The sequence below is a fragment of the Muscardinus avellanarius genome, assembly GCF_963383645.1.
Source record: "Muscardinus avellanarius genome assembly, chromosome: 16".
NCBI classification, from domain to species: domain Eukaryota; kingdom Metazoa; phylum Chordata; class Mammalia; order Rodentia; family Gliridae; genus Muscardinus; species Muscardinus avellanarius.
In genome coordinates, this window is record NC_137802.1 from 50,991,226 (window position 1) to 51,063,314 (window position 72,089).

General features: G+C 41.9%; 3 protein-coding genes and 1 pseudogene across 4 annotated transcripts; 2 read left to right on the forward strand and 2 right to left on the reverse strand.

Annotated features, from left to right (window-relative positions):
- Positions 1-820: 820 nt before the first annotated feature.
- On the reverse strand, positions 821-1,228 carry LOC308275498 (uncharacterized protein; the record flags this gene model as incomplete). Its single annotated transcript, XM_080713808.1, has 1 exon — positions 821-1,228. The coding sequence occupies one exon, from the start codon at positions 1,226-1,228 to the stop codon at positions 821-823; it is 408 nt and encodes a 135-aa protein (XP_080569934.1).
- Positions 1,229-14,964: 13,736 nt separating this feature from the next.
- Positions 14,965-54,878, reverse strand: LOC308275474 (annotated as a pseudogene). Its single transcript has 5 exons — positions 54,786-54,878; positions 54,469-54,545; positions 43,754-44,217; positions 40,522-40,898; positions 14,965-15,301 (listed from the first exon to the last, which is right to left on the reverse strand). The product of its transcript is annotated as an uncharacterized misc_RNA (transcript).
- Positions 54,879-61,077: 6,199 nt separating this feature from the next.
- Positions 61,078-61,644, forward strand: LOC308275491 (uncharacterized protein; the record flags this gene model as incomplete). The annotated part of the gene is made up of 1 exon (XM_080713801.1): positions 61,078-61,644. One exon carries the CDS (start codon positions 61,078-61,080, stop codon positions 61,642-61,644), a length of 567 nt encoding a protein of 188 aa, XP_080569927.1.
- An 8,746-nt stretch (positions 61,645-70,390) lies between these two features.
- On the forward strand, positions 70,391-70,873 carry LOC308275495 (uncharacterized protein; the record flags this gene model as incomplete). The annotated part of the gene is made up of 1 exon (XM_080713805.1): positions 70,391-70,873. One exon carries the CDS (start codon positions 70,391-70,393, stop codon positions 70,871-70,873), a length of 483 nt encoding a protein of 160 aa, XP_080569931.1.
- Between the last annotated feature and the right edge of the window lie 1,216 nt (positions 70,874-72,089).

Sequence of the window (72,089 nt, forward strand, 5' to 3'; positions counted from 1 at the left end):
CACTGGCCTCTTAGTGTGGGTGCTCCTGGTACAGGAATTTGAGATAGAGCCATTTGTTTCAGAAATAATTCCAGGAAGGAACTTGGGAAGTGAGCCAGCTCAGGAAGAGACATCAGTGCGGAGGGACTGGAGAAGCAGAGGTAACAGGAGTCAGCTGGGATCCAACACCACTAAAGAATTCAAGTCAACTAGTACCACTCACCCCAAGGACTTTGACTTAGAGCATTTGTTCACCAATCCCCTCTGACAGAGAGCTCTGCTCACACTGCATTTATCTCTCCTGTTCAGAGCTTGCTCTTCATCCAGAGATATTACTCTTGCACAAAGATCCATGTTCTTTCACTAAAAACCATCTTTCTGTATTAGACAGAGAAGTGCTAACCAAACACTAGCAAAACACCTGAAATGTCTGCTATCAGCTTCCCATATTTTAGAGGTGGAGAACTACAAAATTAGACCGAGAGGGACAATTCAAAGAGGGGAAATAAGGAAACACGATGCCATTATATTTGTATGTTGGGTAAAATTAAATTTATTTTAATGTAAAAATATATTCATATGGGAAAATATGACAGAGAACAAATATTTCAAAGGGGTTAAATGATATCTGATGACTTTTGGACTAAATTCAACTTTGCACATTTGGGAGACAAATGGTAACCTGAAGATGGAGAGAACAGCATATTTAGAGGCCAAAGTCATTCTAACAGTTTATTGGAATTAATGTTTTACAACTGGCTTAGCATGTCCGTTCTCCCAGATGGACTCCTTGAAGAACTTTGGTCCACAGAGTCACATGAGGAGAGTCAGCTGAGCGCGCTCAGCAGCAAGAACCCCCACAGCAGCTGGGGCGGCAGCAGCAGGGCTGGCAGCAGCAGCTGGGGCGGCAGCAGGTGGTCCTGCAGCAGGTGGTCTGGCAGCAGATGGGGCGGCAGCAACAGGGGCGGCAGCAGCTGGAGCCACAGCCACCACAGCTAGAACCACAGCCACCACAGCCTCCACAGCAGGGGCGGCAGCAGCTGGACACACAGCAGCAGGGGCGGCAGCAGCTAGAACCACAGCCACCGCAGCCACCACAGCAGGGGCGGCAGCAGCAAGGGCTGCAGCAGCAGGGGCGGCAGCAGCTGGACACACAGCAGGGACGGCAGCAGGTGGTCCTGCAGCAGGTGCGCTGGCAGCAGCCACAGCCCTGCCCAGAGCAGCAGGAGCCACAACAGGAGTTGCACATGGTGTCAGAGGGTGGAGGTTCTGGGTGGGTTTCCAGGAAGGTGGGTTTGGAAGGTTTGGATATCTCCCTGCCCCACACTCCCCTTTTATACCCTGCTCAGGGAATGTTGTCTTCACATGCAACACTTTTTCCTTACTATTGTTTGTATCACTAAATGACAATTATCAAATTAGTCAAGTTTATTTTGGGGTAAACATTCAGAGAGAATGGGAAAACTGGATTTCCCTTTCCTTATGTGTTGGGATTCACTCATCTGCTTTTCCTGAATGACCTTGAAAGTGTCCTTGCCTGAACTTCCTCAAAGACGTGGCACATGACACTCTGCCTCTGTACCATATGCTTGGGTTTTACTTTGGGTACTTCATCATGTATGTGTGTGTATAGTAAAGATTCTTTTGGTCGTATTATGTTTGGGAGAAACAGAAGGATAAAGCTGTGTTTCAGTCTGAGGGCTCCTTCATTATTAGTCTCGTAGACCAAAAAGTTTTGTATGTGGAATCCAGACCAGGGGGTATGAGAACAAAAAGGCCCTCAGGACATGTTCACTTCCCACACGCAGTCTGTCATGACCTATCTTCTGGATCTTTGAAAGGGAAACACAAAATCCATGTAATGTAGAAATTTAAGTGATGAAACTTATATTTCTTATCCTCCCAAAATACCTCCCCCAAACACATTTTAGGGCCTCATCAGGGCAGCAGAGTGGCTGTAGAGTCAACTACACCAGGAAGACGGGGTCCCTCAGCTCTTCAGTTTGTGTGACGTATTTTCTTTTGTCTTTGATTTCCTGTGGCTGTAACAGGCCACACTCATGTCTTCTATTTCTAGGATTCACTGGCCAGCCTAGCTTTGAAGCTAAAGGATCCTATAACCTCACCATGACTCACCTCCTGCCATACTGCCCTCTCTGAAGAGTGGCTAGATTCTGAAGACCTGCTCTTTTCTCCTCCATCATTATTCAGGTATGTTAATCAGCTTTCACTTTTTTTGTTTCATTTTTCAAAAGTTAAACAAACCGAAAATGAAAATTAGATCATTAAATTTGTATCTACATCAATGGATAATAGTGAAGATGGTTGTACCCCGTTAAGATGAATGGATGCAATTCACCAATTAAAAAAAAATAGTGAAGATGAAATGAAAATGTAAAAGATCTAACAATGCCCATCCAAATGACTAGGTGAAGAAGGGAGCAGGGAGGAAATGGGGCAGGAATTGGGTAAGGGCTAATTGGGTGATGTGTACGTATGCCTATACCATCTTGTATTCCAATAAGATGTGTGACTACAATGCACCTATAAAAAATTAAAAATAAATAAATAAATAAATAAATAAATAAAGGGTTTTTTTTGGTGGTACTGGGATTCCTGGAAGCCCTTCTACCTCCGGGCTACACTCCCAGACCTATTTTATACTTTTTTTTTTTGTTTTTAGTCACCACGCCCGGCTAAAGTAACACTTTTAGTTTAAAAAAACAAATGGCTAGATGACTATTCTCATTAAAATGAAGAAGTTTAAAAGTCCCATTGTTGGTCTCCTATGGATAAGAAACAGGCAGAGTCCAGCTGACATCTCTATGATGCCCTCTTTAAATGTCTTAGTAAATCTGCACTATTATTATCATGTTAACTTGCTCATAAAAATCACAAATGACTATTCTTAATTTTTAAATTTTTTATTTAAAAAATTTATTCTGTAGATTTAGAAATTTGAGATTTTTGCCGGGCGTGGTGGCGTACACTTGTAATCCCCGCGCAAGGGAGGCGGAGACAGGAGGATCGCGCTGGTCGGAGCCAGCCGCGCTGGCTTAAGAGACCCTGTTTTCAAATAAAAAAATATAAAATAGGTCTGGGAATGTAGCCCTGACGTAGAAGGGCTTCCAGGAACCCCAATACCACACACAAAAAAAGAAATTTGAGATTTTTAATAACCACAAAAGAAATTCAGTCACACCTAATGATTAACAGGATGTAGTAGTGCATTATCTTAATTTTTAATGCTGGTGGTTTTTTTAAATAGAATATGTGAAATATTTAAGTGATTATATGTCTTTAGCAGAAAGGTATTTCACTGGATTTATTGTGAACGAGGGTCAGAGAAAACATTAAGGTATAAGAGAAAGACTGCTTGGCTACTAGAGAAAAGGCTTTGCATATCAATTTACAGAGATTAAGAAAAACTTTTCCCCACAATTAAAAAGTCAAAGTACATTCTTCTTATAGACCAATATATAAACAATTGTAGCCTTCCAACCAATGGTTCTCAGAGTTGGCTGCAAAATGAATTCACCTGGGGAGTGTTTAAAAATCCACAACGCCTGGCTACTCCCCCTCCCTCAAAGTTCAGTTTCAATAGATCTAAGCTATAGTGTAAGGGCACATTTTTTTTTGGTGGTACTGGAGGTGGAACCCAGAGGCTTTCTACCTTCAAGCTATACTCCCAGACCTTTTTTATATTTTATTTGGAGACAGGGTCTCACTAAGTTGCTGAAAGCCTCACTAAGTAGCTGAGGCTGATGTGTTATCTTTATCACATGCATTTTTGTCCATTTCCACTGAGACGGAACTTCCCAAAATAATATATTTTTGATATAAATAACAGAGATCATGACCCTGAATTGAGTAGACTGAACTTGGAGCATTGCAGACTGAAAGTTGTAATTCACGTGACTATTTTAAATGACTATAATGCCCCAAACCACAGATGCACATGTGGAGAGTGGACCAATAGATCAGGAAGCACAATGGGAAATTACTATAAGTAGCACACTAGATTCATTTAAAGGACACTCAAAACAGAAAGACAGCACTCTAGACACTCCTTATTAACTTTTATGTTGGTCTAGTGAGATATAATAGAAAATTAACATCTGGACCATACTCACAAGTTATCTAAACTCTACCTAAAGTATAGCTCTTCTGACATAGATTAGTAGATGCAGTTTTCCTGTTACATAGTATTTTTCTTTTTTTGTTAATGCCACCAGATATAAAATTTAGTTAAGTAAGCAATAAAAATTTTGAATGAAATGGACCCAATGATATCTCCAAGCATCATCAGGAAACTAAGTTTACCTGGACATGGTGGCACATGCTTGTAATCCTAGTACTTGGGAGGCTGAGACAGGAGAATCACAAGTTTAAGACCAGCCTCAGCTCCTTTGTGAGGGCCTCTTCAATTTAGTGAAATCCTGTTTCAAAATTTAGAATAATGGCCTGGAGGTGTAGCTCACAGGTAGAATTCCCCTGGGTTCAAACCCCAGTACCAAAATAAAAAAGAAAAGAAACTGAGGTATGTTGCTTAGTAGCCTGGACACATCAGTATACTATATTCTTTGTGAAATGTTTTGAAAAACAGACTTTTTTGTCATATATCACTTATGTTGGTGCACATTTTAAAAATAATATATATGCATTGTGTCAATACCTAAAATGTAGTGGCTTTTGGTGAATTACAGTATTTTAGTAATAATATCATTATATAAAGAGACACCTATAATAGCCATGTCTAATTCATAGGAAAATTAACATGGTTTCATGTCAACTATGATAACTTAACTCAAGAAAGTTAGTAAATAAAAAGCAATGATGATAATAGCTACTATCAAAGACCTTAAAATTGAAGGAAGGTTTAGCTCATATTTCCTGAGAGTTCCCTATTTTAGCCTCCACAAAAAGCAACTGGAACATAACTTTTGAAAGTATATGTCATAAGACTTATAAAATAAAAGATCCAATTGTATGTGATGCGATCAACACAGAATCTTTTCTAGAACAATTAACACGTTCTCTGGTATGGTGGGGTATAGGATACAGTATGGTATGGTATGCTGTAGTATGGAATTTGTGAAAACTGAACTGATAAAGAACCTTTGAAACACCCAAGAAAACAGAAGTCACTGGATCTAGTTTGTATAGAACCAGCAACAGTATAAATTCACTGTTTTCACCCACAGCTTCATGAATTCTCCAGCTCTTTGTCACAATACAGCCCAAAAGATTGTAGACATTCTAGATACCCTACAGACCATCACAATGACACATGATATGGATGACATTATGCTAGGCATATCTAATGAACAAGGAAAAAGGAATACTATGAATTTCTCAGTCCTAGCCAGGCATGGTGGTGCACACTTGTAATCCCAGTGCTTGGGAGGCTGAGACAGGAGGATCACACTGGTCCAAAGCCAGCCTCAGCTACTTAGGTTCTCAGCAACTTAGTGAGACCCTATTTCCAAATAAATATATAAAAATAGGTTTGGGAGTATAGCCCGGAGGTAGAAAAGCCCCTGGGTTCCACCCCCAGTGCCACTAAATAAATAAATAAATAAATAAATAAATAAATAATACTATGTCCTAGAAGATGGAAAAAATCTTTTAAACATTACTGGGGCTGTGGCATTAGTACCAGGTGCAAGAGTCCCAACTAGAGAATACAAGGACATCCTCTACTGAATACATGAACATCCACCAGCAGTACAACACAGAGACCCTGGGAAGGTGCCATGGCTGGAAGACATCAGCCAGGTACTTCTATCTGACTAGGTTGACTTTAGTCTGGGTGAGGGTTGTCTTTTCAGAATGCAATGCCTCTAGTGGCATCAAATGAAGGTAGCTCAAGACCATTGGATCTGGCATGATGGAATTTTAAATAACTGCTCTATCAATAGACCTCTTATACAGTCAAGGAAATGGGAGAATGAACACATGACCAAGGCACCACTGTTCCTAATTTATACTGCACCATTCAGAAACAGATGAACAGACATATCAATGCCACAGTCTCCTGAGACTATGGCTGAGGTGACAGATTGATGATGATACCTTTAAGGATGGGGGTCTATCCTCAGGATGCAATGTATACCTTAAACCAATTATCAATATGTGGGGCTATGTCCCAGAGACTTAGAATATATTAATACAGAAAAGCAAGGTGTCAAATTCTGATCTGCCTCACTCTCCCACATTTCCTATGCTTGTATGTGGGAAACCCTGAAAAAAAATGTTAGGCTCGACACCGGGCATGGTGGCGCACACCACGTAATCCCCATGCTTGGGAGGCAGAGACAGGAGGATCGCACAGGTTCGAAGCCAGCCGGGCTGGGTGAAGAGACCCTGTTTCCAAATAAAAAAACATAAAATAGGTCTGGGAATGTAGCCCGAAGGTAGAAGGGTTTCCAGGAACCCCAGTACCACCAAAAAAAAAAAAAATGTTAGGCTCTTTGGAAGTATAAGTCAGGGCTCCAGAGGTGTAGAGACCCCAAAGGACATAGGACATGTCTCATTGGAATGAAATTTGTGACTTTAACCTTATCAATTTGTTCTCCTCTAGCCATTTTATAAACAATCAAAGAAAGGAACTATTTGCATCAGCAACTGCCCTGGCTATCATGAGAATCTAGGAGAACTATAGCACAACAGATCAGGGGGAATAAATTTAGCACTTATGGAATCTACTGGGATGTTCTTTGTATTTGGGGGTCTGGTTTTAATTGTAAATAAGCAAGCCTAATAATTAGAGATCATAAGGACAAAATAACCAAGGGCTGAGAATTCACTCAGAAATCTCAGGATGAGACCTGGGTTACTCTACCAGCCCAGCCACCAAGAAGAGCAGAAGTGCTGCCCACTAACACTCCTATGATAGCTCTCTCTAGTAGTTGTGATGATTAACCATTTAGAGTGAGCTGAACATGAGAAAGTTTGACAGGTTGGAAGATGACACGGCACCCTCACACCTTTCATCGAAAGCTCCTCGATCTTTAAGAAGGTGTGAATACACAAGGCAGGGGTCTTCCACTGTTCGCTTGGTCTCTTCTTTAAGTAATTGTCCTCTTCAAAAGGTACTTGTCTTTTTTAACAGGTGTACTGACAGGAAGTGTGTGTCCTATCTGGAACTCTCCTTGTACCCTGGGGGGCCCACAGCTACTGGTAACTGAGTAAGAGTGCAGTTGCAAAGATACAAATATATTACCTCTAGGAGAGGCATGGATGTGGTCCACTCACAATTTATAGCTTGGAGGGATAAAATAAAGGTAGAATACATGGAGACCACACTGTAGCTCAGCTGTTTCTCCTACTCTTACTTGTTCTCTGAAGTTCCTCCAGCTCTCTTTTGAGAGCAAGTCTTTATTAAATGTTCCTACAAAATTTCCTATATCAGTTTCTCCTTTTTTGTGAATTTCACTTACACAAATCACAATGGCACATTTTTTTGTTTTATTTTGGTTTTTTTGGTGGTACTGGGGTTCCTGGAAACCCTTCTACCTCCGGGCTACACTCACAGACCATATATATATATATATTTTTTTTTTTTTTTAAATTTGGAAACAGGGTCTCTTAAGCCAGCGTGGCTGACTTCGAACCAGCACGATCCTCCTATCTCCACCTCCCAAGCGCAGGGATTACAAGCGTGCGCCACCACACCCGGATCAATGGCATATTTTTACACACAGCCTCTGCTCACACAGGCTAGAACAGTATTTCCTTAAATACTTTCCCCTAAGGTGAAACTCATAATATGGTATCACTGCCTAGCCCTCAGTTCCAGTGTTAGATAATAAAAAATAAAGTGTTCAAGGCAACTCGTCTAAAATAAAACCATAGCCGGGCGTGGTGGCACACGCTTGTAATCCCCGCACTTGGGAAGCTGAGACGGGAGGATCGCGCAGGTTCGAAGCCAGCCTCAGCTACTTAGTGAGGCTCTCAGCAACTTAGTGAGACCCTGTTTCAATATAAAATATAAAATAGGGCTGGGACTATAGCCTGGAAGTAGAAAGCCTCTGGGTTCCACCCCCAGTACCAAAAATAAAATAAAATAAAATAAAACCATAAGACCTGGGAAGAAGAAAGAGCACCGTATTCAGTAGAGTTACCAGTACAGGGAACAGTAAAACTAAGAGTCAAACCTGATACCATGGCAACCACCTCTACTGTAGGAAGAGTGAATTAAAGGACACTGATGGAGATTAGGAATACCAGCTTCTTAGTGTGGGTGACTTCAGTTCGAGTCCCAGTATGTAGAGGTTTGAGATCATGGAATTTGGAAAATGTGTCAAGAACCAGCTTATGGAACTTGGAAAATGGTCCATTGGAGAGAGCAAAGCCAAAGGTGCACGAAGAGCAGATCACCTGTGAAGGTAGCTGGGATGCGAGCCCACTGAGGACCTCCGGATGACTGGGCTGACTCATTCAGACACATTGACTCAGAGCATTGGGTCATCAACTCCCTCTGGTGGATTTCTGCACCTACTGATTTACCTCTATGTTCAGACCTTGCTTTTCACCCAGAGAAAGTCCTCTGGCATGGAATTCCAAGCTGCCATCTTCCTATGCTTGTAATCCCAGTACCTGGAGGCTGAGACAGAAAGGATCGCAGATTGCAACTTAGGATCTCAGCAACTTGGTGAGATCTTGTTTCCAAATAAAAAGTAAAATAGAGCTGGAGGTGTAGCCCAGAGGTAGAAGGCCCCTGGGTTCCGTCCCCAGCACCACTAATTAATATAATATAAAATGATAAATAAATAAATATAAACCCTCTTCCTACATTAGGCTGAAGAGTGCTGACAGAACGTTGGTAAGGCATCAAACATTGTCTGCTATGGGATCCTCATTCTTTAGAGATGAACGATTACAAAATTAGATAAAAAGGAAAAACAAATCAAGAGGAAAAATAAGACAAGGGGCCTTTTGGTATGCTTAAAAATATAGATTTATTTATGATTTAGAATATCTTTGTGTAACAAAACTTGACCGAAAACAAACATTTCCAGAGGAGCCACATGGTATTTGCCAGATTTGGAAGTAAATTCAAACTTGTTCCTTTGGGAGACAAATGGTAACCTGGAGGTGGAGAGAGGAGTATGTTTGGAGATCACACAGCCTATCCAACAAGTTGTTGGAATTAAGGTTTTACAAATGGCCTAGCATGCCTGAGCTCCCAGATGGACTCCATGAAGAGCACTAGTTGATGCAGCCAGGAGAGTCAGGTGAGCGCGCTCAGCAGCAAGAACCACCACAGCAGCTGGGGCGGCAGCAGCAGCTGGGGCGGCAGCAGGTGGTCCTGCAGCAGGTGGTCTGGCAGCAGATGGGGCGGCAGCAACAGGGGCGGCAGCAGCTGGAGCCACAGCCACCACAGCCACTGGAACCACCACAGCAGGGTCTGCAACAGCAGGGCACACAGCAGCAGCAGGGGCGGCAGCAGCTAGAGCCACAGCCTCCACAGCAGGGGCGGCAGCAGCTGGACACACAGCAGCAGGGGCGGCAGCAGCAGCAGGGCCGGCAGCAGCTAGAGCCACAGCCACCACAGCTAGAGCCACAGCCACCACAGCCACCGCAGCAGGGGCGGCAGCAGCTGGACACACAGCAGGGGCGGCAGCAGGTGGTCCTGCAGCAGGTGCGCTGGCAGCAGCCACAGCCCTGCCCAGAGCAGCAGGAGCCACAACAGGAGTTGCACATGGTGTCAGAGGGTGGAGGTTCTGGGTGGGTTTCCAGGAAGGTTTGGAAAGTTTGAAAGTTTCCCTGCCCTACATCCCCTTTTATACCCTGCCTAAGGGTTGCTGTCTTCACATGCAACACCTTTCCTTATTGTTGTTTGTATTACTAAGTGACAATTATCAATTTAGGGAAGTATATTATAGGTAAACTTTCAGGGTGGAAGGAAATGTTGATTTCCTTTTCCTGATATGTTGGAATTCATCCATCAACTCTTGCTGAATCACCTCCAAAGTGTCCTGCTCACTTTAACTTCCTCAGAGAGAGCTGTCATGTGACCTTCTGTCTTTGTGCTGGATACTTTCAATTTTCACATTCCATCATGTGTATACTTGGTTATAAGGATTCTTATAGTTCCCTCATATTTGGGGGACACAGAAGGTGAAAGCAGTCTGCGGGCTCATTCATTGTCATTTAGATGGGCCAAGAAGTTTTTTATATGAATCCCAGAACGATGACTGAGAAAAAGGAAATGAAGGATATTAGGGCATGTCCACTTCCCACAGTCAGTGATGACATGTCTTCTGGATCTTTGAATGGGAAACACAAAATCCTTGTTGTGAAAAACCTAAGTAATGAAACTTTCAGGTTTCTTTTCTCTCAGAAACACCTCCTTCAAACACAGTTTTAGAGCCTCTTGTGGTGAGATGGCTACCAAGTCAACTACACCAGGAGGGCGAGGTCCCCCAACTCTGCACTTTGTGGAAAGTGTTTCCTTCTGCCTTTGACTTCCTGTGGTAGTAACAAGCCACATTGACTCATATCTTCTAGTTCTAAGATTCCTTTGCCAACCTAACTTTGAAGCCAGAGGATCCTGTTCCCTCACTATAACTCCCACCAGGCCATCTTTTTCTCTGTGATGTGCAACTGGATTCTGAACACTTGCTATTTTCTCTTTCATTGTCATTTTGACTGTTGGTTAGCTTTCACCATTTTTGTTTTATTTTCCAAAAGAAAAGCAAAAAAATGAAAATCAGAGGGTTAAAGAAAAGTGATTTCTAGATCAATGGATAACAGTGAAGATGAAATGAGAACACAGAAGCTCCACCAGTGCTCATCCAAGTGGCCAGGTAACTACTGTTGCTACAGGTCGATAGTTGGGACCCTGTGAATAAGAAACAGGTAGAGAAAAGTTGGTATCTCTGTGATGCCATTCTTAAATGTCTTAATTAAGTCCGCAATATTTTAATCATATGAGCCTGCTTAGAAAACACTTCATATAACTTTTTAGTTTTTGAGGCTTAAATTTTTTTGTGGTACTAGGGTTCCTGGAAACCCTTCTACCTCCGGGTTACACTCCCAGACCTATTTTATATTTTTATTTGAAAACAGGGTCTCTTAAGCCAGAAAGGCTGGCTTTGAACCTGCGCGATCCTCCTGTCTCCGCCTCCCAAGCGTGGGGATTACAGGTGTGTGCCGCCACACCTGGAGAAGCTTACATTTTTAAAACTAGATCATCTGAATAATTCATAATTTAAATAATTCTATGTCCTTAGCAGGAAGATATTTTGCTAGATTTGTTGTGCAAAAGAGATAAAATACTAAAGCATAGGAGAAAGACTGGTTGATTGCTCTGGAAAAGGTTTGTATATCAATTTACAGAGATTAAGAAAAGCCATTTACCACAGCTAAAAAGCCAAAGTACATTCTCCTTAGCGACCAATGGCTAGATAATCACAGCCTCTAATCCAGTAGTTCTTGTTGACTGCAAAGAGGAATTGCCTGGGGAATGGATAAAACCCACAGTACATGGCCACTACCAAAAAATTCTGATTTATTAGTTCTACACTATAGCCTAGCCTTCTATCAATGGTGCCCAGGTTGTCTTGATGACAAGTGACCCTTGAGACCCAGATTTGTATATTGTCGTTATTACATGCATTTGTGTCCATTTCAATTGAGAACAGGAGTTGCAAAAATGATAAAATTTTAAGACGAATAATAGAAAACATGATCCTGAGTTGGAAACACTGAACTTTGAGCATTGAGACTGAACGTTATAATCCACTTGACTATTTTAGATCACTGTAATATACAGTCCCACAAACTCACATGAATGAGGGTAAACTAATAGAGCAGGAAGCATGATGGGAAATTACTATAAATACACACTCATTCTTTTAAAGAGAAAACTCAAAACAGGAAAGACATGATTCTAGGTACTTCTTATTACATTTTACCTTGGTCTAGTGAAATAGACTAAATAATAAACATCTGGACCAGACTCACAAGTTATCTAAATTTGACCTAAATATAAATAACTCTTATGACAAAGGATACTAGATACTTATTTTTCTGTTATATACTTAAATGTTGTGTTTGTATATGTATCTGTGTTTTAGAATGCCACTAGATAAAAGAACTCAGGTAGGTAAACAATAGAAAATTTGAATGAACAGACCCTATGATATCTCCAAGCATCATCAAGGAACCAATTTATGTTGGTTAGTAACCTGGACACATCAACATACTATATTCTTTGTGAAATATCTTACAAAACAGACTTTTCTTGTCAGATATCACTTATGCTAGTGCACTTTTTTTTTCTTTTCTTGCGGTACTGGGGATGGAACCCAGGGGCATCCTACCTCTGAGTGACACCACCGGCCCTATTTTTTTATTCTTTGTTTTGAAACAGAGTCGCACTGAGTTGCAAAGGGCCTCACTAAGTATCTGAGGCTGTCAGTGAACTGCAATCCTCCTGGCTCAGCCTCCCAAATGAACACTGTGTGGGACTGTGTCCCCGTGTGCTTTTAATACATAGAAGCAAGGCATTAAAAAATGACCTTCTTCACTCTCCTACACACCCATTGATTGTTTTGGGGGGCTTCCTTTCCAAAAAGATTAGACTCTGTAGAAGAAGAAGTTGGGCTGGAAGGTTTGAAGACATTTGAGGACATATTAACAAGTTAATTGGAATGAAAGCTATGATTTTCACCTTCAGATTTTTCTAGCCTATGTATAAACAGGCAAAAATGGAGCTTTTCACACCAGCAACTGATATGTTACCAAGAGAAAGGAGGAAAACAGCTGCACAATGGAGCAGGGGAAATCCATTTAGCAAATAGGGAATCACTAGGGTGTTCTTGGTATTTCTTAGAATATATTAATACTGAAAAGCCAGGTGTCAAACTATGAGTTGCCTCATTCTTCCACACTCCCCATGATAATATCTGGGGAGTCTGTGCTTCCTTCCCACAAGAAAATAGGTTCTGTGGATGTAGATGCCAGGACTCCAGAGGTATGGAGACTGCAGAGGACATAGAACATTTCTCACTGGAATAAAACCTGTGACTTTCCCTTTATCACCTTGTTCTTCTCTAGCCAGTTTATAAGCAGGCAAAGAAAGGAGCTATTTGCATCAGAAGGTGACCTGTTCATCATGAGAAAGCAGGATAGCATTTGCATGAAGGAACAAATGAAATTTAGTACTTGTGGAATCCACCTGGGTAAACCCGGCATTGGTAGTTCCAGTTTTAATTACAAATAGGAAAGAATAACTAGAGGCTATAAAAACATAACCAAGGGTTCAGCACTCTCAGGATGAGATCTAGCTTCTACCAGCCAAGTCACCTGGATCAACAGATGTACTTCCCATTAACATTCCTATAAAAACCATCTCTAGAAACTACAACTAACCACTTGGAATGAGCTGAATATGAGAAAGAGTCTGATAGGGTGGATGATATAATACCCCACCCATGTACCTTTCACCAAACGCTCCTTCATCCTCAAGCAGGTGTGATACACAATGCATGTGGGTACCACTATTATCCTACTCTGTTCTTCAAACAGGTGCCATCAACAGGAGGTGTGTGTCCTAGTTACAAACTCTCTCCCTGCCCTGGTGTATCTTACACCTAGTGATAACTGAGTCCATAGGTCCAGCCACTTCAAGTCTAGGAGAGGCAGAGCTGTGGTTTCATTCATACCCTAGAGGACCTGTGGGGTCAAATGAGGGTAAACTTCACTGAGACCACCTTATAGCTCAGCTGCTTCTTCTACTTTACTCTCTTCCTGAAATTTCTTCTAGATATTTTGAAAACAAGTCTTTATTAACCTTTCCTGTCAAAATATCCATCTAAGGTCCTGCTTTTCATGAATTTTACTAAATACATATGACAGGTGGCAACTTCTTACTGACACTCTCTATACAAACAGACTAGAACAGTAACCTCTTAAATACTTCCCAATTCAGAAACTTGTCCACACGATATTACTACCTAGCCCTCAGATCCATAGATGTAAGAAAAAAAGCATATAAGACAACAAGTCTAAAAGAAACTACAAAAACTGAGGAGAAACAGCACCATATTCAGTAAATTTACTGATTCAGTTGACCCTGACACGTGGAAACATCCCTATTAAATTAAAAATGTGTTGAAGGACACTAACAGCTATTAGGAACACTGGGCTCTTTGTATGGGTTCCCTGTGTCCTACTTCCAGACACAGGGGTTTGAGATTAAGTAATTTGTTTGGGAAATTACACCAGGAAGCACTTTATGGAAAATGGGAAGTGATCCAGCACAGAAGAGACACCAACACCAAGTTGTATGAGAGAAGAGGATTCCAGGAGGCAGCTGGGATCAGTCCCACTGGGAACCCCAGGATAACTTGAACCACTCTCTCCAGGGACTTTGACTTAGAGTATCTGTTCACCAGTTCCCTTTCAATGGCTGAGTGTGTGTTTACTGATTTTATGTCTCTGGTCAAGAGTTTACTCCTTATCCAGAGAAAGTCCACTGGCACAAATACCCATGTCCTTCCTCTAAACACCATCTTCCTGTATTAGACTGAGAAGTGCTTTTGGAGTGCTTCAGGTGAAGCACCTGAAATTGTCTGTGATGGGCTTCTTATTATTTATAGTCAAATTACTACAAAATTAGACTATGAAGGACAGTTCAAGAAGGAAAAAATGAGGAGACACAGAACCATTGTATTTGAGTGCTGGCAAAATTTAGATTTATTTATGATGTACAAATATCTTCACAGGAGAAAACATGACAAAAAACAAATATTTCCAAAGAGATCTACATAATATTTGACAGGTTTTAGAATAAATTCAAATTTGGGAGATAGATGGTAACCTGGTAATAGAAGTAGCAGTATATTTAAGACAAACTTAATCTAAATATCACTTGGAATGAAGGTTTTACAATTGGCCTATCACGCCTGAGCTCTCAGATGGATTTCATGAAGAACATTAGTTGATGTGAAAAGGAGAGTCAAGGGAGAGTTCTCAGCAGCAAGAACCCCCACAGCAGCTGGGGCGGCAGCAGGTGGTCCTGCAGCAGGTGGTCTGGCAGCAGATGGGGCGGCAGCAGCAGGGGCGGCAGCAGCTGGAGCCACAGCCGCCACAGCCACTGGAACCACCACAGCAAGGGCTGCAGCAGCAGGGCACACAGCAGGGGCGGCAGCAGCAGCAGGGGCGGCAGCAGCTGGAGCCACAGCCACCACAGCTAGAACCACAGCCACCACAGCCACCGCAGCAGGGGCGGCAGCAGCTGGACACACAGCAGCAGGGGCGGCAGCAGCAGCAGCAGGGGCGGCAGCAGCTAGAGCCACAGCCACCACAGCTAGAGCCACAGCCACCGCAGCCACCACAGCAGGGGCGGCAGCAGCAAGGGCTGCAGCAACAGGGGCGGCAGCAACTGGACACACAGCAGGGACGGCAGCAGGTGGTCCTGCAGCAGGTGCGCTGGCAGCAGCCACAGCCCTGCCCAGAGCAGCAGGAGCCACAACAGGAGTTGACCATGGTGTCAGAGAATGGAGGTTCTGGGTGGGTTTCCAGGAAGGTGGGTTTGGAAGGTTTGGATATCTCCCTGCCCCACACTCCCCTTTTATACCCTGCTCAGGGAATGTTGTCTTCATATGCAACACTTTTTCCTTACTATTGTTTGTATCACTAAATGACAATTATCAAATTAGTCAAGTTTATTTTGGGGTCAACTTTCAGAGTGGGTGGAAATTTTTATTTCCTTTTCCTGTTGTTTTAGGATTCACCAATTACCTTTTCCTGAATCACCTCTATGTATCCTTCTTGCTTTAGCTTCCTCAAGAGAGATGTCACATGACTTTCTACCTTTGTACTATATACTTAAATCTCACTTTGCATACTTAAGCTCATATATTTGGGTATAAGGATTATTTTAGTCTCACCATGTTTAGGGAACACACAAGGATTCAGCTGGATTTTAGTCTGCGGGCTCATTCATTATCAATCTGCTGGGCCAAGAAGTTTTATATGAGGAACCCAGACCTGTGGCATTAGAACAAGAAGGCTATTAAGACATATCCACTTCTCACAGTCAATGCTGACCTATCTTCTTGTCTTTGGATAGTAAACAGAAAATGCTAGTAATATAGAAATCCATGTGGTGAAACTTTCTTTCCCCCCAGAAACACATCCACAGAAAACATTTTTAGGGCCTCTTGAGAGAGGTGGCTGCAGAATCAACTACACTGTAGGTCCAGTTCCCTTTTTAGGGAGTAATTTCTTTCATCTTTGACCTCCTGTGGCTGCATTTCCAGGACTGTGTCTTCTATTTCCAAGATTCACTTGCCAATCCAGCTTCGAAGGCAGAGGGTCCTGACTTCTCACTAGGACTCATGCCTGCCATCTTGCTCTCTCTGATAACGGGCTGGATTCTGAAGACCTGCTGCTTTGTCCGTCCTCATTATGCAGGTTCTTGATCAGCTCTCACTGTTTTAATTTCATTTTTCAAAAGACAAACAAACTGCCGGGCGTGGTGGCGCACGCTTGTAATCCCCGCGCTTGGGAGGCAGAGACAGGAGGATCGCGCAGGTTCGAAGCTAGCCGCGCGCGCTGGCTTAGGAGACCCTGTTTCCAAATAAAAAAATGTAAAAATAGGTCTGGGAGTGTAGCCCGGAGATAGAAGGGCTTCCAGGAACCCCAGTACCACCAAAAAAAAAAAAAAAAAAAAAAAGACAAACAAACCCAAACTGAAAATCAGAGGATTAAAGAGAAATTGGTGTCCAGATTTATGGGTAACAGTGAAAATGGAATGAAAATGCAAAAGGTACAAACAGCCATCCAAATGGCTAGGTGACCATCCAACTAGCTAAAAATGAGGAAGGCGACATGTCCATCTGTATGTCCCCTGTGGATAAGAAACAGGCAAAGACTAGTTGGTATCTCTATGATGCCATCTTTAAGTCATTTAAGTAAATCTGCAGTATTTTTATAATGTAAGCTTGTTTGCAAGCACTTTATATAACTGTATGTCTATTTGAATGTATGTATATATGTATGTATTGATTGATTGATTTTGTGGTACCGGGGATTAAACCCAGGGCATTCCTTCTCCCATTTACTCCCCAGACCTTCTATATTTTTTGTCAACAAGGTCTCAGTAGGTGACTGAGAGTCTTGCATTGCTGAGACCAACCTCGAATCTGTGATTCTTTGTCTCAGCTTCCCAAGGACTGGGATTACAGGAGCGTGTGCACCACAACATCTGGCTCTGTGGGATTGCCTGAAATTGAAGAGCTTCTGTTCATCAAAGGAAACTGTCAAGAACGTTAATCAAGAGCCAACAGAATGGGAAGAGAATTTGCCACCTACCCCTCTGTTAGAGGACTAATATCTAGAATATACAGATAACTCAAGAAACTCAACACTAAAAAACAGATCATCCAATTAAAAAATGGGCAAGCAAACTAAATAGACACTTCACAAAAGAAGACATTCAAATGGTCAATAAATGCATGAAGAAATGCTCAACATCACTGGCAATCAGAGAGATCCAAATCAAAACTACCCTGAGATTTCACCTAACTCCAACTAGAATGGCCATCATTCAAAACACAAACAATAACAAATACCGGCGAGGGTGCAGAGAAGTGGGAACTCTAAAATATTGTTGGTGGGATTGCAAATTAGTGCAACTACTTTGGAAAATAGTATGGAGAATCCTCAGAAGAATGGGAACAAATCTAACATTCGATGCAGCAATGCCACTTCTGGGTATCTACCCAAAAGAAAGGAAACCAAACTACCAAATTAATGCATGTGTATCTATGTTCATAGCTGCACAATTCACCATTGCCAAACTGTGGAACCAGCCAAGATGTCCATCAACAGATGAATGGTTTACAAAACTGTGGGATATGTACACAGTAGAATTTTACTCAGCCATAAAAAAAATACAATTGTGGTATTTTTAGGGAAATAGATGGATCTTGAGGACATTATGCTGAGCAAGATTAGTCAGTTGCAAAAAGTAAGGAATCAGATGCTTTCCCCAATATGTGAAAGCTAGGGTGAAAGGGGTCATAGGAGGAACTCCAGGTGAAAAAGGAGATTCCATAGAGGAGCAAACAAGGCAACCTAACTGTGGGGATAGGAGGTGGGGAGAGGGAAACTCTTTAAAGTGCATGATGTACTTATTCATATCGAAGTCAACCACTAAACCAAGCATGGGAAGGAGGGATGGGGAGGGAGTGGGGTGGGGACTGGGTGGGGGCTGGCTGGGTGACGTGTGCATTTTTGTCTACACAAGTTTTTTACCCCATTATGATGTATAAATGCAATGCACTAATAAAAACATATCAAAAGAATTGAATAAATAAATAAATAAATGGATAAATGAATAAACAAAACAAGAACCCTTGAAAGATTTAAATAATTATATGTCCTTGGTTGGGAGACACTTCATTATGCAAATAGAGTGAGAAAAAACATTAAGGCATAAGAGAAAGACTGCTTGGTATGAAGTGAAAGATTCATATAGTAATTGCAGAGATTAAGCCTTTCACCACAACTAAAAAGTCAGAGTACATTCCCCTTATAGATCAATGTATAGACTATCATAGCCTAAATCACTGGATCTCAGTTGGCTAAAAGGAGAAATAACTTGGTACTATTAAAATCCCATAATGCCTGTCTACTGCCCCCAAACAAATTTTATTTAATAGCTTTGGGCTATGGCCTTATGCCTATGGCCAGAAGTTTTTCAAGCTCCTGAGGTTATCATGATGGGAAGTGATCCTTGTGACCCAGCTTTGTATATTGTCTTAATTACATGCATTTGTGTACATGTCAATGGAGAATAGAAGTTCCAAAAATAATGAAATTTCAACCTAAATAATAGAGAACATGATCCTGAATCGAAACACTGAACTTTGAGCACTGCAGACTGGAAGTTGTAATCTACTTTACTATTTTACATCCCTGCAGTTCATAATCACACCAGACTCACACGGTTGAGGATTAACCAATAAAACATGAAGTAATGGGAAATTACTATACTAGCACATTAGATTTTTTAATGGAAACTCAAAAGCAGGAGATACATCATTCTAAATACCCCTTATTAATTTTTACTTTTGTCTAGTGAAATGAAATGGATAATTAACATCTGGACCATACTCATGAGTTACCTAAACTGTACCTAAAATCAGTTCTTATAACATAGAATACTAGATGTAGTTTTTTTTCCTGTTGCATAGTACTTTTTTCCTTTGTTTTTTATAATGTCACCAGATGAGAGACCCTAGTTAAGTAAATAATAAACAAATTCAAATGCAGCTAACCCAACAATATCTCCAAGCATCATTGAGAAACTGTGTGTGTTAGTATTATGGACACATTAATATGCTCTATCCTTTAAAGAATGACTTCAAAAACAGACTTTTCTTGTTAGGTATTATTTATGTCTGTGCAATATTTTAATAATATATACTATATATTTTGTCTGTATATAAAATGTTTTAGCATTTTATGAATTACAGTATTTTATTATAGTATCATAATTCAAATATAGACCCCCTACAACAGCCATGTCTAATTCATAAGAAAATAAACACATTTCATTTCAACTCTGTTACTTTAACCCAAGTAAAACAGTAAATAAAAATCAAAGATTAGTGCTACTGTCAAAGATTTAAAATTTAAAGGAGGGTTTATATCATATTTTGGGAGAATTCACTATTTTAGCCACCACAAAAACAAAGGATGAATCAAACTTTATGCAGCCAGATGTCATAGGACATATCAAATAAAAAATACACTTGCTTCTAATGTGATCGATATAGAATCCTACCTATTAAAAATTAACACATTTTCTGGTATGGTACAGTATGGAATGATACAGTATTCATGTGGCATGGAGTAGAATTTGTGAAAACTGAACTGGCAAACAAAAGCTTTAAAACACCCAAGGAAAGCCAGGCGTGGTGGCGCACGCTTGTAATCCCCACGCTTGGGAGGCAGAGACAGGAGGATCGCGCAGGTTCGAAGCCAGCCGCGCTGGCTTAAGAGACCCTGTTTCCACATTAAAAAAAAAAGTATAAAAATAGGTCTGGGAGTATAGCCCGTGGGAGTGTAGCCAGAGGTAGAAGGGCTTCCAGGAACCCCAGTACCACCTGAAATAAAATAAAGTAAAATACCCAAGGAAGGAGAGGAATAATTGCATCTCATTTGTATAGAACCAACACCAATATAAATCCATTGTTTTCACCTAGGGCTATGTGAATTCCCCTGATTTCTGTTATAATACAATCCAAAAGGATGCTGACATTCTAGAAACCCCACACAACATTATAATGATCCATGATATAGGTGATATCATGCTAGTTATACCTAATAAAAAAAAGAAACAAGAATACTATGAATTCCCCAATAAGAAACGTTTGCCCTAGAAGATGGGATATAAATTTGTTGAACATTTCTGGACTGCTACATTAGTACCATGCTCAGTGATTCCAGCTAGAAAACACCATACATCAAGAGTCCAACACTGAGGCCCTCATAAGATACCATGATTTGAGGATATCAGCCAGTTACTTCTTTCTGACTGTGTTTGACATTTAGTCTGGGTCAGGGTCTGCTTTTGCTTTGTGCAATGCTTTGTTTGGGACCATATAGTGGGGGCTCAAAAGCATTTGATCTAGAATGAAAGAATCCTAAATAACTGTCACCTTCTATCAATAGACCTTACATGTGGGCAGTATTCTTCAGGATATAATATACACCATTAACTGATGACAATTATCTGAGGTTGTATCCTCAACTCACAATATGGGTTGCCTTTCTCATGTTTGTCTTAGTGATGGACTTTGATATGCTCGTAAATGGACATCATGTACATTAGGGAATTTTTGTCTTCCTTCCTCCCATTCCCCTCAGTTGTATCCTCAACTCACAATATGGGTTGCCTTACTCTCCTACACTCCCCATGATGATATTTGAGGATCAATACTTACTTTTGCAAGATATTAGGCTCTGTGGAAGTAGAGGTCAAAGCTCCAGAGGTGTAGAGACTCCAGAAAACATAGTACATGTCTCATTAGAATGAAAACTATGGCTTTTACCAGGCATGGTAGCTCATGCTTGTAATTCCAGTACTTGGGAGGCCGAGACAGGAGGATTGTAGGTTCTACAATAAAGCAGGAAGCTAAGGAGAAAAAGGATCATAGGAGAAACTCTACACAAAGAAGGAGAAATCCTAGAGCAAATTAGGCAACCTAACTGAGGGGAATGGGAGGAAGGAAGACAAAAATTCCCTAATGTACATGGTGTCCATTCACGAGCATATCCAAGTCCATCACTAAGTCAAACATGAGAAAGACAGAGGGAATGGGTGAGAATTGGGGAAGGGCTAAATGAGTGATGTGTGCATGTATTCCTGTTACATCTTGACTCATTAAGAGGTATGACTACAATGCATCTATTAAAAATTGTTTTGACACTTGGGAAAAAATAATAAGTTTAGCACTGATGGAGTTTATGGAGATGTTCTTGGCATTTCTGGCCCCAGTTTTGATTTTCAAATGGGCAAGAGGAATAACTAGAGACCATAAGAACATAATAACCAAGGGCTCAGAACTCTCAGGATGAGACATAGATTATAAGCCAAGTCACCTAGATCATCAATAACATTCCATGATAAATCTCTCTAATAATTGAAACTAACCCCTTGGAGTAATCTGAATATGAGAAAGAATTTGATAAGTGGAGGTCATGATACTCCACACACATATCTTTCACTTGAAGCTCCCCAATCTGTAAGCAGGTATGAATACACAGTACAAATGACCCCCACTGTTCATTTTTTCTGTTCTTCAAGTAATTGTCCTCTTCAACGAGTGCCATTTACAGGAGGCATCTTTTCTATCTACACCCTCTTCTCATACTCTAGGTTTGTCCACAGATTCTGGTACCTGAGTAGGACTAACAATCCAGCCACCTTACCTCCAGGTGAGCCATAGCTCGGGTCCCACTCACACTCTTCAAATTCCTGGAGAGTCCAATGAGGGCAGTATTTATTGAGCCCACATTGTAGCTCTACTGCTTCTGCTATTCTTATTTGCTTCCTGATGTTCCTTCCAGATTTCTACTGAGAGCAAATCTTTATTAAATTTGTCTCCAAAAATACCTATCCATGGGTTTGCTTTTAGTGAATCCCACTTAATACACATATCACAGGTGGCATGTCTTTAAACACAGCCTTGACACACACAGAGACTTGAATGGTGACCTCTTAAATAATATCCTCTTTAGGATGAAGCTCATTAATGTGATATTACTACCTAGCACTCAGATCCCGTGATGAAAGAAAAAAACTGAGTTCAAGGCAAGTAGCCTAAAAGAAACCTCAAAAATTGGTAAGAAGGAATAGCACCATATCTAATAGATTTATCAGTTCAATGAACAGTAGAACCAAGAGTTGACCATGACATAAGGATGACCATCGCTATTATATGAGAATTGTGTTAAAGGACTCTGGTGAAAATTAGGAACACTGGCCTCTTGGTGTGGGTAACCTTTCAGTGCTACTCCACTTTATAGGGATTTGTTTAGGGGGTTTTTTTGTTTGCTTTTTGGTGGTACTTGGGGTGGAACCCAGGGGCTTTCTACCTCTGGGCTACACTCCCAGACCTATTTTATATTTTATTTGTAAATAGGGTCTCACTAAGTTGTTGAGAGCCTTACTATGTTGCTGAGGCTGGCTTCGAATCTGTGCAATCCTCCTGTCTCAGCCTCCCAACACGGAGATTATAAGCATGCGCCATCATGTCCGGTAAATTTAGCGTGTATTTATATGGATTTGAGATTAAATAATTTGCAAAGTTATCACCAGAAGCACTGTATAGAACTTCAGAAGTGATATGGTGCAGTGAACAAAGCCAGTAACAGAGGGACATGAAGAGCAGAGCACCCCTGGAAGCAGCTGGAGCCCAATTCCACTGTGGCCCTCCTTGCGTTTAGAATGATTAATTCCAGAGGCACTGATTTAAAGAATTTGCTCACCAACTCCCTCTCACTGTGAGCTCTGCTCTTACTGCTTTTATCTCTCCTCTCCAGAGCTTGCTCTTCACGTTCTCAAGGATGGATTTCCATGTTCTTCCCTTAAAAAACATCTTCCTGTATTAAACTTAAGAGTTCTAATGGAGCAATGTTGAAGCATGTGAAATTGTCTGCTATAGGCTTCCTATTGTTTAGAAATGAAAAACTATAAAATTAGACAGTGAAAGACAATTCAATAAGGAGACATAGAGACTTTATATCTGTATGCTTGCAAAATTCAGATTTATTTATGATGTAGGAATATTTTTATATGAGAAAACATGACAGAAAACAAATATTTCAAAGGGGGTTACATGATATTTGACAAGTTTTGGAGTAAATTCCAACTTGTTCATTTGTAAGACAGATGATAATCTGGAGGTGATGGAACAGTCTACTAGAGACCAAAGTCAATTTGACTATGAGTTGGAATTAAGGTTTTATAATTGGCCTAGCATGAATGAGCTTCGAGATGGACTCCATGAAAAACAATGGTTGATGTCTCCAGAGTCAGATGAAATCACTCAGCAGCAGCAGCTAGGGCGGCAGCAGCAGGTGGGGCGGCAGCAGCAGGGCTGGCAGCAGCAGCTGGGGCGGCAGCAGGTGGTCCTGCAGCAGGTGGTCTGGCAGCAGATGGGGCGGCAGCAGCAGGGCTGGCAGCAGCAGCTGGGGCGGCAGCAGGTGGTCCTGCAGCAGGTGGTCTGGCAGCAGATGGGGCGGCAGCAACAGGGGCGGCAGCAGCTGGAGCCACAGCCACCACAGCTAGAACCACAGCCACCACAGCCTCCACAGCAGGGGCGGCAGCAGCTGGACACACAGCAGCAGGGCCGGCAGCAGCAGCAGGGCCGGCAGCAGCTAGAGCCACAGCCACCACAGCTAGAGCCACAGCCACCACAACTAGAGCCACAGCCACCACAGCCACCGCAGCAGGGGCGGCAGCAGCAAGGGCTGCAGCAGCAGGGGCGGCAGCAGCTGGACACACAGCAGGGGCGGCAGCAGGTGGTCCTGCAGCAGGTGCGCTGGCAGCAGCCACAGCCCTGCCCAGAGCAGCAGGAGCCACAACAGGAGTTGACCATGGTGTCAGAGGGTGGAGGTTCTGGGTGGGTTTCCAGGAAGGTGGGTTTGGAAGGTTTGGAAGCCTCCCTGCCCCACACTCCCCTTTTGTACCCTTCTCAGGGGCTGCTGTTGTCACATGTGACACTTTTTCCTTGTTATTATTTGGATTAATAAATAGGCAATTATCAATTTAGGCAAGTTTATTTGGGGGTATCCTTTTAGAGTGGAAGGAAAATTGAATTTTCACTTCCTGATAAGTTAGGATTCATCCATCAACACTTGCTGAATCACCTCCAAAGTGTCTTCTTGATTTAGCTTCCTCAACGAGGCATGCCACGTGGCATTCTGCCTCTGTAATGTGTGCTTGATTCTCACTGGACATACTTAATCATAGATGTGGCTGGGTAATAAGGATTCCTTTTACTTCTGTCAGGTTGTAGGTGACACAGAAAGCTAAACCTTCATTTTGGTCTGAGGGCCCATTCATTTTCAGTCTGGTGGGCTTAGAAGTATTATATGAGAACATGAAGGCCATTAGGACATATCCACTTACCTGTAGTTAATCATGATCTGCCCTCTGGATCTTTGAATGAGTAACATAGAACTCTTTTAAATGTAGAAACCTGAGTGATGAAATTGTTTCTTTTCCCCGGAAACACAGCCTCATAACACATTTTTGGGGCCTCTTAGTAGACTGGATTCAGAGACAGATATACCACAATGTCCAGGTCCCTTAAACATGTACTTTGTGAAAAAGAAAAAAAAAACTGTACTTTGTGGGAAGGACTTCCTGTATTTTTTACTTCCTGTCTTTCCAGCTTTAACTGGCCATATTGACTCATGTTTCTATTTCCAGGATTCACTTTACCAATCTATGTGTGATGCCTGAGAGTCCTGACTCTGCACTGTGAGATATAGTCTGGGTAAAGGTCTTTCTTCTTAGCTTTAAATGCCTCAGTTGGCACCACTGTGGGGGCCCAAGAGCATTGGATCTAACACCAAAGAATCTGAAATAACTGCCCCTTGTATCACTAGACCGCATATATGGCCAAAGAAATGAAACAATGAACACACGACCATGGCATCCATCCACAGTTCTTAATTAATATTGCATCATCCAGAAACAGATGAACAGATAGATTGACACCACCTTTTCATGAAGCCATGGCTAAGGTACCATATTGGTGATAACACCCTATAAAGATGGGGCACTCTCCTTCAGGATGCTTTACACACTTTACACCAATGGTCATTATGTGGGGCGGTGTCTCCAAGTCTTAGAATACACTTATACAGAAAAGCAAGGTGTCAGAATATGAGCTTCCTCACTCTCCTACATGCAGGTGATTGTTAAAAACCTGTGATTCCAGCCAGGCATGGTGGCGCACGCTTGTAATCCAGTACTTGGGAGGCTGAGACAGGAGGATCACACAGGTTTGAAGCCAGCCTCAGCTACTTAGTGAGATTCTCAGCAACTTAGTGAGACCCTGTTTCAAATAAAATATAAAAAATAGATCGGGGGTATAGCCTGGAGGTAGATGCCCTGGATTCCATCCCCAGGACCACAAAAACAAACAAAAAAAAACTGTGCTTCCTTTCTGCAAAATATTAAGCTCTGCAGAAGTAGAGGTCTGGGCTACAGAGGTAGGGAGACTGCAGAATACAGAAGAAGTATTTCATTGGACTGAAAGCTATGACTTTCACCTTATCACTTTGGTCTTCTCTAGCCAATATGTGAATAGGCAAAGATTTGTATCACCAACTGACCTAGTCATAAGGAGGAAGCAAGAAAAGTACTGCACAATGGAGGAGGGTTGAACAAATTTAGTACTCAGGGAACCTACTGGGAATACCCTGGCACTTCTGGACTTGATTTTCACTGCAAATGAGCAAGTGTGATGCCCACAGGCCAATCAGGACATAATAAACAAGGAATCAGAACTCTCCAATGAGACCCAAGTTACTCTTTAAAAGGCCAGTCACCTGGACCAGCAGAAGTGCTGCCCACTAACACGCAATGATAGTGCTCTCTACGATTGTGATAACCACTTGGAGTGAACAGAGTATAAGAAAGAGTCTGAAGTGGGATGTTATGATAACTCACCCACATACCTTTCACTCACAGCACCCACATCTGCAAGCAGGTGTGACTACACAATACAGGTGGCTCCCACTGTTCACCTCCTCTGTTCTTTAGGTAATTGTCCTCTTCAACAGGTGCTGTCAGCAGGAGGTGTCTGTCCTATTTACATCCTCCTCTCTTGTTCTGGGGTGTGGCCCACAGCTAGTGACTACTGAGCAGGAGTACAGAGATCTACTTGGCCTCTAGAAGAGGGAGTCCTGTGGTCCTACTCATGCTCTAGAACTTCCTTGGTGTCAAAGGGTGGCAGAACTCATTGAGACCACAATGTATATCAGCTACTTCTGTTCTTTACTTGCTCCCTGACATTCCTTCCAGATTTCTACTGAGGGCAAATCTTTATGAATCTTCCCTGCAAAAATCCCTATCCAAGGTTCTGCTTTTAGTGAGTTCCACTCCACACACATATGACAGGTAGCACGTCCTTGTACACAGCCTTCACACACACAGGCCAGAATGGTAACCCTTTACATACTCCTCTTCCTCAGGAGGAGACTTATTAATATGGTATGACTGCCTAGCACTCAGATCCAGTGACAGGAGAAAATGGGGTTCAAGGCATTTAGTCTTAAAAAGAACTGCACAAACTTAGTAAAAGGAACAGACCCATATTCAGTGGATAGTAAAACCAAGACTGGACACTGACATCATGGTGACCATTTATAGTTTATGAGAAATGTGTTGAATAACACTGAAGTGGGCAACTAGGAAAACCTCTTAGTCTGGGAGCTCTCAGGCCCATTTCCAGATATGGGGGCCTGAGGTGAAGTAATTTGTTAGGCAATTTATCTCAAAATCACTGCATAGAACTTGAGAAATGGTACCATGTAGAAAGCAAAGCCAGTACAGAGGGATATTAAGAACAGAGCACCCCAGAAACAGATGGAGTCCAGCTCCATCAAGGACCTCAGGACAACTAGAATAGCTCACTCCAAGGACACTGACTTAGTGTATTTGTTCTCCAACTCCCTCTTTATATCTCCTCTCCAGAACTCACTCTTCATCCAGAGAAAGTCCTCTGGCACCAAGTTCCATGTTGTTCCCTAAAGCCATCTTCCTATATTAGACTGAGAAGCACTGATGGAACACTGATGAGGCACCTGGAAGGGTCTGCAATGGGTTTTGCATCCTTTAGTGATGAGTTACTACAAAATTAGACTGAAAGGGACAATACAAGAAGGAAAAATAGGAAACATAAGGACTTTATATTTGTATGCTTGCAAAATTCAGATTTATTTATGATGTAGGAATATGAGAAAATGTGACAGAGAACAAATATTTCAAAGGGGGTTACATGGTATTTGACAGGTTTTGAAGTAAATTCCAACTTGTTCATTTGCAAGACAGATGATAACCTGGAGGTGATGGAACAGTCTACTAGAGACCAAAGTCAATTTGACTATGAGTTGGAATTAAGGTTTTACAATTGGCTTAGCATGCCTGAGCTTCCAGATGGACTCCATGAAGAACAATGGTTTATGCCACCAGGAGAGTCAGGTGAAATCACTCAGCAGCAGCAGCTGGGGCGACAGCAGCAGGGCTGGCAGCAGCAGCTGGGGCGGCAGCAGGTGGTCCTGCAGCAGGTGGTCTGGCAGCAGATGGGGCGGCAGCAGCAGGGGCGGCAGCAGCTGGAGCCACAGCCACCACAGCTAGACCCACAGCCACCACAGCCTCCACAGCAGGGGCGGCAGCAGCTGGACACACAGCAGCAGGGCCGGCAGCAGCAGCAGGGCCGGCAGCAGCTAGAGCCACAGCCACCACAGCTAGAGCCACAGCCACCGCAGCAGGGGCGGCAGCAGCAAGGGCTGCAGCAGCAGGGGCGGCAGCAGCTGGACACACAGCAGGGGCGGCAGCAGCTGGACACACAGCAGGGGCGGCAGCAGGTGGTCCTGCAGCAGGTGCGCTGGCAGCAGCCACAGCCCTGCCCAGAGCAGCAGGAGCCACAACAGGAGTTGCACATGGTGTCAGAGGGAGGTTCTGGGTGGGTTTCCAGGAAGGTTTGGAAAGTTTGAAAGTCTCCCTGCCCTACATCCCCTTTTATACCCTGCCAAGGGGCTACTTTCTTCACATGTGACACTCTTTCCTTGTTGACATTTGTATTAGTGCATTATTAATTATTAAATTGGGCGATTTTTATGAATACTTTTGTGGTGTAAGGAAAACCAGATATCCCTTTCCTGGTGTGTTAGGATTCATCCATCAGCTCTTCCTGAGTCACCTCCAAGTTGTCCTTCTTTACCTTCCTCCAGGGTACTTATTACATGGCATTCTTCCTCTTGATTCCTTAAGTTTTATTCTCATTTTGTTTTGTACATAATAACTAATCTTGGTTGATAATAATTCTTACGGATTCATCATTCTTTCTCAGGCTTCATGTGATAACTCTATTTAGTGTGCTGGTCCCGTTTTCATGGATCCAATGGGCAAGGATGAGTTTAGTGAGACATACAGACCCTGACACAAGAACAAGAAGGCTCTTGGGACATATCCCTTCTCCATAATGAATCAGTATTCATTTTGTAGACTTTTTCATGAGAAGTACAGAAAACTGTTTTCAAAAGAAATACCAATTCTAGAAATTTTAATATTCCTTCTTCCCAAGAAACAAAGTTCCAAAATGCATTTTTTTTTTTTGAGAGAAGCTGGAAGCAGACATCAGTTACACCATGAGATTTTGATTCCTTGGCTCTCCTATCTTTTTAGCTGCATTTTCCTTTTACTCTGATTCCTATGTTTCTGGCTTTAACAGACCATATTGATTCATGTCTTCTGTGTATAGTATTTTCTTCCCAACCCAAGTTAAATTAAGCAGTGATTTTTGTCTTTGATGTACACTCCATTGTGGTATTGGGTTCGTTTATTCCCCTATACTTTCCTGCTTCATTATTAGAGTCATTGATCAGCAAGATCACACTCTAGTTCTTTACTTTCCAAAAACAAGAGAGACTGATGGAAAGGTAGGTAGAAAATAGATCTTTAGATTCAAAGATATCCACCTGCATTTTTTGTTGTGAAAATATAGTGAAAACTTAAGATTGAAAAAATGCATAAGTAGCTGGTTGTGGTGGCGCACGCTTGTAATTCCCGTGCTTGGGAGGCGCAGACAGGAGGATCACTCAGGTTCGAAGCCAGCTTCACTGGCTTAAGAGACCCTGTTTCCAAATAAAATATAAAATAGGTCTGGGAGTGTAGAAGGGTTCCATCCCCAGTACCACCAAAAAAATAAAGCAAAAGTAGCTGACTCCTTTTCAGAAAATAAGAAATGATGCCAGTCTATTTGTGGAACATGAATATATATGGAACACACATGCTTATATGTATTTCTCCATTCTGAAGGTCGTGGAAACCCTTTTAGGAGATGAAAAATCTTGTCTATGTACCAAATTCTTCCAAACACAATCCACTTTTCACTAGCGTGATTTTAGGACACCGATCTCTCTGAAGACACTTATGAACAGCTCAACTTTGTCGACAGTTTTTCCATAAAAAAGTTTTTATCAGAATATTTGGAGATCATGAAGTCAGGGAAGACTGGATACACTGGATCACAGTATCATGGCTCCAAACTCTTTAGATATGCCTGCACAAGAGACCACCTCTAGCAAGATGAGATATCAGAGGCACTCTCAACTCTAAAAGAGTGGCTATTAATGCAGGATGGTATGTGAGACTAGGGAGGAGTATCTAGATTTCCAAGATGAATTTTTTAAGCTATTCACATATTCTAAGGTTGTATCTATCCTCAGTATTCTTACACCAGGCAACAAAATGAACGTGCTACTGCTAGCACTGGGTCAAAAAACAAGCTGGTACCTGCTGGTATAGAAACAGCCACTGTACATCTATAAGAAGAGATAGAAGCAGTTCATAATGACAAAGACTCGAGTGTTTCATACCATAGTCACCTCAGTATTAGTCCACACGTAACCACCAACCGTTTATGCCATTAAAGCTTGAACAAGCAACCTCCTGTGTGCATGCACACATTCATGGAAGTGTGATACTTACCAAGAGGACGTAGTTCTCCTCCTCTTTGAACATTTTGGAACACATCGGAAAAATGCATTTCATTCTGGCCTAGGGAAGACTAGAGATACATTAGGATTTGGGAAAAATAAAGTTAATATGATGTTGATATTATGATCCGTGAGCAATGAGTGAGGAACTTGGGAGATTTAGCCTGAATAAGAGAAAACTAAAGCAAAGCAATGGCAGAGAAGCACAAATGGCACTGTGTGGGGGACTGAACCTGCCCAAATTGGCTGTGAAGGGCTGAGATCAGCACGTGGCTCATAGAGAGAAACAAATGGTGACTCATCACATGGAGATGGTTGATGGAAGGGGCTGCAGTGAAAGTGGAGGGGCTTAAGGATGAGCTGGTATTCCCCAGAACCATGTGGAGGGGGCTAGATGCAAATACTTGGAAATTGCCTCTCAACCCTCAGACACTTATGAACCTACTAAGTCAAATGGTGATGCTCTTCAATCCTAGCCAGTTTCTATTCCTGTTCTAGCCCTTATTTGGGGGCTTATACAGCCAGGATAACAATTGGGGCTCCAGAATGGGCTCTCTTTGGAGATTTGGCTAGTGTTCTGAGCCAACATCGTATGCTGGCTCTAGATAAACCTAGATATAGTCTTTTATGAATTTGCTAAATATTTTCTTCAGTCAAGGGAGATGAGGGGACAAAACAGTTTTGAGGTCATTGTGGTGAGAAGAAGACCCTGGTGAGCACCCTTGTAAGGTATGAGAATACCAAATATTTCCAGAGGATCATGTTATTTAGGGAAAAGAGTGGGGTTTATGAGGAGCCCTGGTGAGGGTTCCTATTTATGACTCAGTAGAAACCACTATTTTGCATTAATGAATTATATTTCCATTAGGATATGTGTGTGTGGGCATAATGATGATGATGATGATGATGATGATGATGATGTGTGTGTGTGTGTGTGTGTGTGTGTGTGTGTGTGTGTGCACAATGTATATGTGCCTTTCTTCTTCTTGGCACCCATCGTGGGTTTTTTGGTGATTTGTTCCTCAGGATAAGTTTAGATTGAATCTAGAAATCTTTGATGAGTTTTCTAGTACTCTAACACTTCATTTTTTCTAGCATTATTTAGGTATAATTGATAAATAAAATTGTATCTATTTAAGGTATACAATGCAGTTTTGGGTATAAGTATGTATTATGAAATGCTCAACACATTTAAGTAACTTAAAAACTGTATTAGCTCACATAATTTTTTTATGTATATGTGTTTGTTATGAGACTGTTTAAGATTTTTAAAAATTTTTTTAATTATTTGATAGTGTTATTGCAATGGTTTGGATTTAGAATGTGCCCCTATCCCTCACAGAAGCCATGTAGCAAAACTGAAAGTGGGTTGGTTGCTTACAAGGGGTCCCTGGTGTGTGTGGCCTTGGAGATTATATATCCTTCCTCTTTCCCCTGCTTTCTCTGTCTTCCTCAGCTCCATCATATTAGAGCAAAGCCCTGCACTCTCCCTCTCTTCACTTTCTGCTGCCATGCCCTAAGTTTCACACCCACATAGACTGAACTCAGAATCTCCAAAAAGCTGTGAACAAATAAATCTTTTTTCTGTAACTTGTGTGGTCAGTCATTTTGGATTATACCAGTGATCATGTTGAGCAAGACTATTATTAACCATAGTCGCACTATATATTAGATCCTCAGAAATCATTCTTCATATAACTTCAAGTTTGTGCTCTTTGACCAACATCTCCCTATTTTCTCTCCTCTCAACATTTGGCTAATATCATTATGCCTTCTGTTTTTATGAGTTCAATGTTTTTTTTTTTTTTTTGGTGGTACTGGGGTTCCTGGAAGCCCTTCTACCTCAGGGCTACACTCCCAGACCTATTTTTACATTTTCATTTTGGAAACAGGGTCTCCTAAGCCAGCGCACGGCTGGCTTCGAACCTGCGCGATCCTCCTGTCTCCACCTCCCAAGCGCGGGGATTACAAGCGTGTGCCACCACACCCGGCGGGTTCAATGTTTTATGAATACACATATAAGTAAGATCCTACAGTGTTTGCCTTTTTTTGACATTTCACTTGGCATAGGGTTCTCAAACTTTATTTATGTTATCACAAATGACAAAATATTCTTATTTTATAGTTAACAATACTATGTGTATACATAAGTATTCTATTAATATTAACAGGCACCAGGTAGTTCCCACATCTTGGCTATTGTGAATAATGCTGCAATTAATATGGGAATACAGGTGTTTCTTCAAAATACTGATTTAGACCCAGGTATGGTGGTGCATGCCTATAATTCCACTATTTGGAGGGCTGAGACAGAAGGATCATAGGTTCAAGGCCAGCTTCAGAAACTTAGTGAGACCTTGTTTCAAAATAAGAATAAAAACCAAAAGGCTGGGGGTATAACTCAGGGGCAGAATGTCCCTGGGTTCAAACCTCAGTTCAAAAAAATTTTGATTTAGTTTATTTCAGTCACATACCTAGTATTGGGATTGCTGAGTCATATGGTAGTTCTTTTTTTAGTTTATGAGGAACCTTCATACTGTCTCCCATAACACCTATGCAATTTACATTCCTACCAATACTGTATCACAGTTTCCTTTCCTCCAGATCATCAACATGTATTAGCCACTCCAACATGTGTTAGGTGATATCTCATGGTGGTTTCGATTTGTATTTCCTCGTGAACAGCAGCATTGAGCACTTTCTGTATATCTGGTGCCAATTTTTATATTTATATTTGAAAAAAATTTTACTTAGGTTCTATATTTTTTCAGATTTTTAATTTTTTCTATGAGCTCCCAATATATTTTGGATATTAACCATGTAACCTGTGTATGGTTTGAAAATATTTCTTGTATTCTGTTGATTGTCTTTTTAGTTTGCTTACTATTTCTTTTGCTGGAAAGAAGCTTTAGTTTGATGTAGTACTGCTTATTTATTTATGCTTTTATTACCTGTGCTTTTGGTGTCAAATAAAAAAAATCATTGCCAAGACTGGTATCAAGGAGCTTCGCCCATATGTATTTTTCTAGGAGTTTGATTGTTTCAGGTATTACATTTTACGTATTTAATTAATTTCATTTTATTGTGTATAGGTTTCCATTTAATTCTTTTCCATGTGTATATCCAGTTTTTACAAAAACATTTATTGAAGAGACAATCCTTTCCCCATTGTATGATCTTGGAATCTTTGTCAATATTAGTTATCAGCATATGCATGGGTTTATTTCTTTTTACATTTCTTCACTTTTAGTCTGTGTGTGTTCTTAAGAATAAAATAAATCTCTTGTAAGCAGCATGACATTTGATCTTTCCTTCTATCCACTCCACCTCTCATGAATTTTAATTAAAGAATTTATTATATTTATAGTCAATGTAATTATTAATAATTAAGGACTTGGTACAGTCATTTTATTCCAGACAGCCTATGGATGGCTTGATATTTTATTTTATGATGGTGCAAAATCAATAAACACTCATTAGGTGCCACATTTTGCATTTTGATTGTAAGAGTGCTCCCTGTGAGAGCCAGCCCCCTTCACTTTTAATCGGTGAATTGTAATCATACATTGTGAGAGTACTGAAATGCAGGCTTCTGCTTAAAGGGTTAACAAAGCAACTCTGGCTCCTGAGAAGCAGCTTGTAATGCCAGGCTGGGAGGCAAGCAGACTTCCTCTAATCAGTGAGCTATGAGTCTCGCCAAATGGCCTTCAAGGTTGGGAAGCAGCCCAGCCCTCTCGCTGAAGGTCCTTCCCCACATAGACATCTCTCAGAAAACTTACTGGCATGATAAACTGCTTAAGAAGTGATGAGCCGTCACAGGAGTTAGAAAATGTTAGAAGAGTTGTTTCTTTTAAGTTTAAAAGTAGAAAAATATTTCTCCTTGAAGTAAACTGAAAGCCTGCCTGTGTTACTCCCTTATCTACAGTGAAGCCTCAAGTCTGGGCTCGCCACTGGTACAAGGGAGATAACACCCTAACATCCTGTCCCAAGCTTTCTTGAATAGATATGAACCCCACGTGAATACCCCTTCTGCGACTATAAATGTAGAGCTTGAAATGTGGTCAGGGTCTCGTCTCTGAGGACTGGCCTGTGTGCTGGTTAAGGAGATTAGACCCCGGCATGCCAGTTTCTGCGGTGCTGCAATAAACCCTGCCTGTGATTTACAGCTTCCGGTGAGTTCTCTGTTGTCGGAAGGAACATCTCTCGGACCTTAACATAATCTTTTCCTGGACTAGCAATATATAATAATTTCTTGAGGTGGTAGTTACATAACTACACATGATAAAATTGTATGGAACTACAGATACACATACATTCAAACTAGTACACACACAAATACAAGTTTTATGAATTCTAAGAATGTCAGTTTCCGTAGTCTGACATCTACTATAATTATGGAAGAAGTGAATATTGAAGGAAGCTTGGTGAAGGGTACATGCTACATTGCTGTGCTTATTTTTCATGTGAATCTATAGTTATTTCAAAATTAAAATTCTAAAAATGAGGGCAGCTGGAGATAAAAGTGAGCATGCTCTTATTTATCTACCAAGCATCTTCATCTCATTAATGTGTGTGTGTGTGTGTGTGTGTGTGTGTGTGTGTGTGTGTGGTACTGTCGATGGAACCCAGGGGCATTCTTGCCGGAGCCAGCCGGCAAAAGTATGGGTTCCGAAGAGAGGAGTGAGGATGAAATAATATAACTCTTAAGAATTAAATTCCAAATATGATTTATTACTAACATGGAAGGATTGCCAGTCCACTCCCGGGTCGATATCGCTACTGGCCGATCATGGGGTTTATTCTCTTGTCGATCATGGGGTTTATTCTCTTGTCGTATTTATAGTTTTTTGCTTCAGGTTACCCCGGATGAGAAAGACAAGTCCAAAGTCCGGGCAGGGTCAAACAATACCCTGGTGCAACACAAACAACACAAACCTAGTCTTAGCTCAGACAGAACAATAGCATCATTAGTTCTGAGAGAGTCTTAATTACTTTGAAACCTCCATGACCCCAAACCTTGTTGACTCTGGGCAGAAGGACAGTCAGAAGTATGCTTTTAGTAAAGATAAGGGGAAGACCTTAATGGCTCCCCACACATTCTACCATCAAGCTACACGCCCCACCCTATTTTTTATTCTTTATTTTGAAACAGGATCTCACTAAATTGCAGAAGGCCTCACTAAGTAGCTGAGGCTGGCTGCTAAACTGCAATCCTTCCTGTCTCAGCCTGTCTCATTTAATTTTTATGACAACCTGAATAAGTGGGTATTCTATAGAGAAAAGCAATCCTAGGTTAATAAAATTAAAGTAATATTTTTTGTTCTGGTCTGTCATTATTATAATGAAATTCCTGAGGTAGAATATAAAGAAAAGAGGTTTGTTCAACTCACAGTTCCAGAAGCTACAAGTCCAAACAGCATTGTGTGGCCTCTTGCAAGGGCTTTACCCTCTGTGTGTCATTTCATGGTAGATAGCCATGTATATGGGAGATGTCATTGTAAGGTGTGAGTCGCCCCCCCCCTGGCCCACAGGGGGCAGGGCCGGAAACTAGGAGGTGGAGCTCTGCAATTCCGGAGGGGACCAGGCCTCCCAGTCCGGAAGAAGAGAGTTCAGTGCAGAGTTCAGAGAGGAGCCCGAGAGGGAGGGACGCACGCTCTCCCCCGCCACCGGCCCCCGCGGCCACGCGGGGGCTGGAGGCTGATCTCCCACGAATAAAGATATCCATAAGACCGATTATAGATCTCGGCGTGTCTCTATGCGACTGAGGGACACACGAGCTCATTCAATCTTACATTTGGTGCCGACCCGTGTCGAATTGGACCTTAATCCACTGAGCCCCAAGGACCCGCGGCCCCACAGAGCCCGGCCAGCGCTGCTGGACCCTCCATCGGCCGATAAACCCGTACCGGACTTATGGGACCTGGCTTGGATCTGCGGACTTCTGCAAAAAGCTGAAGGAAGATGCGCGGCGCCGCCTCCGCTGGAATGGGCCGCCGCGCCCGCCCACGGCACGCCGCGGCTTGAGCCGCTTCTGCTGGAATGGGCTGCACCGTGGCGGCCCGAGACGCGCCCCGCCCGGCCCGAGCCGCGTCCCAGCCGGACCCGCCGCGCGCCGCGTGCCAGCACAAGACCACGCCTGGGCAGGCCTCTGCCATCCCGCCCCGGCCCCGAGCCGCCCTGGTCCGAGCCGCGCCGCGTGAGCACGCCCGCGGCCCCGAGCCGCCAGCCGCCCTCCCGCGCGGCGTCCGCGGACCCCGCCGGACAGTGCCACTTGGCGCGCCTTGGCTTTCTCTGCGCCTGGCGTTCCTTAGACCCGCCACCGCTGCCTAAAGGCACCGCACTGCGCCCCGCCGCCTGGACAAGCCGCGCCAGACTGTGCTGCTTTGCGCCGCCACTCTGCCCCGACCCGCCAAGTCCAGCCTGTGCCACACATGCCTTCTCTGCGCCTGGCGTGCTTAGACCCGCCCGCCCCTGCCTGCCACATGGCGCAGGCCCTGGCGCCCGTTCTCTACTGACCTCCCGCGCTCCTGCACATACCTCCACCCAGACTCGCGCCCTGGCGCCTTTCACCCTATGCCCGCCCACCCCTGCTGCCTGGGCCCGGCCATTCCGGTAAGCACCCACATGGGATCACTGTGGGGGGGAGGCCGCAAGCTTTGGCCCACCATCTTTGGCCCACGTGTAATCACTGGGGAGCCGCCATGTTTCTTTAACCCCTCCCACCTCATGGCCTCGCTGGAGGTCCGCCATATTTGACCCCTCCCACCTCATGGCCTCGCTGGAGGCCCCGCCATCTTTATTCCCGCCCAGTTTCCATTCCTAACCAATCCTAGGAGTCGGCGGCCATTTTAAAAAAACTTTTCGCAGCCATCTCAGGCCAGATCTCCACAGCAGCCTCCCAGTGATAAGCTTCCTCTTAAGTGAGTAAGTGGGTTCCGCCTAACTCGGAGGGTTCTGACTGACTGACTGCTGTTAAACCCGGTATACCGGTATCCTCCAGTTCTCCGATCGTCCAGGACGATTGCGAGGTGTGTAAAAGAGACAAGAGACGTCTTTTCTCTGTCACACCTGCTCTGTACCGAACTAGGCAGGGCCCTGGGACGCTGGAGTTTCCTGCCTTTGTTTTCGCCCACTTACAACTCATGGGGGGAAGTCAGCCATCTAAGATTGAGATCGATTCTCAATCACCGCTGGGCCGTGTGTTGTCTAATCTGCAGGCTCTTGGATTCTCAGGGGAACTGTCCCCAGAGAGACTTGTTTCTCTTTGTACTAAGATCTGGCCAACGTATGATTTAACCAATGATAATCGATGGCCTGCCATGGGCACGCTAGACCCTAGGACGCTGATGGCTCTCAGTGAATTTTGCACCCGGTCAGCAAAATGGTGTGACCTCGAGTATTTACAGCCCTTCTGGCGGCTGCATTTTCTGTTTCCCCCCTCTACCAGTTCTACTGCTGCCGAATCCAGCCAGCCACAGCCGCCATCTTGGACACCACGTGGCAACTCACAGGTGCCACCTGGTGGCCCTTCTGGGTCACAGGCACAATTCTGCGGACCCACAGCCGGGGTCTGACCCAGCTGGGTTACAAGCCCCATCTTCCTCTCTCCTGGCCCCACTTCGCGAAGTGGCTGGGGCTGAAGGGATGGTCCGGGTCCATGTTCCTTTTTCCCTTCCTGACCTCACTCAACTGGAAAAGAGACTGGGATCCTTTTCTACCAATCCTTCTGCTTTTATCAAGGAATTCCAACATATTGTGTAGGCATATGATTTAACTTGGCGGGATTTGCATGTCATTCTAACCTCTTCTCTAAATCCAGACGAACGTGATCGGATCCTGAAGGCAGCCAGAGAGAGGCTGACCAGACTCATTTAACATATCCAGGGCTTCCTATTGGTACGGCTGCAGTTCCATCTGAGGAGCCCCACTGGAATTATAATGTAAAGGAGGAAGGGCAGCTTTCCGGGTGGCAAGCGCCACCCAGGAGAGGACGACAGTAAAGACAACCACCCCCAGGAGCCTGTTTCAGGTGTGGAGTAAATGGCCATTGGAAAGGCGAATGTCCTTTAAAAAGCGGTGGACCTCAGGTACCTCATTACAGGGGGTCTACCCTTCTGGACAAGGACCCGCCGCTGGCCCTATTTGGTCTGACCAAGGACTGACAGCTCCTGGAATCCCTCGTCCTCCTTCCTCCATCTTCCTTGCTGGCCCAAGGTAACTGCAGGTACAGGGTAAGCCAGTTTCCTCTTTGGTGGCCTGCTCGATCTTTCAGGCCTTAGTCTCCTTCTCAAATCTCGATTCAGGGTGATGACAGCAGGAACAAATTCTCTTGCATGATGTTGGGATCCACTAAACTTTGTTTCTCTCGACATAACTCTCTTTGATGTTTATATTTTAACAGGTCCACTTGTTTACATACTATGGTGCTCTCCCTCCTCGGATGCCAAATTGCCTAAGTATTAAACTTCTAAAATGGGTAACTGATGCTCCTAATGCAGTAACAGGTGTTTGACCAGACAAATCCATACTCACTCAATGCTGAAAAGAGTGGTGTGGGGTCTGCTTCGGGAGTTGCTGCTATTAATAACTCTGGTCTAATGAAAAACTGCTAAAGGGGCGGTAGACGTTCTCCTCAAAAAATGTTGCTATTTAAGTTAGTAGATCTAGTGACTGCCTTGCGTCTAAAAGGGCTTCTGCCCAGCCTGGGTTCCGCCCTCACAATTTTCTTTTTCTTTAATAGCACCTTGCCTGTTAGTCTCCTCAAAGCAAACCAGTCACCGAGCTCTCCAGGGTAACCTCCAACTCTCGCTACAACCACAGCCACCTGCTCCCTTCCAGCGGCTCAGATTCCAACTTCTCCCGACCTGGGGCCCCTGACTGACGGCGCCCTGTCTCAGCTTGAAGCCGCTAGATGAGCAAAAACTCCGTCCTTCTGCACCCCTTAGTCAAAGCCCTTCTGCACCCCTTAGTCAAAGAGGTCGGAATGTAAGGTGTGAGTCGCCCCCCCCTGGCCCACAGGGAGCAGGGCCGGAAGCTAGGAGGTGGAGCTCTGCAATTCCGGAAGGGACCAGGCCTCCCGGTCTGGAAGAAGAGAGTTCAGTGCAGAGTTCAGAGAGGAGCCCGAGAGGGAGGGACGCACGCTCTCCCCCGCCACCGGCCCCCGCGGCCATGCGGGGGCTGGAGGCCGATCTCCCAAGAATAAAGATATCCATAAGACCGATTATAGATCTCGGCGTGTCTCTATGCGACTGGGGACACACACGCTCATTCAATCTTACAGTCATATTTTGATATAGGAAGCCAGAGACTGGGAGGGCTAAATCCCTATTTCATAGCATTTCTTTCTCAAAAACTAACCAGGGCATCAGAAGAAATACTACAATCCCTTCTAAGAATATGTCCTCAATTGACCTAAACTTCCCACTAGGCTCCGTCTTTTAAATATTCCACTCCATCTCCTAATACCACCACCCAAAAGACCAAGGCTTCTATGCATGAACTTTGGGTGATGATATCTAAACCACAGCAATGAGAAAATCATAACTGGTGTGCTGTACAACCAGAGTTCAGCTCCAATTCTTAGTTCCTGATTTCTTGAGCTATATTCTGAACTTAACTTCCTCTAATTAAATGAGTTTAAATCAATTCATACTAGGTTTTGAGTGTGTGTGTGTGTGTGTGTGTGTGTGTGTGTGTGTGTTGCAAGTCATAGTTCTCAGGTTGCATGTGTTAGGATAAAAGATCCCTCCTTATTAATCTTTCTCCCTTTTGAATAAAAATCTCATTGGTGAAGGTCAATTCAACTTCTCAATTAGAAGTCCCCTTCTAGTATGTACTCTTATATTATGGAGAAAACGCAGTAGAAATATGAATAGGGCATTTCATGAATAAGAAATGTGAGAGAGGAGAACTTTTAGTGTTGTTGAATGTTACAAAGATTTATTGGAAACCATCAAACAATGCCACATAAAAATGGGTCCCACAAAAAAAAATGTTAGAAAAACCCCAGAAGGGAAACATTTGAAGAGTTCTTTGTATGTGTTTTTGAGACAGAATGAAAAATTCCAAAACAATTTGGTGCAGAATTTGACTGTAAATTTAGATTTGCTAGTGATGGAATGCTTCTACAAACATGAATAGATATTAATATAGAGATCAGGATTTCCCACATCACTTCGTGGCTCTCTTTGTGAGTTCCTGATATTAAAAGGTCCACATATTCCGCCTGGACTGAATGATGAGGGTAAGAAGTTTCCTCAGTCCAGATCAGGACACTCAGCAGCAAGAACTGCCACAGCAGCTGGGGCGGCAGCAGGTAGTTCTACAACAGGTGGTCTGACAGCAGGATGGGCGGCAACAGCTGAACACACAGCAGCTGGGGTGGCAGCAGGTGGTCTGACAGCAGCTGGGGCGGCAGCAACTGGAACCACAACAGGAGGGACGGCAGCAGCTAGAGATACAACAAGTGGGGCGGCAGCAGGAAGGCCTACAGCAGCTAGAAATGCAGCAGCTGGGGCGGCAGCACACAGTCTGGCAGCAAGGGCGGCAGCAGCTGGGCCTGCAGCAGCTGGACATGCAGCAGCTGGGACGGCAGCAGGTTGTTCTGCAGCAGGTGGTCTGGCAGCAGGCAGGCTGGCAGCAGCCACAGCCCTCTTCAGAGCAGACAGAGCCACAACAGGAGTTGACCATGGTGTCAGAGGATAAAGGTTCTGGGTAAGTTTCCAAATGAGTGTATTTCTTAAATCTGGAAATTCTCTTGCCCCATGGCCCCCTTTTATACCTTGCTAAGGGAGCTCTTGCCTTGTTATTGTTTACTCTAATGCGTAAGCAATTGCTAAATTAGGCAATTATACTTTCCAAGTTATACAGAGAACATTATTTCCTTTTTTTCCTGGTGAAGTAGGATTCATTCCATTGAGTCTTCCTGAGGCATATTTTGTGCGTCTTCCTTGGTATTCATCATATCAGTTCAGATGCTGGCTAAATATTCCAAGATAAATTTGTTGACTTTCACTTCATCTTCTCTTTCCTCCTGAATCATCTCACTGTTCATTCCTCATGGGCATTATCTATATGTAAGATACTGCAGCTTTTCCCATTGAGCCGTGGTCATGTGGTGATGACACCACCCAGGGGTTAGTCTTCTTCACCTGTGTGTCATACTATCCCCACAATTTTTGTAGTGCTTTATATGAAAAAAAAAATTAGTCACAGTACAATGAAACATAATGGAATCTCAGAAGTATAGAATCTTAAGATGAAAGGTAAGGGGAAAAAAATCCATCATTGTGGTATACCTTTGAGGATATTTCTTTAAAATTATGAGGTGGAATGGATTGAATCTCTGCCTCTACCAAATGCTGACCACCACTGCCACTGCCACAGACATCTCGGTTCTCTTCAGAGCACCCAGATCTCAAATAACTTTATACCTCAAGAAACTAGAAAAATAAGAACGAACTAAACCCAAAGTTAGAAGGTAGGAAATAAAACCAGGAAGAGTGGCACACACTTGCAATTCCAGAACTTGGGAAGCTGAAACAGGAGGATCACCAGTTCACGGCTAGCCTCAGCTACTTAGTGAGGCCCTCTACAACTTAGTAAGACCCTGTTTCAAAATAAAAAATAAAAATAAGCCTGTGGGTATAGCTCAAAGGCAGAATGCTCCTGGGCTCAATCTCCATTACTGCAAGGAAGGAAATAATAAAGATCAAAGCAGAAATAGATGAAACAAAAACTAGAAAAAAAAACAATAGAAAAAAATCAACAAACTCAGACATGGTGATGCACGCATATAATTTCAGCATTTGGGAGGCTGAGACAGGAGAACCGTAGTTCGTGGACAACCTCAATTACTTAATGAGGCCCTTTGCAACTCAGTGAGATCCTCTTTCAAAAATAAAGAATAAAAAATAAGGCTGGGGGTATAGCTCAGAGATAGAATGCCCCTGGGTCCTGGGTTCCATCCCCAGTATTGTGAAAGAGAGAGAGAAAGAGAGGGAGAGAGAGAGAGAGAGAGTTAGTTCAACAAACACAAGAGTTGGGTTTTTTTTTTAAGATAGATAGACAAAACTGGCAAGCCCTTAGCCTACTAAAGGAGAATAAAAGGGAGAAATTTCAAATAAATAAGATGGAAAGTAAAGCAGGAAATATTACAATAAAATTTCAGAAATAAAAAGGATCCTAAGAGATAATTATGAACGTTTATCTGCCAACAAACTTAATAACCTAGGAATATACTACCTACCAAGACTGAATCAAGAAGGAAATAAAATATCAGAACAGACCTCTGAAAAGCAGAGTGGAAGACAACCAAAAGCCCTTCTACAAAGAAAAGAACAAGACCAAATGGCAAAAGCCACATGGCTATCTAAACATTTAAAAGTCAACAGAGGAGCCAGGCGGGGTGGCACATGCCTATAATCCCAGTACTTGGGAGGCTGAGACAGAAGGATCACAGGTTCAAAGCCAGTCTCAGCAACTTAATAAGGCTCTCAGCAACCCAGTAGGACCCTATTTCCAAATAAAATATAAAACAGGACTGGGGACATAGCTTGAAGGTAAAGTCTTCTGGGTTCCACCCCCAGTATTAAAAGGAAAAGAAAAGAAAAGAAAAGGAAAGGAAAGGAAAAAAAGAAAAGAGAAAAAAGAGGAGAAGATTGGACTCCAGATAGAGGAGAAACCCCAACAAAGTAATAGACAGGTTTGAGGAGAAGGATTTCTGCTCCTACTGGCTTTGACTCTCCTGCCAGAGCTTGGTCTTCATTCAGAGGAAGTCCTCAGGCAGGGAGTATACATTAGAGAAATACTAACACATCTTCCCGTATTAAATGAGGCGTGCTCATGGGACAGATGTGGAGCACTTAAATTGTCTACTATGGTCTTACCATTTTTTATCATGGGAAGAGATGGACTGGATAAAGATTCCAGGAAATTTCACCTTTGAGATACACCCCCTCAGCCCTCTTTTATTTTTTGTTTGGAAACAGGGTCCCCTTAAGCTATCCAGGCTGACTTTGAACCTGTGATCCTCCTGTCTCAGTCTCCTAAGTACTGAGATTGCAAGTGTACACCACTACACCCCCAGCTGGCCTTCTCATATATTATAAATGAAAAACAAAACAACTAAGAGATGAGGATGAAAATTCAAGAAGGAAAATGAGATAACATGATGGCCTCATGTTTTGTATGCCAACAAAATTCAGATTTATTAAGCATATAAGTGTATCTCTACATGAGAAAATCCGATAGCAGATATTTCTAAGGGGATTATATGGTAGTTGACATATTTTGAAGAAAATTCAAGCTGTGTTCATTTGAAAGAGAGATAGGAACCAGGAAGGGAAGAAGCAATATATTTGGAGGCCAAACTCAATCTAATCATCACTTGGAATTAGGTTTTACAACTGGCCTAGCATGACTGAGCCCCCAGATGGACTCCATGAAGAGGATTTGTTGATATAGCCAGAAGAATCAGGTGTGAGCATTCAGTAGCAAGAACCCCCACAGCAGCTGGGGCGGCAGCAGGTGGTCCTGCAGCAGGTGGTCTGGCAGCAGATTGGGCGGCAGCAGCTGGAGATGCAACAGGAGGGTCTGCAGCAGCTGGATCCACAGCAGGAGGGCCTGCAGCAGCTAGAAATGCAGCAGCTGGGGCGGCAGCAACTGGGGCGGCAGCAGGGCTGGCAGCACACTGACTGGCAGCAGGGGCGGCAGCAGCTGGACCCACAGCAGCTGGGGCGGCAACAGGTGGTCCTGCAGCAGGTGGTCTGACAACACTGGGGCCTGCAGCAGCTGGGCCTGCAGCAGCTGGGGCGGCAGCAGCTGGGGCGGCAGCAGCTGGACACACAGCAGCTGGGGCGGCAGCAGCTGGACACACAGCAGCTGGGGCGGCAGCAGCTGGACACACAGCAGCTGGGGCGGCAGCAGGTAGTCTTGCAGCAGGTGGTCTGGCAACACTGGGGCCTGCAGCAGCTGGGCTGGCAGCAGGTCTCCTGACAGAGGGCTTGGTCACAGCCCTGATCAGAGCAGACAGAGCCAGAACAAGAGTTGACCATGGTGTCAGAGGGTGGAGGTTCTATGTGGGTTTCCAGGAGAGTGAGTTTTCTGAATTGGGAAGTCTCCTCACACTATAGCCCCTTTTATACTCTACATGAGCTTCTTCCTTGTTGTTTATTCTAATAGAGAAGCAGTTATTAAATTACATAATTGTAGACATTTTTTCTTGCAATATTAGACTGCATTCTTCCTTGCTATGATTTACTCCAAATCCTTTCCAAAACAACTCTTGTTGTTTTTCCTTGTATGTATCATAGAATTTCCAAGTCTGCAGTTTTCCCCACCAATTGACTATTGTGGGACTGACAATTTGCTAGTAGGTTTCCAGACATTCCTCTGTCAACCGTGAATCAACCTAGGGATATGCTACAAATCTCACAGTACAAGACACACAGCAGATTGGGCAACAGCTGGAGGAAGTCAATGAACTAATCCCCATTTTAGGTTGATGGCCTAAGGGTTTGTAAAGAGGAGAGAAGGCCTACTACTATGAGTCACTCTTAGACAGTGACGAGGGGTATTGGCAGTAGGTCCAGACAGGTGATTAATGACCTGGGAAAAGGAATTCCAAGCAATGAATTCTGGCATATTCTCTCGTATCATTAACTTGTTGTTATAAGAAGTATCGCTTCAGGCACGAAAAATGCATATGAAATTAGTGTACCTCTTCTTTCCAAAATAACCAAGTGACACAGAATAACTAATAATGAACTTGGAAATCTGGATTTCAGAAAAACAGCCTAAAATATTCCAAGAAGATGCCGAAGTCCAGGAAATGATGTTTTCTTCCAGTTCCGCGCTTGCTGGAGTGAGCCCATCTGTAAGAGTATGGCCTAACATTAGATGTACCTGATATTTTTATCTTCTCAAGAAGATGCAGTAGGAGTAGGAATATGTAAAGTCTGTATAATAACCCATGTTTTTACAAAAACATTGAAATCACCAAGAACTCAGTGGCTTAAGTGGAAAGCCGTATTTCTGATGGAGTTTGTAGCCTCATGGTTGGATGAAGGTGGCTCGTTCTCTGAGCCATATGGAAACCCAGAATATAAGGAGAACATTTCCATCTATTTGTTATCTGTAATTCTTGGTGAGTTTGTTGATTTACAGTGTCCTTGAAGGGTGGAGCACTAATGAAGATACCTTTCTCTTTTGTCCACTTGAAAGAAAAAGCCTCTCTGATCACCCTAAGTCAAGCCTAGTTGTTCTCTGTGAAGCAAAATTTGATCATCTATACCCTTTCTTGTTCATTTCTTGCATGTCAGGAAAGACAAGCTGAGAACAGAAAGTGAGGAACCCTCCTGTGTGCCCACTGATGAAGCTCGGAGCCACTTTGAAAAAGATGAGTTCTCACCTTCATCTTGATACAGAAGCTCAGGACTTCTTTCCAGATGGAGAGGTGGGCCATAGCATGAGGGGTTTATAGTTCTGCCTAAATAGAATGACTCTTTTTGGATCTGAGCATGGATAATTCCATGTCTAAGGACATTGTCAGAAACAATGGTGCTCTTGGTGGAGAGTAATAAAAATAAGTCTGACCATTCCATGATATAAGCAGTATATGAGCAGAGGATCTAGAAGTTTAATAGATATGTCCAAGGAAAAAGCAGCCAAAGTGTTCTCCCAGGATCACTCTGAAGGTCAGGAAGGTTGTGCAATATAACTGTATATATTCACATATGTCTTCTTTCTTCTCTTAACTGATATAAAAAGCATTTGCATAAAATAGTAAGCAAATAATTATATTTTTGAAATATATGTTTGATAAAAATAGTTCAAAGGAAACATAGATGGGAGCAAAACTTTGTTGGACTGGAGTAATGACACAGAAAGAAATGAAGAGAACCAGAAAAACTAAATAAAATGACAAGTAGAATATTTTTTCTCTTTTCTTTTCATGGCTTATTTAAAAGACATAAGATTGAGCCGGGCGTGGTGGCGCACGCTTGTAATCCCCGCGCTTGGGAGGCAGAGACAGGAGGATCGCGCAGGTTCGAAGCCAGCCGCACGCGCTGGCTTAGGAGACCCTGTTTCCAAATAAAAATGTAAAAATAGGTCTGGGAGTGTAGCCCGGAAGTAGAAGGGCTTCCAGGAACCCCAGTGCCACCAAAAAAAAAAAAATAAAATAAAATAAAAGACATAAGATTATATAAAGTAATAATTATTAAAATGTTATGCTGGAAAATACCTGCTGATACAATTAAAAAATAGAAAAGGGTCATGGGATAATAAATTTGCATCCAGAATGTATAAATAATGCTTAACACTCAATACTAAATGATGAATAACAAATAACCCAAAATAAATGAAAATATAAAGTTGTACACAAATGTTCACAGCAGCATTATCATAATGGCCTAAAAGTTGCAACAACCTAAATGTCCATCAACTAATGAATAGAATGTAGCCTAGCCATGTAATAATATATAGTATTCATCAGTTTAAAAAAAAGGAACGTACTGCTACATGCTGCAAAGTAAAATGACCTTGAAAATAACATACTAAGTGAAAGAAGAGAGTCACACACAAAAAATAATTTATTGTATGTTTCCATTTGCATGGAATATTCAGCAACTAGACTAATGGTTACCTACAGCTGGGGTGGAGGCGAGGGACAGATGAAGAACAGACTGGGAGTAACTGCTGAAGGATATGAAGTTTCTTTTCAAGGATATAAAAATGTTGTAAAATTAAGTTGTTATAATAGTTGCATAACCATCTTTATAGAAAAGCAATAAATTCTCTATGTTAAATGGTTGATAGAATGGTATGTGAATTATAGCTCAATAAAGCTCCTTTAAAATTGAGGACAAATATATTAGAATAAATAGAAAAAGACAAAAATCAATTAAAAGACAGTGCTGACTCAGGCCTACATAAATATGCCAAACTTTTATTTACTAGCATGCAATAATTACAAATATTAATGGAGTTCAGTAGACTGTTTCCATTTATGCATATAGCTTGCATTGATCAAATCTAGCTTTACATTATTCACTCTCCTCCTCCCCCACACTCTTCTAGATCTCTATTAACCACTCTTCTACATTCAGATCAACTTATTTTTAGCTTTCACATAAGTAAAAAAAGCACGTAGTACTTGATATTCTGTGTCTGACTTACTTCACTTAACATATTGCCCTCCAGTTCCATTCACATTGCTGCAAATGACAGGATTCCATTCTTCTTTATGGCTGAAGAATATTCCTTTGTGTATATATACAACACATTTTCTTTATCCATTCATTTCCTGATGGGCACCATCTGATTTTTACAAAGTAAAAAAGGCAATTTGACCAAGGAAGACAGCCTTTAAACAGTGATGCTGAATAAATTGGACATCCATAGACTAACAAGGAGGAGATCTTCACCTAATTCTCTTACCTTGTTTAAAAAAAATAACTCGGGAGATAGAAGATGGCAGCTGCCGTGGTCGCAAAGACGATCACGGCTGCCGATCAGAACATGCATTCCTCGGAGAATCCCTGGATACCAGAGTTTGGATTAAAATCTGATTGGTACAACTTAAGGAGTCATTTTCAGCTGTGACTTCCAATCTAGAATCCAGGAGAGAGAGTAGATAGCAGTGGAATTAGAAGAAAGACGACAAGGAGGTGCCTGCCGCGCAAGAAAAGTGATTTTTGGGAAGAACATCCCAGAAGAGATTAGGGAAAAGACCACTTCAGCTGCACATGCAGGGAACTCAATATCATACCTTGTAAGAAAAGCGACCCGGGCATGCTGGAGGGAGCAGAGCAGTTCCAGGCAGGAGGCCGAGCCCATGAACTAGGAGGCCCAGCACTGGGCGGGAGGCCAAGCACATGTCCTAGGAGACCCAACGCTGGGCGGGAGGCCAAGCTGCACATCCCAAGGAACTCAGTGCCACTGTGCTGGGTCTGGGCCGTGGTGTGCTTGGAACAGCAGATACTTTTCTATGCGGTGAGGCTGTGGGCCTCTGCTCCTGGAAGGGATATAAAATTCATTGCTGCTGGGTGCTCGATCCCACAACCTCTTCAAACCACACATACTATCTTCTTAAAAAAAATAAAGAAGAAGAAGAAGAAGAAGAAGAAGAAGAAGAAGAAGAAGAAGAAGAAGAAGAGGAGGAGGAGGAGGAGGAGGAGGAGGAGGAGGAGGAGGAGGAGGAGGAGGAGGAGGAGGAAGAAGAAGAAGAAGAAGAAGAAGAAGAAGAAGAAGGAGGAGGAGGAGGAGGAGGAGAAGAAGAAGAAGAAGGAGAAGGAGAAGGAGAAGAAGAAGAAGAAAATATTGGAGAGGGAGAGGGGTCAAGATGGCCACGGGAACTTGGGACAAAATGCTGTGTGAAGAGGGTGCTCTGAAGAGAACCGAGATGTCTGGCAGTGGCAGCGGTGGTCAGCATTTGGTAGAGGCAGAGATTCAATCCATTCCACTTCATAATTTTAAAGAAATATCCTCAAAGGTGTACCGCTACTACCGCACATGCTCGGGAATTCTGGAAAACAATCCATATGGGAAAAGTGTTTGGGAGAGAACCAAGATGGCAGTGGCAGCAGTGGCGGTGGTGGTGACCAGAATTTGGAGGGGCAGACAGATCCAGTCGGGTCCATGAACTTTTGAGGAAATCTCCCCAAAAGTAGACTGCTCCTCCCACACATGATCGGGAATTCTGGACACCATGCTAAGTGGTAAAAGGGTTTGGGGGGTTTCAGAGGGAGCCCCACATGGCCGGAATGGGCTGCCACACTGCGGGTTCTGGGAGTCATCAGCCCTCATGGCCACCATGCTCCTCTGCACAGAGCCTGCTCTCCATAGTGAAACTGTGAACCTCAGTCTTTGGAGGGAGGACAAAATTCATTGCCACTGGGTATTTGGGGTCCCAGCTTTTGCAAAAGACATGTACTGCTCTCTCATATTTAAAAAAAAAATATTGAAGAACGAGGGCATGGTGGCACATGCTTGCAATCCCCGTGCCTGGGAGGTAGAGACAGGAGGATCGCGCAGGTTCAAGGCCAGCCTTGCTGGCTTGAGAGACCCTGTTAAAAAAAAAAAAAAAAAAAATATATATATATATATATATATATAGTTTTTTATTGGTGCACTGTATTCATACATCATAATGGGATAAAAATAATACTTTTGTAGACATACATGCACACATCGCCCAGTTAGCCCCTACCCGATCCCCACCCCGTTCCCTCCCCATCCCTCCTTCCCATGCTTGGCTTAGTGGTTGACATCTAGTATTATAGCAATTTATCCAATATTAACATTGATAATCTTATATAACAGTTTCATTTGTCTGATACCAAGCTTTTGATGACTTAAAGATAACATTCAATATTTCTTTTTGCTTTCTTTCTTACCAGAGAATATTTCTTTCTTTTTCTTTTTTAAGGTGAAACTATCATATATTTATTTATTTATTTTTCACATTAAAAGAAAAGGGCGGGTCTCTGGGAGTAGACCCTGGAGGTGGAAGGGTTTCCAGGAACCCCAGTACCACCAAAAAAAAAAAAGGAAGAAAAAAAGGGAACATCTGACATCTGTAGATGACCTGCTCATAGTGGCAGAGAACAGAGCCCGATGCACAGTAAGACAGCAAGGCCGGTGCTGGGGCCTCCGAGGCCAGGATTGGAGCCTGCCAAGGGGTGAGGCCAGTTCTGGGACCAGCGAGGCCAGGATAGGAGCCCACCATGAGTCAAGGCTGGTGCTGGGGTCTCTGAGGCTGAGATCGGAGCCTGCCGAGGAGTGAGGCCGGTGCCAGGGCCAGCAAGGCCGGGATCGGAGCCTGCTGTGAAGCATGGCTGGTGCTGGGGTCTCTGAGGCCAGGATCGGAGCCTGCCAAGGGGTGAGGCCAGTGTCAGGGCCAGCGAGGCCAGGATTGGGGCCTGCTGTGAGGCAAGGCTGGTTCTGGGGCCTCAGAGGCCAGGATCAGAGCCTGCTGAGGGGTGAGGCCAGTGCCGGGGTCAATGAGGCTGGGATCGGAGCCCGCTGCAAGGCAAGGCTGGTGCTGGGGCCTCTAAGGCCAGGATCAGAGCCTGCCTAGGGGTGAGGTCAGTGTCGGGCCAGTGAAGCCGGCCGGGATCGGAGCCTGCCGTGAGGCAAGACCGGTACCCGGGCCAGCAAGGCCAGGACCGGAGCCTTCCAAGGGGTGAGGCTGGTGCCGGGGTCAGCAAGGCCGGGATTGGAGCCTGCCATGAGGCAAGGCTACTGCTGGGGCCTCCGAGGCCGGGACCGGAGCCTGCGGAGGGGTGCGGCTGGTGTTGGGGCCAGCGAGGCTGGGATTGGAGCCTGCTGTGAAGCAAGGCCGGTGCCGGAGCCAAAGAGCCTGGCATCGAAGCCTGCAATGCGGCAAGGCCAGTGCTGGGTTCAGCAAGGCCAGGATCGGGTCCTGCCATTTGGTGAGGCCGTAGCTGGAGCCAGTGAGGCCAAGATAGGAGCTAACCTAAAAGCAAAGCTGGTTCTGGGGCCTACGAGCCTGGGATCAGAGCCTGCCACAAGGCAAGGCCTGTACTGGAGCCAGTGAGGCCGGAATCAGAGTCTACCAGGTGGCCAGGCTGGTGCTGGGGCCTTCAATTAGTGGGATCAGAACTTGCAAAGTGGCATACACAGAGAAATATCACAGAAAATACAAAAATCAGACGCTTTCCCTAATATGCAAAACTAGGAAGAAATGGGTAATAGGAGGGAATCTAGTGGAAGAAGGGGCCCTATGGAGGAACAATTAAGGTGACCAATCAGAGGGGGTGGAATGGGGGAAGATGGAATCTCTTTAAAGCACATGATGTATGTAAATAAATGTATCAGTGTTAAACACTAAATCAAACATGGAGACGGCGTGGTGGCGCACGCCTGTAATCCCCGCGCTTGGGAGGTGGAGACAGGAGAATTGTGCAGGTTCGAAGCCAGCCACACTGGCTTAAGAGACCCTGTTTCCAAATAAAAATATAAAAATATAGGTGTCATCTGGGAGTGTAACCCAGAGGTAGAAGGGTTACCAGGAACCCCAGTACCACCAAAAAAAAAAAAAAAGCATGGGATTGAGGGAGGGGGAGGGAATGGGATGGGGACTGGATAAAGGTTGATTGGATGATGTGTACTTGGATATTCTAACAAATCTTGTAATCCATTGCGATGTTTAACTACAATGCACCAATAAAAACATATTAAAAATAATTAACTCCAAGCCAGGCATGGTGGTGTACACTTGTAATACCAATACTGGAGAGGCTGAGAGACAGGAGGATCCAGAGTCATAGCCATCCTCAGTTACTTTGTGAGGCCCTCTGCAACTTAGTGAGACCTTGTTTCAAAATAAAGAATAAAAAATAGGGCTTGGTGTGTAGCTTGGAGGTAGAATGCCCCTGGGTTCCATCCCCACTATCACCAAAAAAAATTATATAACTCAAAATGTACCATAGAATTAAGTGTAAAATTATAAAAATTTTTAGGTAAAAAATACATGGGATTTTTGATCTAGGGCTAGGAAAAAGGGTTGGACTCTTGACACCAAAAGTACAACTCCTAAAAGAAAAATCAACAAATTGGTCTTCATCAAAAAAAAAAAATGTTCTATAAATGATACTGTTAGAGAACAAGCAATCAAGGAAGAAGTATAAAAATATTTGCAAACTCTAACAAAGTACTAGTTTCTAGGAAATATCAAAACTCTCAAACTCAACTATAAAAAAGCAAATAGTTCAATTAAAGCATGAACAAAAGATATGAGGAGATATTTCATTGAAGAAAATGTATAAATGGCACACAAAACAAGAACATGAAAAGATGTTTAATATCATTAGCTATTAGGGAAATGCAAACTAAAACCAATGATGATTTATCACTGAACACCTATCACAAAATAACCTAAAAAAAGGAAGCTAGAGAGAAACAAGAAAGAAAAAGGAACCTCATGGAAATGAGAACTGATACCAGTAGAGTAGTGGCAGGGCATATGGGGAAGGAAAGAGGGGGAAAAGTGGAGATTCAGGGGAGGAAACAGACCAAATAATGTTATGTGCATATATGAAAATATCACTATGAATCTCACTGTCTTTCACAATTACAATGTATTTGCAAAAATTAATTTTAAAATTATTTTAAAATAATTTTTTTTAAAAATTGCAAAAATAAAAATAAAAAGAGAGACAATACCAAATGATATGGACAAAAAGAAACTATCACCTATCCATGGCTGATAAAACCCAACAGTGGCATTTCTCAGCCTTTTTATGAGAGAAATGAAACCCTATGTTCACACAATAGCCTGTATATAAATGCCGACAGCAACTTTTTTCATAATAGCCAAGGAATGAGAATAATCCAGATGTCTCTTAATGAGTGAACAGTGAACTGGGGTGCACACATATTGTGGAATACTTCTCAGCTACAATAGGGAGAATTGATGTACTCAGCAGTCTAGATGAATCAACAGAGAATTCGGTTAAGTAGAAAAAGAGTCAGTCCCCAAAAGTTGCATACACTGTGCCTCCAAGGATATGTAATTTTTAGAATAACAAAGCTATGCAGATGGGGAAGAGATCCGTGATAGGTAGGAGGTAAGGGGAGAGGAAGTGGGTGTGGTTTGAAAAGAACAGGAGAGTTCATTGTGGTGATGGTAATGCTCTGTGTTTCGATTGGTGCAGTCGTCATAAAGAATAATGGAACTAAAATGAAAATTAAACAAAGAAGTGGAAATTACAAAACTGTTAGGGAAAAGGGAACAAAATTAATTCTGCCCATTTTATCCTTCTCCAAGACAGAAAACTCCCCCTTCTGACCAATGCAATACCACATATTTTATGTCCTTGGAACTTTCTCCTTCTTCCCAAGTGTAATACAGTGAGTTATCTTTTAGGAAGTTCCTATACCTCACATGTATCGACGTGATCCCCAGAGCCCAACAATACAATGAAAATGGCAGGTGATCAATCATGAGTACAAAACTATTGTTAGCTAATGAAGGTAGGTTACCTTATTTTGAAAATTACATAAAGTTTTTATAAGGCATTAGATTATATTTGAAAATCAGTTTTTTATTTTTAATCAACACATAAAAGTTATATATGTGATTGATTTTGATTTTGATTAAAATCAAAATTATCATTTGATTTTGATACATGTATGTATTATATAATGTCAAATCAAGGTGAATATAATCTTCTCATGTATCGTTTCTTTGCGGAAAATACCTTCAATGTCCTTTTTTCTGCCTTTTAAAAATACACAGTATATTACTATTATTTATACTCACATTACTATTCAATTGAACACCAGAACTTATTTCTTTTATCTAACTCTAGCTTAGTCCTTGTTGAGCAATTTTTCCTCACTTCTCTTTTACTCTCCCTAGCCCCTGATAATCACTTTTCTACTCTCAACTTTACTGAGATCAGCGTTTTTTAGATTGCACGTGTGAGTGTCATCATACACAGTATTTTTCTTTCTGTGTCTGGCTGATTTCACTTAACAGAATGTCTTCCATTTCTATCCACACTGTCATTAATGACCAGATTTCATCTCTTTTATGTGAAGTGTCCCACAGTGTATATATTCCACGTTTTGTGTATCTATTCATCAATGAAAAGAGCTAGACACAGTTGATGAGACATTTCTTGGCTAATGTGAATTGTGCTGCAGCCAGCACTATAGATATTTCTGGGATTATAGATATTTCTGTGGTTATAGATATTTCTGGAATAATGGCAAAATCAGTTTTCTTTTTTGTGGCCACAGAAATCCAAAGTTCTCTTCACCTTGAGAGGAATAATACTATGAAATAGACTGATAAACAACTCTCAAAAATAACTGAAGATATGAGAATTGCTGATTGCAATGTAATATTTATTAAAGAATAGTTAACATGTAATTGTGTAGGTAAGACAAGAATAGCAGAGGCTTAGTCTAACTATATCACTTATCTGAGGCCTGAAAGCAATGAAGAAATCTATGAGAGATATAAATGGCACTTAATATATAAGGGCGCCCTTTTGCCAGTTTCTTACTGGTATACCAGTATGGTAAGGCTGGTGGCCATTTAATTCATTGGAAATCTAATATAGATAACACTTTCATAATGATGTGGTGATGGCTAGCTCATGGTTGGTAGTCAGATAAAAGGTTTAGAAACAGGATCCACAGCAGCTTGGGCGGCAGCAAGTTGTACGGCAGCAGGTGGTCTGACAGCACACTGGGTGGCAACAGCTGGACACACAGCAGCTAGGTCGGCAGGTGGTCTGGCAGCAGGTGGGGCGGCAGCAAGTGGTCTGGCAGCAGGTGGGGCGGCAGCAGGTGGGGCGGCAGCAGGTTGTCTGGCAGCAGGTGGGGTGGCAGCAGGTGGGGCGGCAGCAGGTTGTCTGGCAGCAGGTGGGGCGGCAGCAGCTGGACACACAGCAGCTAGGACGGCAGCAGGTGGTTTGGCAGCAGCTGGGCCTGCAGCAGCTGGGCCTGCAGCAGCTGGACACACAGCAGCTGGGCCTGCAGCAGGTAGTCTTGCAGCAGGTGGTCTGGCAGCAGCTGGGCTGGCAGCAGGTCTCCTGGCAGAGGCCTTGGCCACAGCCCTGATCAGAGCAGACAGAGCCAGAACAAGAGTTGACCATGGTGTCAGAGGATGGAGGTTTTAAGTGGGTTTTCAAGACAGTGAGTTTTAGAAATGTGTGAATCTCCTATTCCATGTCCACTTTTATACCTAGCTGCTGACACCATGTTAAGGCTATTTCCTTGTTATTGTTTATCTTAATAGATAAGCAATTATAAAATTAGTTAATTTTTTTTTCCTTTTTCTGGGTAGGGTTTATCCAATCCAGTCTTTATTCCTGAGTCACCTCTTGTCTACTTCCTTATGTGTATCATCTAATTTCAAAGACTCTTCATCTTACTCATCTGATTGGTTGTCATGTGATGGACCATATGAAATTCAACATTCTATGTGTCATCCTCAAGCCCTTGTGGCTCAGATGAGTTCTCTGGTGGGATTGTGTTTCCTGTTTTCTATATATTCTTTGGGGAATTAAACTGTGAAAAGTACTAGAAAAAAACTTAATTTTTTGTTAATGTTTGAAATAGAATGGCTTTTGTAAGACAGAAAAGTTAATAGAAATATCAAAAAGGACTGAAAATGTTCTAAGAGAAAAAAGTTAAACATGCGCTTCTTTTTTAAGAAAAAAGTAAACAAAATCAAAAAGACAAAAGACAAACTTAGAATAAATAATAAATACCTTAACCAATTTAATAGAAAAGAAGATATTTTTAATTAATGCCTGCTATAATTCAATAGGAAATAAAGATTGACAACCAATTAGAAAATTGAGTAAAGATCATCAAGTTATTTCATGCGCATTCACACACACACACACACACACACACACACACACGCAAAGAAATCTAAATGCCTTTTGAACTTGTGAAAGATATTCAGCCTTAATCACCATTTTTAAATGTTTAATTGAAAATTCATTAATTCATCAAACCATCTACTGAACACATACTATCTGCACAGAGACGCAGGTCTTATACCAAGCTCTGGTAATACAACAGCAAGTAGTTGCTATTTATGATGAATATAAATTGTTCAAATTTTAAAAATTTTAACGATTTCATGAAATTTTGAAGCAGACATTTTATACACAGATAGCAGGGCTATCAACTGGGGCAACTTCTCTAAATGTTATTTTAACAGTATCTTATTTTAATAGTATCTTACCAACATCTTAAAATTAATAGTTTTTAAAATTTATAGTTTTAAATATAATATGTATGCCTTTGTTTGGGCAATTTCATGTCTAAAGATGTATTAAATAGATGTACATATACATGTGTTCCAATATATAAGGCTGAGAATGTTCTCCAAAACATTGCTTATAGCAGAAAAATTTGGTTTTGAATTCTATTGTGGTTATGAAAAGAATATCCACACACTAGTGTGTGAAGGTTAGAGCATCATTTTGTCTTAAAGAAAAACAAAACTTCATTAAATTATTCTTTCAATCTTTTGGTGAGTTTTAAAGTAAGTCGATAGCTGGGGAAAAAATCATTGAAATCAAGGCCTATTTAATAATAAAGGGTTGAATGTCTAATATAAAATGAGTATTGTAAGTAATAAAAATAAATGATGCATACTTTTTTAGGCCATCTCTATATCAGGCCACACCAGTTTTCCATTTAGACTCAATTATTCAGGAGGGAGGAGAGAAGGGAAGTAAGAAATGATACATGAACATATTTGTGCTATTTTCCTGTTGTTGGTGTCTAATTTAATTGCATATTGGTAAAAGAAAAAAGCACATATTAGTCCTTTTGTTGAGATTTTTGTAGGCTGATGTATTTTGCAAATATTCTAAGTGTAGATGAAGTTTATAGAAACTTGATTTTTAGGTATAAAATGGTATGCAAATACCTGGTGCAATTAATTTGGTAATGACCCTATTCAAATTTTCTATGTCTTTATTTTTCTTTCTAACATGACCATTTTGAAATTGTGTGTTCATGTCCCTGCTATGACTGTGGTATTATCATTCTCCCCTGAATTTATAACCATATTTGTATTTAGGTTGAATGTAGCCCATGTGCTTGTAACACAAGGAAAGTTAATAATTTTGAGACATAATTAATATATAATAAGTAAGTCATTATCAAGGTCGAAGTAAGTGCAGATATCATGGCATTAGGATTATGATCAAATTTAGGCACACTTCTATGGTCTTTTCTTTAGAGACGGTTGGTCTGCTTTATACAAAGGAAGAGGAGACTGTTAAGAAATACCTCTCCTCCCTAGAATGACTCTAATGTTTTCTTGTTATTTTATAATAATTCCTATCATAAGAATATAAATATTCCATTGTCAATTTCTTTTTACTTTGTCTTTGCTTATGCGTTTTTAGGTTGTACATATTCCCCTGAATCATAGAATACATTCATATTTTTCATTAATAATACCAACGTACTCCACCTGAAATATGTTTCCCTGTTAAGTGAAAACTTGCATGGTTACCTGAGGATGGAAACTGAGTCTCATTCATCTTATATGCTTCTCAGAGCCTAACAACTTACTGATTGGATCAAAATTCAATACAATGAAAAGGAAGTTCTTGATTTGTATCAATAAACTTGATGGATGGCAACATGGGCAATCTGATGTGGATGAAAACTAAAGACAAAGCATTTTATCTATCATAGGCTGTGATAAATAAATTAAATTTTATTTTTCTTTGTTCATATGACAGAAACCCAAACTTTTCCCCCAAATAAATAATCAATGCTTTAAAAAATTATAGCTGGCGAGATGATGCATACTTGTAATCCCAGCAGTTAAAAGGCTGAGACTAGAAGATTACAGTTCTGAGGTCAGCCTCAGCAACTTAGTGAGACCTTCATAAATTTAGTGAGACTATGTTTCAAAATTAAAAAAAAAAGACTAGTTGTGTATCTCAGAGGTAGAATGCCCCTGGGTTAAATCCCTAATATCAAAAAAATTATAATAATTGTTGAGGAACACAAATGTTTCTGATACCAAGAGAACAAGTATTTACTAAGATATAGTTATTTTATCACACATAATGTCTTGCAAAGGCCAAACCATGCTTGGCAAATTTAAGTCTAGGAGACTGTCCCATGAAGTGATACAAGACATCTCATCATCTGACTGAACGCCAAAATAACAGACATAGAACTTAAGAGTTTCCGCATTTTATGAGTTTAAATGGCTGCTTTTAAAATAATTTCCTGGTGGCATGACAGACCAGCACAATGAATAGATGTAATGGTGGGTCAGTACAAGGCCAGACTTAGTGGACAAGAAACATGAAAAAGACTGACACACGCAGTATGGTCGTTGACTCAGGCCTAGTCCAGAAATGGAGTTCAACAACAAGGAGAGCCCAAGGATGTCGAGTGACAGAAGGTAGCCAGCAACAGGAGATACGCTGCCGGGCAGGGTGGTAGCAGATCTCCCGGCAGAGGCCTTCGCCAGAGACCAAGTGGAGTCATGACAGAAGATGAGCATGCTCTCATGAATGGAGATCCAGGCCATAAGCATGTTTTGTTTTTTACTTCTTCACATTTTTCACAAGTAGGTATAACACTGGTGACGAGAAAAGGAAAGATACACATTTTGAGTTGCTTCTTTAACAATGGAAATAATTATACCTTTCATACCTTTCATACCTTTCGTATGAAAACATAGTTCTGTCTACTAAGCTTTCCCAAATACTCTTCGCACATCTGTGACCCAAGACCTCCTTTTAGAGTCTAGTCATTGCTGGGCATGGCGGCAAATGCCTGTAATCCCAGCTACTTAGGAGGCTGAAGCAGGAGGATGCCAAGTTCATGGCCAGCCTGGGCCACTGAGACTCTGTCACAAAATTAAAAGGGCTAGGGTTAGCTTAGTGGTAGAGCGCCTCTGGGTTCAGTCTCCAGAACAAAAAGAAGAGTCTAATTAACTAAAGGAGTCTAATATCTTCTCTAGAATGAATCACAATAAAATGCATCCATGCCTATCTTTTTCTTTTCTCTCTCCACTTGAAATCTATTACTTGCATTGAAGTTTGGGAAAGATAATAGGGGGAGAAGCCTGGGATAAATTGGGCCTCCTTTTAAGTGTTGCTCTCTTCAAAAGCCATAGCCCAAAGTTCACCACTGTCCAAAACCTGCAAACATTTGCTTTATGTATTTACCCAGCTTTCATTGCTGTTTACAGCAAGAGGATAAATCTTATTTTAGTTTCTGCATCACAGATGGTATATGAAACCTCCATGAACTTGGTTTTAGCCACCACCGTGACTCACCCGCATCACCTTCTCAAGAGAACTTCTCAAATCAGTGTCACCCTGGTGGAGGCAGCGCCATTCCTGCTATACGGCAGGGTCGCAGCTGGGAAGAGAATTCCGCAGGGCTGGAAGACTGGCAAAACTGAAGCCATTATCCCTCTTGATTTTAGTTATAATAATGATAATATTAATGAATTTTGAACATGGCTTTGATTGAGTATTGCTGTTTTGTAATAATCTGAAAATTGATGTGAATATGACTGGAAAAATGCCCTAAGATTTGTGCTGGGAATAGCACTAAGAAGAATATGACTATGGGAGAACTTTCGAGAAGCTACTTAGAAAAGAGCTCTTTGCTCCTCTGCTTACGACACCTAACTCACTTAAGGTTTTAGCCATGAAAGGAAAAGGTTAACTTCAGGCAAATTATTCCTCCTCTGCAAGGCCCTCCATATGTTGCTTATAAGTTAGGGGGTTAACTGTAGTATCCCCCTCAGGGGGCTAGCACTAATTACAATATTTTCCACCTCCAACCATCCTCCACTTTCTTGTACAGGAGTGTATGATGATTGGAAAGCACAAAGTTAATATTACTGGAAAATGGCTTGATGTTAGGATTCTACCATTACTACAGAGGGTTGGGCAGGCAGGAACCGTCTTGGTGCCTGCTCACTAAAGCACAAAAGAGTTTTGGTAAACAACTTAACAGGTATTATAGAAAAATTAGAAGTAGGCATTGTATGTTAGAGAAATAGAATAAGTTTAGTATAAATTTGGTGGTTGGGTCAAAATAAGTTAATAGAATACCTAGTAATCAGAAATAACAGATAAAATTAGCAGCTAATTTTAGAAGTAGAAATAGTAAGTTTAGCATTTAGTAGTTAAGGGTAAGTTTAGTTAAATTTATTATGTGTGATGGAGAGATAGGCTAGGCAGAGCCTTCCCTTTTTTGTACTTTTTGACCAAAGATCATAAGAATTCAAGAAAATAAATTGTACATTTAGTACTTTAAGATGTGAAATATAAAAGTAAAATGTTTTGTGCCCCTTTAAAGATCTCTTAAAATCTTCGTGTTCCTTTTAATGGAAACCCCCTTGTTTTCTGTACTTTTGGTTTGGCTTTAGGTTTGAACATGCTTTGCAGAGCTCCATTGTTAGTTAGGTTAATAATTAGAATAAAATTGATCTTTGTGGCTAGGTAACCAGAATGATCTGTATGACGTTAATTTGGATAATTTCGGGTATTGGGATATGAGCTCATCGGGGCAGGTTGAATTGTTCCAGATAAAGCGCAAAATGTACCTAGGTGTACTGAAAACATGTTTTGCTAAAAGTTGTTTATATCCAGGTGTATTGAGGGTGTGTTTTGTCAAAAGTTGTTAATATCAAATATTTCCTTGTAAAGGCATATAAAAACAAAGCATTGACTCTGTACAGCAGAGTCACGCCTCCAAAAAAGGCTCTCATTCCCTCAAGTTGCTGACTCCTCACCACCTTCAGGAAAGCCTCGATTGGCCGGAGCTGGTCTTCGGCAGCACCCAGGGAAAGTAGATGGAAACCAATAATAGTTCTAACCTCTCACCAAACTAAACTCAGATCTGTTAGTTGAATAAATACTATACATTTGGTTTTAGAAATGAAGACTGGAGCTACGGCTGTAGCTCAGTGGCAGAGCACTTGCCTAGCAGGTGTAATCCCCAGCTGCAAATAAAGAAAATGAGGATTACTATTTAAGTGATAAAGAAAATTATGACTGATTTTTCATTTCAGGAATATAGCTTTTACTGGTTATTAATCAACCAGGAAAACAAACAAATCACTTACTCAAAGAAAACTCATCATAACACTTAAGGAACACCTCTTCCTTGGTGCATTTCCTAATGATTAGAGGAATTATCATCAACAATAACAAAGACAGGTTCTGCTCATTGGTCTAAATTCTCAGGTACCATGTATAAAAGACACAACCGAAAAGGTAATACCATATTCTGGAAAAATCACCTGTGAACAGAAACTCACCCTCCACACCTGACACCATGACCAACTCCTGTTGCTCCCCCTGCTGCCAGCCCAGCTGCTGCAGGACCACCTGCTGCAGGACCACCTGCTGGAAGCCAACCTGTGTGTCCTGCTGCAGCACTCCCTGCTGCCAGCCCAGCTGCTGTGGCCAGAATAGCTGTGGCTCCTGCTGCTGCCAGCCCTGCTGCCAGACCACCTGCTGCAGGACCAGCTTCAGACCAAGCTGTGTGACCAGCTGCTGCAGCACCCCCTGCTGCCCACCCTGCTGCTGCGTGTCCAGCTGCTGCCGCCCTGGCTGCTCTGGCTCCTGCTGCTGCCAGCCCAGCTGCTGCCAGCCCAGCTGCTGCCAGCCCAGCTGTTGTCAGTCTAGCTGCTGCCAGCCTTGCTGTGGATCTAGCTGCTGCCAGCCCAGCTGCTGCGAGTCTTGCTGCCGTCCCAGCTGCTGTGGCACACCCTGCTGCCAGCCAGCTTGCTGTACCCCTGTGTATGTCACAAGAACCTGCTTCCACCCCACCTGTGTCAGCCTGCCTGGCTGCCTAGCCCAGGGCACCGGATCTGGCTGCAGCGAGCCTTGCTGCTGCTGAGCAACTTACCACAGACCCACTAGTACATCAGACTTACCATGAACTCGTACTATGGAAATCTTATTCTTTTCCTCTGCTAACAATGCACATGCTGCCATCAAACTACAAGTCATCATCTTGTTAACAAATATTGAACTCAGCAAGTACAATCTTATCCACTTTAATAGACTTCATTCAGCTGGCTACTAGTCAATATCATCTATTCTTGACCAGGATTCACAGTCTCAGCCGTGGCAAAGTGATTACTGCCTTTTAAGTCTGAGAAAGTTAAAAAAGACAGATATAAAACATAACTGGCTTATTAGGTCTTATTAGTTATTTGCAATGTAAACATCAATCATTTTTTCAATGTATTCATTATCTTTCTGACTCATTTTGTGATTCTTTCATGACAATTCTGTATTGTCTTTCTAGTTAAAGGCAGCAACCCTATTTATTTCCTAATAAAGTCTTCTCTACATTGCCTCCTATGTTGTGTTTTTGTTTGGTTCTATGATTGTTTTGCATATGTCATCCCATCTAACTCACATGATAGTCCCAAACTTGGGCAAAACCAAGATGAGTAAATTGACCTGCGTCATGCCATAGAGCTAAAGATGGACACAATTGGGTAGGTGACTCCAGCTCCCATGCAGTAATATGTACAGCTTGGTATACACAGAATAATGGTTGGGACTGAGCACTGGGAAGATGAGTACTTTAGATTGCTCCCTGACCATGGAAACACTATTTTTTTATATTTTCAGATCACTTTCTGTTACCCAAGCTTTTCCCAAATGCATTCCCCAGAGCTCGGTAGCCAGTATTCACACCTTAGCCTCAATAACTAGTTTTAAGAGCCCTATTTAATGATGTGAAGCTTTTATTTTCTTGTCTCTATCCAGTCACTAGTGAACTCCTTTACATAGCTTTGATCATACATTATGCTCTTGTCATTGTCCTGAGACTTTGATGTGAGAGACTCACCTAGAATTAGTTTGTTGATGTCAAAGAAATGGTATTCATGTATGTCCTCATTCTTCTGGTCACCATTGGAAATAGCAATATGAAAGTAAGCCATGCCCTGCGAAACACAGGACAGATTCCATTTGCACTCAGACTTTGAGAAAAAAATTTGTTCCAGGTCAAAATACTATTAAGGAAATTAAGGAAAAACCAGTCCTGGGACTCAAGTTAATAGCGAAGTGAGCATATTAGCCTTTGATCTTTCCTTCATTTCCAGATCATCTAAGGAATCAAAACAATTCTCTCACTTTGGAAAGGGAAAGATCAATCAATAGAAGGAAATGAAAGCTAAAGTGTCTGGAAAAGCAAAAATGTCTAGTACTTGGGAGGCTGATATAGGAGGGTCACAGGTTTGAGGGCAGCCTCAGCAATTTAGTGAGGACCTCAGCAACTTAGCATTTAGCAAGACACTGTTTCAAAATAAAAAATAAAAAGGGCTGGAGGTGTAGCTCAGACATAGAATGCTCCTGGGTTCAATTCCAAAAATACCAAAAAAAAAAAAAATACAGACCCTTTGAGAGAGAAAATAAATAACAATATGTATGGAACTCAAGCATTTGGCGATTTAAGTGCTGATACTGCTATAGGAAAGGGAAAACACTGAAATGAAGAAACAAGTAAATATCTTTGGAAGGTATAGAAGTTCTTTCAGATGCCTGGCAGGGAGAGGTGCAGCAGTCATGTGGTCTTCTCACATACATACTCTAGAGATTCCCTGTAGGCAATTTCCAGCACTGTAACTGTAGCAGACCTGAATAGGGAGACAAATCATAACCCAGAAGTTTTTGTTTTGTTGCTGCCTAAGGAAGCACACCAGGGCGTTCAAAAGGACTGAGGAGTGAATAACTTCTGGTGCATACATTTTGTAGCACATCTCACAGGTGAGAAGGTAAGAGTCAGGGCACAACGCATCATACCATGATACCAAACTCTGCATTAGCACAGATAGTTTAACTTCGGGCAGTATAACAGGACCCTCAACAAGGTCATTATGGGAAGTCACACCAGTGTAGAGTTCAGGAATAGAAGGACTGGATAAAATTATTTGTTTACTGTTGTTGCTATAACAAATAACCACAGACTTAGTGGTTAAATACCACAAATTGTGAAAGTCAAAAGTTCAAAATGAGTCTCACTGGGACTCAAAGACTCAAGCAGGTGTAACGGTTGGGATTCGGGGTATCCCCATCCCTCGTGGAAACGGGATGGCAGCGTTGGAAGCAGGGCTTGGTTGTAATCTCAGAAGTGGATGAATCTATTGTGATGGATTTATCTGAATGGCGCCCCAGCCCAGTAGGGTGTGGCGGAGAAGGTATGTCTCTGGGACTGCGGGTATTTTTCAGTTCTTCCTCTCCTCCATGATGTGAGGAGCACAGCTCATGCGCTTTCCTTCTCTCTGCTGCATGTCACCACCATGTCCTGAGAGCCAGATGCTGGTCTCACATGGACCAAACCAATAATTTCCAAAACCATGAGCAAATGAATCCTTCTTCCTCTAAGTTGTATGGTCAAAGTCTTTGAATTATACCTCTGAAAATGCTGACCAATATAGCAGGGATGCATTCCTTCTGTAGGTATTAAGAGGAAATCAATTTCCTTTCCTCGTCCAACTTCTAAAGCTGTTCACATTCCTTGGCTGAAGATCCTGCATCATTGTGACCTCTGTTTTCATCACCATAATTGCCAGTTCTCCTATCTCCTTCTTTTCCTTATAAAGATCCTTATGTTTACATTGGATGCACACAGATAATTTAGAATAATCTATTTTTTATTATACCTAACTTAATCACATATTTAGCCATAGGAGGCGACATATTCACAGGAGATTAGGACAAACACATCTTTGAGGGGGCCTTATTCTGCTCACAAGAACTTTAATATGTCCAGAACTAGATATTCAGAAATTGTTAGAAAAGGTTTAAGAAACAAACAGAAAAGTATGCTACAAAATTAGCTTATATATAAATATTCCCAGACACATGAAGAGGATTAAGAATTCCAAGATGATTCATGGAGGTCCACAATCTTGTTTAGTGATTTGATATCTTCTCATAGCTCAGCTCAGGCTGTTGATGGCGCACTCTTACTCACTGACGACCTCTGAATGGACCTCTCTGAAAAATTGAAAGCTGAAATCTGAAAATTCCCTTCAACATGCACCACAGAAACCTGTGTCCATCTGAAAGTTTGGTTTTTCATTTGAGGACTTTTCTTCTTATGCTTGGGATGTGGCAATAGTAACTAGATGACCGACTCAGTTTCCACACTTAATTTTTCTTTCATGTCATAAAATTGCAACTAGATGACCGACTCAGTTTCCACACTTAATTTTTCTTTCATGTCATAAAATTGCAATGTTATTTAGCTCTTTCGTTTTTAAAGATTTAAAATTTTTTTAATTGGTGCATTGTATTCATACACCTTACATGGAGTACAAGATGGTAGAGGCACACATGCACACATCACTCATATAGCCCTTCCCCAATTCCCACCCCATTTCCTCACCCCCTCTCTCCTTCTCATGTTTGGCTTAGTGACTGACTTTGATGTGTTTGTAACTGTATGTCATGTACATTAGGGAAAGATAAAGCCACCATTTTAAAAGAACCCAATAAAATATTTGATGTGAATAATAACAGAAAAAAATCATAAACTAGATAGAATTGAAAAACAACGGACTTGGAATATCAAAGTTGAAGATTTTTTTTTTTTTTTTTTTTTGTGTGTGTGGTACTGGGATTTCTGGAAGCCCTTCTACCTTTGGGCTACACTCCCAGACCTATTTTTTATATTTTTGTTTGGAAACAGGGTCTCTTAAGCCAGCGCAGCAGGCTTCCAACCTGCGCGATCCTCCTGTCTCCACCTCCCAAGTGCGGGGATTACAAGCGTGCGCCACCACACCCGGTGAAGATGATTTTATAATAGATATTCAAGCATCTGAGAAAATTAATGATAATAAAACAACTATGCATCCAAACATAAAAGGAGGGAGGAGGAGGGAATGGGATGGGAAGTGAGGAAAGGCTAAAGAGTGGTGTGAGCATGGATGCTTCTACCATTGTGTACCCCACTAAGATGTATGATTACAATGCACCAATGAAAATTTAAAAAATAAAGTCCTATTAATACTGATAAGGAAGAAAAAACAAATTTAAATAATATCATGAATAAATATCTGTATTTATAGATTTCTAGATAATGTTCAGTAAATTTAGCTGAAAATATGGAATTAGGCCCCTCCTACACATTATATACAAAAATATAGTCTAGGTAGATTCAAGTCAAAATTGACTCAGAAACTTTCAACCTCTCAAAAGGAAATATAGAGAAATATCTCTTAGATATTGAAGTAAGAAAATACTAAGGAAATTAAACTGATTATGTCTAGTAAAAAATTGCAAAAAATGTTAACATATAGAATTTCTACATCAAAATGTACAAAAATCAAAAATTAATTAGAAGCCAAGAATGGTTTTAGTAACATACATATATAAATGAAAGATTGGCATTAGTGGGGAAAGCACTCCTATAAATTAGTTTTTTAGAAAAGAAATACACAGCCTGATAAGTATTCAGGAAGATGCAAACCAAAAGCACAATTAGGTCTCTTGCAGCCATCTCATGAGATAAAATGATCTTGTTTCACACTGGAGAAAAAAATTATTAAAGTTACAAAAGTTTAATAAATGATAGAAGCAGAATATGTATCTTTGTTGGCTTCCCTGATGGCTGTGATTGACATTTCTATAAAACACTCTTGAAGGAGATGTCACTAATTATTGTATAAGATTTGGGTTATTGTTTTTAATTATCTACCATCTTGGACATTTGACACATAATGGTCTCTTGACAAATACAGTTTTTCCTCCCTGTGTGTTCAGCAGCCATGAATTCAACAAAATGCAGATCAAAGACATTTGGGGGATTTCTCTCATGTACATTAACAAACATATCAAAGTCAATCACTAAGCAAAACATGAGACGGAAGGAGGGGGGAAGAAATGGGGAGGGAATTGGGTAAGGGCTAATTCGTTGATGTGTACATGTATGCCTCCACCATCTTATACTCCATTAAGATGTATGACTATAATGCACCGATAAAAATTTTTAAAGTATTTGAAGGAAAAGGTGCATTTGTTCTGAACACATGCAGACTTCTTTTGTTGTCATTATTCCCTAAACAATACAGTAGAACGACTATTTACACAGCATTAACTTTCTATTAGATACCAAAGACCACTGTATTTTTAAGAAAGAATGAATGACCTTTTGTGAGTTAGACAACAAGAAATGCCCGCCTTATACTATCCCAGAGTACACTCCAATTTTCACCAAGGATCACAAAATGAATTAGGGTTTAAAACTAATTATAACTAATTAATACATTTTAAACTAATTTAGTACCTTTTTTTTAAAGCCTTGGCTTTACACTTGGTCAAGATATTCCCCTTTCAGTTCACTGCTTCTGTCTTTTTTACCTGCATAATTTTCTCTGCTCAAATTGATAAATCACTAAATTCTAGTGAAAAGAATACTAGGAGATTAATGACAGTGAACAAATTGATAACAACTAGAAGAACCTCAAGATTTTTTTTATCAATTAATTGGACAGCTACTTGGATTATACAGGGTTGTGAAGAAAGATATAGAATAGGAAGGATAGATATTAGAGGAAGTAAGGTTCATTTTTGGTGTCTTTTTTCTGTCCGTGGGTTTGGTTGACCCAGAATAGTAAGGTCAGAAAGGGAGCCGGGGAGGCGAGGGGAGAGGAATTACACCAAGTGCTGTGTGCATGGACATTTGAATCATATTGGACCTCACTGTGATGCATAGTTACAATGCACCAGTAAAAGTACATCATAAAAAATAATTGCCAACAAGATTTAATGATAAGATAAAACGGAAACGAATCATCAGATCTTGAAAACAAACGACAAAAATAAAAATAAAGTGAGCCAATCATATGAGATCACTTTATTAGCAGAAAAGTTGCCACAATAGACAAATGAGAAAAGGTTTTTGTTTTTGTTTTTGTTTTTTTTATGGTGCAAGGACAAGTCATCCTGGCAAAGGCCTGTATCCAACATTTAAAAATAATCTCAATGAACTATTAAGAAAAAAGTTTATTCCACAGGAAAACATTATGATATGATCACCATCTCACAAAAAATAAATCCAAATATTCAATGAGCATATGGACGTTAAACTCATTAGTGTTCAGAGAAATTCAAATTAAAACTGCAATGAAATAAATACACAACCAGATGTCAACACTGTAATGAAATAGATATACAACCAAAATGTAAAAACTCCAGAGTGAAAATATAAGATATAGATGAGAAACAAAGCAACAAGAAGAAGTGGTATGAGTTAATGCATCTTTATTGCAACTAGTGGATTACCATCTACTAATAAAGTCAGATGCACAATTTTTATTTTTATTTTTTTAAAGCTTTTTAAAAATTTTTATTGGTGCATTTTAATCATGCATCTTAATGGAGTACAAGATGGTATAGGCATACATGCACACATCACCCAATTAGCCCTTACCCAATTCTCGTCACATTTCCTCCCCTTTCCTCTTTCTCATGTTTGGCTTAGTGATTGCCTTTGATATGTTTGTTAATGTACATCGTGTAAATTAGGGAATTTTCCCTCGTCCCCCCTCAAATGCCCCTCAGTTAGGTTGCCTTATTTACTCATCTATATTATCTCCTTCTTCATCTAGAGTTCCTCCTATGACCCATTTTCTCCCTAGCTTCCTCACATATTAGGAAAAGAGATGCACAATTTTTAACCAAGAAATTTCATTTCAAAATATACTCCATAAAGCCGGGCGTGGTGGCACACGCTTGTCATCCCCGCGCTTGGGAGGCTGAGACAGGAGGATCGCGCTGGTTCGGAGCCAGCCTCGCTGGCTTAAGAGACCCTGTTTCAAAAAAAAAAAAAAAAAATAGGTCTGGGAGTGTAGCCTGGAGGTAGAAGGGCTTCCAGGAACCCCAGTACCACCAAAATATACTCCATAGAAATACATGCACACACAGACCAAGAGGTAGATATAATTATCCAGAAGAACATAGATGAAAAATGTTCATCAACAATAGAATGAATTAACAAATTGTGGCTCCCTTATACAATTACATAAAAATTAATAAAAATGTGCCAGACATGGTGGCTCACCCTTGTAATCCCCGCACTTGGGAGGCTGAGACAGGAGGATCGCACAGGTTCGAAGCCAGCCTCAGCTGGCTTAAGAGACCCTGTTTCCAAATAAAAATGTTAAATAGGTCTGAGAGTGTAGCCCGGAGGTAGAAGGCCCCTGGGTTCCATCCCCAGTACCACAAAAAAAATTAATAAAAATGAACAAATAACTGCTACATGAAACAGACAGAAAATCTCACAAACAAGTTTGAGCAGAAAAACAAAAATTACACACCCTATAATTTCATTTTGGAGATTAAACACTTAGCAAAACTATGATGTTATAAGTCAACATACTAAATTACCTTAGGGAAGAGAAGAAAAATAGCAGCAAAGAAGAAATGGGGAGACAGATACTAAAATACACACTGATATCTAATTCATGACCTGAATGATAACACACTATTGTCTTTGTCTAATTTGGTCAAGCTATACATAAGCATATATGATCTTCTCTGAAAGAACATTGTACTTTGTTTATGTTTTTTTTGTTTTGGGCGGAGTTTTTTTTATTGTTGTTGTTGTTTTTCCCTTTTTATTTTTTTGGTGGTACTGGGGGTGGAACCCAGGGGCTTTCTACCTCCGAGCTACACTCCCAGACCTATTTTATATTTTATTTGGAAACAGGGTCTCACTAAGTAGCTGAGGCTGGCTTCGAACCCGTGCTATCCTCCTGTCTCAGCCTCCCAAGCACGGGGATTACCAGCATGCACCACCACACCTGGCTGTACTTCGGGGTTTTTTTTTTTTATATATATAAAATGAAATTATTCAAGATATCATCACCACATAACATATCACTTCTTCATTTTATAAAAACAAATGATGTGCAGTTTGGAGTCCCCACTGAGGCTACTGACCCTGCTGATAAATGGGATTAGCCCCTACATTATCTGATGCTTCCTAAATCTTAATGTTCTGCTTCTGCCTTTTTCTTCAAACTTTAGTGCTAATTTGAATATGGAAGACAGTAGCAACTACCCTCTCCCTTTGTATTCTCTGACAAAGCTGATATAACGTGAACAATGTTTGCTGCAAATAGACAAAACTGGTAGTCTTGAATAAAACAGGTTTCACTGGATAGACAGAGTTGGATCTAGGATTGGATTCTGTCTGCCACTGAGAGGATATAATAGCATCGCTCTGCCCACACTCACTTCCCATCTACACACCACCAAAGGAACAAGCAGAGCAAGGAAATGTCTAGACCCTCTCCCAGACACAGGAGCTGTCACGTGACCAGATGAGGATCAGAGAAGGAATGATGCTGAGGCTGATTTCTAGAAACATTTCTGATGACTTATTCACAATTAACTACTTAAAGCATAATTTGCAAAAGATTTATAATACTTAGGGAACCGACTTCCTCTTTGGGCCATTTCCCCATGAACTATAGAAAACAAACAACAATAAGGAAAAGTCCAGTTGATTGGTCCAGACTTTGGAGTTTGGAAGTATAAAAGGCCCAGATATTTCAAGAATATCATCATATTCTGGGAAACTCACCTGGGAACAGAACCCACCCTCCACACCTGACACCATGACCAACTCCTGCTGCTCCCCCTGCTGCCAGCCCAGCTGCTGCAGGACCACCTGCTGCAGGACCACCTGCTGGAAGCCAACCTGTGTGTCCTGCTGCAGCACTCCCTGCTGCCAGCCCAGCTGCTGTGGCCAGAACAGCTGTGGCTCCTGCTGCTGCCAGCCCTGCTGCCAGACCACCTGCTGCAGGACCAGCTTCAGACCAAGCTGTGTGACCAGCTGCTGCAGCACCCCCTGCTGCCCACCCTGCTGCTGCGTGTCCAGCTGCTGCCGCCCAGGCTGCTCTGGCTCCTGCTGCTGCCAGCCCAGCTGCTGCCAGTCTAGCTGCTGCCAGCCCAGCTGCTGTGGCACACCCTGCTGCCAGCCAGCTTGCTGCACCCCCGTGTATGTCACGAGAACCTGCTTCCACCCCACCTGTGTCAGCCTGCCTGGCTGCCTAGCCCAGGGCACCGGATCTGGCTGTGGCGAGCCTTGCTGCTGTTGACTGTACTACTACAGGTTTTGCCAACATCAGCTATAGGTTGGCTTCTTGGGAAGGGTCTTGAGAAAATGCCTGACAGGAGACAGCCAACTACATCGACTTTTCTCCTCTCAACCTGTTGACCAGTGCTCCAATCTCTGGTCTACTTTATCTGCTCTTGACCATGAGTCATTCTTGCACATGGAAAATTGATCTTCACCCTCTTTCCCCAAGAATACTAAAAAAAAAATCAGCAAACAACCACCTAAGTCTTTCTTTCTTGACGCTCCACAATTACAAATGACGCTTTTCAGTGTATTTATTCCTTATCCTTGTGGTCTAGTCTTCCCCTTATTGAGTTCACTTTAAAATGTCTTTCTAGTTGCAGGAAGTGTCCCCTGTTTGTTTCCTAATAAATCTGATCAACACTATATTTTTCCCATGTTTTGTTTTTGTGACTATCACATTATCTTCGTAGGAGCTTATATTCAGACCACTTTCCACTTCTGGCACCCCATTGGTAGTTCCACACTAACCCCACAAAGTGTTTAGAGCCAAGAGTATCTGTGGTGACCTATAGATGAGAAAATTTACTTAATATTATCTTGCTCAGCATCTGGTTCTTGTTTTATTTCAATGGTGCTATAATTCACATTTTGATCAAAGAGAAAGTGACTGAGCATTGGGAAGATGCACTGAGCCTGGCTCTGGCCTCTCTTGCAGGGCAAATCTTACCACTTTCATATGCAAGAAGCTTTTCTGTGCACAAATAGAGGAAAGTGAGGAATAGGAAGACAGGAAGCTGTATACCACCGGAACCCATGATGGGCATGTCGGTGAGAGTTAAAGAAGATGACATCGGAAGCCGGGCGTGGTGGCGCACGCCTGTAATCCCCGCACTTGGGAGGCTGAGACAGGAGGATCGCATGGGTTCGAAGCCAGCCTCAGCTACTTAGTGAGGCTTTCAGCAACTTAGTGAGACCCTGTTTCCAAAACAAAATATAAAAAGTGGGTTTGGGAGTATAGCCCGGAAGTAGAAAGCCTCTGGGTTCCACCCCTAGTACCACCAAAAAAAAAAAAAGATGACATATTTCAGAAAGATATTCTGAAAAATTGAACACAAAGAAGCACACAAGCATTTGGTCTTTTGCAACCTACTGCTGCCTCTAAAAGGGAAATGAGGCTCCAGGAACAGCACATCCCCTTAGTCAAATGAACCTAGCTGGGAGCCATGGAGTCT